A 71,413-nucleotide genomic window follows, 5' to 3' on the forward strand; every position below is an offset into this window, starting at 1 on the left:
TAAAATCCAGACATTTATTGTGGAAGTTTTCAAAATGTTTCTATAGTAGTTTTTGAAAATAAAGGTTTGAATCGAATGGTGTATCAGGTGAACCAATACACATGAAAGTTAGTATAAGTCAATACAGATTTATTTTATATCGATCATTTAGCCTGTCTATCCATTAGGTTCATATTTGTGAGAAATGTAGCCCTGACCCCCGTCCACCCAATCTTGATCTTAGTAATGTCCAGTCCCCAGCAAAAAGTGTACATGCAGGGTATGCTGTTATATTGTCCCTACCAATGTTGACACCAAACCTACGCCCTTGGTTAGCAACATCGTCAGCCTAATCTCTGACGTATCCGTAGGCTAATGTGACAACAAGTAAACACTGTCAGTTTGTAAGTAGTTTAGTAGCTGTTTATATTTAGCACAGCTGGCAGCTCGGTGCTCTGAGACATGTCTGTAATGTGTAACGTTAGTGAATCCTGGTTAGTTATGTTCTGTCAGTCATCTACCAATCAGAGCTAACGTAACCTCACTCTTCATTTTATTGATAGACTCTCAAGTTTGAACAGACCACTGCAGAATAACTGCTGACTGTGGGCTGGTATGAACATTATCACAAACAGTTTAGCTCCTGTGTTAGTCTTTAGCACAGGCTGTACCACTCCCCCGTTTATCTTTCTTCTGCTCTTCTGTCCTTTTTCTGTCTGACAGTTAGGCTCCTGTGTCCACCATCACTACAAAATTAATTACAGAAATTGTTTTCGGCAGAGAAAAACACAGATCTCTGTGTTTTATCTCTTCTCACTACTAAACTTTGTCAGCCGGCGTGCTGTTGCCATAGAGACTTAGACGTCACCTATGCATAGTTATCCCTATTTCAGACTGGGTGCGACATGAAGGTCATTTGAAACAGTGTCATCCTATTTAGCTGTTAAAATGTTGGCCAAGTAGATGAAAAACTCCCTTCATGGGGATGTTAAAAAAAATATCCATAAACATGGGTGTTATTCCACCAATGCGTATTTTGGCCAATCACAGCACATTTCATTAGTCACATGACTTGAAAATGATGACACCATGTGAAATGACCTACACAAGTCCATCTTGCATCTGGTCCAAATGGCTTCAGTCCCTGGATTTTAAGTATTTTCTCTTTGTATTGTTAATTGTTTTAGTAATTAGCCACATTTCAAAGGAAAGCGCTCTTCTAGCGATTTCTCTGCCTTCACTTGGCAGCTTTGGTGTCAATTTTTATTGTTGTAGTGCCGTTTTAGGTTAAAGATCCAAACGGCTCTCTCACTGCTGAAAAATGATTGTGGTTCAGCTTCAAGATCTCTCTATCTGCCCCCAGACTCAGTGTGAAGAAGCATTGAGAAGATGAGTACGTCCTACAAATATTTCCTCTCCTTCACGCTGCACCCTGTAGCCCTTTGTGAGAAACATCAATATCACTGACAGATGGTTCAAACACAGCCAGTGTGAGGGGGAAAAAAAACAGCTACATACAGTCGGAGTATTTGTGCTGTGTGTGCATCCTCATCAGGTTTAATTTGAAGCCAAAGAATTTCCATTTCTGCTTGTGTTGCTGCTAAACGAAGCTCTGATTCCTGAATATTCATCCAGCGACGCCACATGCACGACTGCTCAGTATAAACCACCGCAGCACATTAGACTTCAAGCCATCTTAACAAATTCACTCTCACCTGTCACATTACTGCTAACAAGTCACAATTAATGTTTGGGGAAGTGCATGATGCAGGCATGAAGTGCGCACACACTCGCTCAGAGCAGACGTGCAGCTGAGCTTTAATGAGCAGGTTGGATCTTGGGCACATCGTGATGCTCAGACATGTTTTGTATGGCTATTTGTCAGCGGAGGGAGCAGAAAAAAAAGTTACCTGTGTGACTTGTTGTTGTGAATATGCTGGAGTTTATATGGGCTGCATGATGAATAGCTGGTGTCAGATGTTACCATGGGGATGATTACTTGAAAGCAGCCAAGGCAGTATAAGCATTTGGGATTTCTAGCCAACCCATCAAATGCTTGGCAGGCCATTTATTTCAAATATACAGGTAGTTTCAGGGTGATAAGATCTGCCTGCGCTCGTGTGTGTGTGTGTTTGTGTTTCTTTGTGATATAGACAAAAAGAAATCATTTCAGTCAAACAGCCTCTTCCCATTTAATTACAAACCAGCTCTGACACATATCAGTGTCAACATCAGCGCAGTCCAACCCCATCGCAGGACGAGTCAGAGCAGCACACTGAGAGTGGGACTGTTTTTATTCCTTGTCTCTCCTCATCTTTGCGCTGAACTGTGCAGCCCTCCTCATGCAGACGAGAGTCCCTGAAGCCGGCCTTTCCTCGCTCACGGCCTTGTTGCTAACACGCTCCACAGGCCACAACAAAAGGGGGGGCGGCTTTGAAAACAGCCTCTCCAAACTTTGACTGGCAGCCCTGCGGTGAGATCCACCCCGATGCTCCACATGGATACTTTGCAGATTTAGAGAGATAGGAGTTAAGCTCAGGATCCACAATCCCCCCTCCCTTTTGGTCTTCGTTTCTTTTCTTTTCCAATTTGGGACATCTGCTCTGAGACCACATCGTCACACACACACACGCACACACCCTCCCCTTCCACATTTGCTCAAAAGCCTAAAGTCTGTCTCTTCCTGCTCTTTTCTATCCCTGGTCCTTCCCCTCCCCTGGTGGGGGATTTGTGATTCAAACTGGGCTAAGGGACCTAAACCCCTCTATCTCATCAGCAAACATACAAATGCATAATCTGCTCATTCTTTCCAGCCCATTCACATGCATGCTAATGATCCCTGCTAGCACCCTCTTTTCATGAGAGCTCCCTGCTCTGCTGCTCTGAAACACACCCTGGCAGACACATGTGCTCTTTCAGATGCTGCATCAGGATGGATTTTGTCTTAGCTCCACGGCACACAATGGACACTGTCGCAGTTGTTTCTTGAGTTTTTCACCACATGGCAACATGACAGCACTGTCAGGGCCTCAGCTCACACAAACACAACTCAGCTAAACCCTGACGTACCAAAACAGCAGTCTTACAGAGTCAGGGTGTGAACTTTTGGTTTTATTTAAGGAGCTTCTTTAGGCCCATTTCTCCACCCTTTACGTACAAAAATGTATCTGTCTACTTCAAACAATGTTATTGTCAATGCCCACATACTTCCGTATGTCCATTACGTTGGCATTGCAGTTAACCGATACATCCACCGGGGGGCAGCCCAGAGTCAAAAGTTTGTGGCAACGAAACTCAAAAACAATCATGGCGACAGTTGAGGAGGTGTTAATAATGTTCCTCTTGCATAAAAGACAAAAATTGAGGCAGCGTTGAAGCAGGCAGTACTCAGAGAGGCAGTTTAATACATCGCAAAAGTTCCGCCATTATTATTTCTTCTTCGTGTCTCGCTAAAGCTTTTTATTGTGTAGCAACCGCAACACTGCCCCCACAGTTTTCAGTGGTCGGTGTCCGTTAGCTTTGTGGAAACGTGCAGAAATACGGACAAAATGAACACAGACCACGGACAGAAGGCTCTGTCCGTATCCTTATCCGTATCCGTACGTAACGTTGAGAATAAATGGGCCTTTTTTCCAAAATCTTTGTAAGCATGGGGACTGGAAACGGAAACATTTTGCCTAACTCTGAAATTGTTGCTCAAATTGCTTTTTATTCTGTAACACCACCAGGCATATGGTCTGATCCAGGTTGCAATGACTCTTTGGCCCAAAGAGAGATCAGGCAGTGAGTCATTTGCATGAATTGAATTTTCTTCTGCTTATTTTGTTGCAGCCTGGCAGTATTTTTCTGCTTCAAAAGCAAACTTTAAAGGCATAGCCACAATGGCCATCGGAACCGTGCTGTACTCAAGCACAATTGTCCCCCAGCGTGGCCCCTGGTCACACTACCCCAATATGAACCAGACTTAGGGCACATGCATGGCTCACCTGTGTCACTGTGAAGCGACTGTTTACAAGATGCAGGGTCTCATCAGAGAAAACACATTGGGAACACGAGGGACATGGCTACATCTTTAGTTACTTTTTGGCTTATGTGAAGTCGACACAGCCGTACCGACTCCATATGTGGTCTGACTGATCCGGACTCAGGGACTGAAAACACTGTAGTTAGCTTGCCAGGCCTGTAGTTGGTGCTATAACTGTCTTGTCCACAAGCAGCTTCAGGAAGATGTCCACGAAGTAGAGTTGGGCCGATCATCTGGAGTATTGGCGAATACTAAGTGCAAAAGTGGAGCAACAGATGCACATTTTGTTAAAAGATGGTCAGTAGATTTAGCAGATTGAGCAGCACAAGCATAAAATTGTAGTCCATGATGACATAACAATGGTACTATTGTCCTGTCATATGTGCTTGCACGCAGCTGAGCATGACGTCATTTTCCATTGAAAACGTTACCAATGGTGTCAGCAGTGTTTCAGAAAAATTCCACTCTGGAGGCCGTTAATAAATGTTTGCGTTTGAGGTAATCTAAAACGCAGTTTCCAAGTAAATGCAAGTCCAAAATGCAACGAAACTTTTGCATTTCACCCTTTTCACCCTTGTTGTGTAAACAGCCCCTGAGAGCAATAAAACGGTTTGAAATTGTGTTTTGCACTTATTAGTGGTTGCCTATGAGGAGGGACTATTTTCTTCAGGTGCCTTACACTTTGCCCGATGAAAAAGTCTTCTACCTTTCTTCTCTTGCCCGACGTCCAGACCAGCGTCAGAGACATATTTAGGAGGCAGCGACGAAATGAGAAAGGTTTAAACCTTTGTGTGCTGCATGAGGTGTTTTTTTCCCTTCATCCTTTAAATTTTGGGGACATTTCAGCCATCGTTTGAGATTAGAGCGGACATGTCCATATGGTCCATACACAATTCTACGCCCTTGTCGACAGGCATCCAATATGCCATTATAGTTTTTCTTATAAGACACCTTTTTAAAAGCCAATGTTTCTGTTTTTCAGTTTCACGGCACGTTTTTCAATTCCAAATTTTATTTTTAATGCCAAACATTAAAGTCATTGTTTTGGCTCCATATGACTTCAGGGAATGTTTTGATGTCGACATGTATCAAGTAAAAGACTTCTGCGCTTACACGGGGCCACTCTGACAAAGTGAAGGAGCAGACCAGAAGAGCCCTTTGTTTCTGTTTTTCTCTGCTCAGTTCACCGGGAGCTGCGTGTTAGACTCTTACAATAAAAGCAGAATAAGGTTTTTCATGAGGGAATAGTCCACATGAAGACACTAAAGTTCCTCACAGTGGCTTTAAGTTCCTCTGCCTCCACTGGTTACACACAAATCGCCTTTTTACTGTGCGTTACATGTGTCTGTGCGCCTACAGAGAGCTGAATTCCCGATGTCAGCTGGCTCTCTGTTCCTCCAGCTTCTGTAACTCAATGCAATCTCTTTCATCAGTATTTCTGAGAACTGAAGGCTGTTCTTGAGGTTTTATTTCCATACTCGGAGGCAAGTCTTAATCCTCTGAAACTGTGTTTTAGACACTGAAACCAATGTAATTTTAATAGACTCAAACAATGATTACCATGTGATCTTACAAAAAACTACAGCTCCAATTAAATCTTACCAACGCTGCAGCGCTGCTGCTTGTGTCATCTTAACCCAGATTGTCCGTGTCCGTTACATTCACCAGCACAGTTTTTTAAATGAATGTGGAGCTGTTATCCTCGCTGTCTTAAACACTTTGTGCTGTCCTGCTGTTTTCACAGCCGTGACAGGTCTCAGTGGCTTGTCCCTTTTTCCCCACGAAATGTAACCCGAGGATGTGAGGAGCTTATGGTAAAGTGTGTTTGACAAAGGCCAGAGAAATGCAGAAATATTACTCACTGTACCGTCCGTGTTAGGGCGTGTGGAATTATCTCAGTGACGTGCTGTTACAAAAAGCTTTGTGAAAACATCAAGGTGTATGACAGTGGTTAATTTTTAGGTTTACATGCAGCTAAAGAAATCTAACTAGGAGCTCAGTCAGCACGAGATCAGACTATGAGGATGAATGGAAACAGTTTAGTCGAACAGAGAACGGAGTAAGCATAGCTCGACTGGCACACCTTGATAATGCGACGCAGTCGGATTCGGCAGGACTCCACGTCTCGGTCCTCGGCATTCAGCGTGAGCAGATTCACCCAGAAGAGGAAGGGGATAACCATGATAAATACGGTCTCCATTCTCCACCACAACAAACAAACAGCATGTAATGTAATTAACAGGTATAATATGTAAGAAAACATGGAGAGCTACAGCTGTGTTCATCTCGGCCATCGTCGTTAGTGTGTTTTATTCGGAGTGAGACTTTCTTGGCCAAAAGTCCGATTCTCTTCTTTACATGTTTATGCTGACAAGACTAGGCCCTGTTTACAAGTCCACGTTTCATCCCAAAACGCTAAAACGCAGTGAAAAAAAAATCAAGGGACTGAAAACACTGTAGTAAGCATGCCAGGCCAGTAGGCGGTGCAATAACTGTCTTGTCCAGAAGCCACTGAAGTAGAGTTGGGCCAATCATCTGGGCTGTTTCCCAAAGCCCAGGTACCTTGCCTTTGAAGGCAGTGCCTCCGAAGCCACTTCCTTCCAATCCAAGGTAAGTGTCCTGCCTCTGCTCAAAAGGAGATGCTAATGGAACAGCCTACAAAGGCATATTTTTTACCATCAGATTCCTTTCACAAATTTTTGTGTGATTGGAGTTACATTGTCTTACATAGCATGTGTTGCACTGTGGACAGTGCTTGGAAAGTTAAATACAAGCGTGGTTGTAGACCGTATGCTCAAGCGGCTACAAATATTGTCATGGCTTGCCACTTTTGTACGCTTTTTGCTTTTTTATTGTCACATCATTGACACTCTGCAGGTGCAGCTTCTCAGTAATTATAGTTACATGAGTGACACACAAAAGAGTCAAGTGTTGGACTTGGTATAAGTTGTTATTTTCAGAGGTGTATTTTGTTGCTTACATTTGAATTGGAATTTACCGCGCGCCTCCACTGGAGCGTCTCTCTCTGGTGCGTCTTTTCCTTCCATTTTTTTTCCTTTTTCGTAGATTCACGCGTTGCATGTTGGGTATTTATAGCCATGGCAAGGCTACGAAGGATACACCAGTGTATCCTTGGTCAATTAGCCACATGCTAACCAAACGGAGGACATATGCCTCCGGAGGACAGGAACATTGGAACAGCACTTAGGCAGCATCTGATGATGTAGAAGCCTGCCCACGCTCACCCCACGCCCACATCAGACCAAGGCAAGGCAAGGTACCTGGGCTTTGGGAAACAGCCCTGGTGTATTGGTGAATGCTAAGAGCTTAAGTGGAGCAACAGATGCACATTTTATTGAAAGACAGTCAGCAGATACAGCAGATTGAGCAGCACAAGCACAACGTGGAAGTTCGCAATGATCGTAACAACGGTGCTGTTGTCCTGTTGCATGCCCTCATGTGAAGCAGAGCATGATGTCAGCTTTTCTACTGAAAACGCTAGCTTACTGGTTACACAGCAACGGTGTCGCAGCGTTCCAGAAAAATATTCCCACTCAGGAGGCCGTTTTCAAAAGTTTGTTTTTTATGTCAGCTAAAACGCTGTTTCCCTGTAAAGTTGAGGCTGAAATGCAACAAAACTTTTGCGTTTCACCCTAAAACCTAGATTCCCCGCTGCGCCTTCACGATCGAGCTGTGACCTCAGTTAGGTTGCTTTGTGCTTGTATACCTGCCCCCAAACTCACTCAAATCTGCAGGTGCACTCTCGACTCTCAACAATTCAATTGACGTGTTCAGCCTACACTCATGAACGGTGGTGAGCATATTGGTAAAACCACGACTGACAAAAAAGTGTAGTGGCAAGGAGGTGTCAGATGATCTGCAAAAGCCACAATACAAATGCAAAAGCAGCAAAACAATGGAGTTTCATCCACAGCGGAAGTTAAAAGAGGTCATTTATTCCAACGGACACCGAGAAATAGTGAAAGTATGTAAATAATTATTTCCTCTTTTAACTTCAGCTATGATAAATATAGCTTCACGGGGTCTCTCCTTGTGATATCCTTCCTGGTGCTTGTATGTTTTACATTAAGCGGTAATGTGTCATCTTATATTTAGCTTCATGAATCAGTCATGTCATAACATCAGCATTGTAGTGTTAAAGCTGATAAAATTTTGACAAGAATTCCACAAATAAAGGGTTTAATTTCTAATTTTGGCTGGTTAACAAAGATTTACAGGGAGGGTATTTAAATGAAGAGCTCCTCAGAGGTTTCATCCTATCAACTTCAAATATGCTCTGTGTGCAGTGGCTATAATGTAGATTTAAAAATTATTCACAGATAGAGTTTTCATCAGAGAGCACTACATAGGGTCAAAGTCTTTTTTGAAAATTCCTAAATTTTAAGTCTTTATAGAGCTCGTGGTCATTGTTTGATTTATTCATTTAAGCCAAATGTGTGCCGATTTGTCTCATGGCAGCAGAGCTGATAGGTTTTAATTCTGTCAGTGTTTGTGCTTCGACTCATGGCTACAGTCTGTTCCTCAGTTTCATTTCTGGGAATCCAGAGCCCCTTACGGCACATACACAAGACTTGTGTTTTTGCCGGATGACGGAGCATGTCGCATCAATGAGCACATAGCAAAGCAAGCAGAGTAGGAAGTCAGACACCAAAACTAAATTAGAGCACATGGTTAATTTTGAGAATAAAATCCTCTGTGTTGACAGCAGATTGTATTTCACTTAACTACAACAACAAACCATCATAATGAGGGGAGCCAGGCCTGGTGTCAACAGGTTGGAGGTTTCCAGAGGCCAATAAAAACAACAGGGAGGCTCAACAATAGAGTGTAAGTCATACTGAAAGAAACCAAGAAAAATCTGACTTCAACTCTCCAAATTGTATGAAGGAGCACTGAGCCAAACTGCAGCGGAGCTGAGACGGACCAGACACAGATCTGGTGGAAGCCAGAGAAAGGATTTCTACAATTTGAATTTGTCAACTGCACTGCCCTCTTCCTTCCTGGAATAAGAGTTTATTCAGTCATGGACTTCTGCTGATCAAGGTCTGCCAATGAACACGGACATAAACTGATTTCCTAACCATACTCCACCATGCCTCCACCATGTTGGATTACATAGCATTTCACATACAAGTCAGGTCTGCTTCGTGTTTCACTGGTTTTAAAGTGAAAGCTCAACATTTGTCATAAATAAACTGTATCAATCCTGTATGAAGTTATGAAATACTTCACTGTCATGAACTACTCTACGGGTGATAACTTGGTGAAAGTTGTAGCTCCACCCATTGATTGAAAACAGCCCTGCATGCTGTCCAAGGGGTTGTTTACACAACGTTTTTAGGATGAAACCATAGACTTAATAAAACATGGAAGAAGCATCTGCAATGTCACCTGTCTGTTCCTGAAACCGTGAAATGAAGCCAATCAGCTGACACAGCCACATCCCCTGTGACGCTGGCTGTGAGTTTTTCTTCGAGCAGCTACAGGGCGCCCAGCAGTCACGCGACCTGAGCTGTGTCTCTGATTGGAATTTCAAATGATCCTAATAACTTCTAAACCACAGAGATAGAAAAAAATCACTCACAGTACAGTGTGGGCTGATAGTGAAATTGGTGTTTAAGACCCAAGCCGTTTTTTTTTTTAAAACCAGGCTGTTAATATGCTTTTTAATGATGTAAAAGTCATTTTTATGGCTGGGTGTGTACGTGACTTCCCGTCTTTCTGCAGCCAGCCTCAAGCAGATTCTTGATGAACAGTGACTTTTAGCACTTCCTCATAGGCTTCATTTTTACTAACCGGATGCAATGCAAAAGTATCATTGAGTTTCGGCCTCTTGTTGACATGGAAACGACCACCTAAAAAGTAACTTTTGAAACTGGCCTCCAGGAAGGAAGTTTTCTGAAATGCTGGAGTTTTCAGTGGAAACACTGACGTCACGCTCTGCTTGGTATTGTTGTGGACCACTGTGCTGTGCTCAATCTGCTGAATCAGCTGACTGTCTTTATACAAAATGTGCATCTGTTGCTCCACTTCTGCTCTCAGTATTCCCCAATACACCAGATGATCAGCTCAACACACAACTTCAGTGGAGATCTACCAACAGCTGCTTCTAGACAAGACAGTTTTAGCGCCAACTACAGGCCTGGCATACTTATGCTAATTTTACCACAGACGTCAATCGTAGTATCAACTGATTTCCTATATTGACACTTACTACAGTGTTTTCAGTCCCTCAGCGTTTCTGTGTAAATGCAGATTTTTTCCACTGTTTTTAGCGTAAAACGTTGTGTAAACCTTTAGAGCTCAACACTTCTACATTTTTACATTTGGCTCACAGCACCAGCACCACTATTTCAGCTGCTCAGCCAACAGTTTGTCAATGCATCTCAGTTGTGATGCTCCGTAATGTATGCAAAGGTGCCATGTCCCATTCATTGTACCCTGTGGCTTAAAACTGGCATTTTTTTTTTTTTTTTTTTTGGTATTGAGGAATTTTGGATGAAGTCTTGTTGAGGAACAAAACCCTGAAAGTTTTGGTTTCTCTTCAGCTCTATTTCTTGGCTGGAGCTCGCTGCCAGGCAATCAACTGAGACTCCAGGAAGTTTCTGGTCCCAGCCAAGAAATAATCTGGCACATAACCTCGTGTTAAGGGGCAAGTTGTTTCACTTCTCGTTTTGTACGAAAGTGCACAAAATTAGACTCAGGCTGTTTCCCCTTCTTCCAGTTTTTGTGCTTAGCTAGCAGCCAACAGCCCTCTTTCTGATCCATAGCATCCTGTCCTTCAAACTCGGCGGAGTACTGACACCCATTAATCAGTGGCTGGGGCTTTAGAGGCCATTAAATGGATCACACGCTGCAGAGATGGAGCCTCAGTCGGGCGGTGGTGGGGAGGTCTCTGAAAGCACAAAGTGCACTGTCATGCTAATCATCTGGCCCGCTGAAGGCCTCCGTCAGGAAGGATCCGGAGAGGCGAAGACAAAATTAAGAGTCAAGATTTACCAACACAGACGGGTTTGTGTACATGTTTGTCTGTGTGTGTGTCAGGGTGTTTGTGTGTTGAGCCTTTTTAATTAAATGTGAGCAAATCATTTGAGGGGAAAATTGAGTCTTTCTATAATGAGATGTTTTTTATTGTTTATTAGATGTGACGCTGCAGCAGAGATCACAGTAGCACTTGGTGCCAGCTGCTTCGCTGAAATGTTCAGATAAAATACTCCAAGAGCAGGGCTAGGGAGGAACGGATTATCTTTAACAAGATTATAATAATCAGGTTACAAAAAATGGAAATGTAATCCATTAATTTGGATTAAAAAAGAATAAGGTTTTATGAATTGTGGATTTAATCTGATTTATAGATTTAGTGTAAGGTCAGGGAACACCTGGGAAATCATACACCACCATAATTAAGGGTCAAAAACAGAAAATGTGTGAGCTATAGATTAGAGATTCGAAACTAAACCAGGTTTTCTGTCATGTGTATTTACAGGAATGAAGCTTTAAGGAGATGGACATTTTCCCCTGACCATCATGTATTCAACACACCAGAGAACATGTTATGTTTCTGCAGCTATCTCTGTATGCACCGCACCGTGACGCTCTGCTGTACAGTATCTCAGAAGATTCAATTAAAACACGGCCCATTTTACATGAAAAGTGCGGCTGAAAAGACTTTGATTTCCATTTGTGCTTGCGGTGCAGAGATGCAGAAATTCCTCCACAGTGAGGGCACGGCGTTGTTAAAAAGCTCTGATATTTTCTCGTGTGTGTTTCTCTCCTCACAGTTTGGGCTTAGTGCTGCGTGCGCTTCACCATAAAGAGGGTAGTTTTCCATTGATGAGCCGGCGCAGGCAGCTTCAGCAGCAGCAAATCACTACTCTGTTAAAAGGCCCTGATGCGTAGCAAACTCTCCTGCCAAGCCTCCTCGCTCCAAATCTGCCTGCTTGCAGACCCCCTGTAATTGGAGGCATTAAACTTGCTTTGGACAGGATGGCAAATGAGAGCTTTGAGCTTTGGAGGAGAACACACTGGTGCATTCAGGAGGGGTACACAAGGAGACGCAGCTAAATCTGACAAATCACAGCCAATCCTGCAGATCCGTGGATGAGAGGGAGGGTGCACCAGCGCGCACAGTTCATGCATCTGAGTGTGTGTTTGCATCGAGTCCCATCTCGGCTGGTGTTAATGTGTGATTATGTGGGTCCAGTTTAATGGCTGTGCTGCTGTTAATCTCAGTAATCTCAGGGATCACTCTCAGGGATTTGATGCTGAACTGCAGAATGTTCAGTCACTGAGAAGCAGCCAGCAGCCACGTCATAAAAACTGTCTGTCATCGTGCCATCACCTCCTCAGCTTTCACCTCCACCAGGCTCCCCTCGCTTTAACCTGAGAGGAACTGTCTCGGCTGATTTCTCATCACGTAATGGTCTATGATACGATAATGAGATATTTTCCTTTAGCTTTGCTGCCATTTTACATCATCTTCAAGTTGCAGCAGGGGAAAATGTGACAACATGCTCTGCTAAGACGAGCAGCGAGCCAGAGCTGGAGTGGCCTGCAAAAGCTGGAAATGCATCAAATGTTTGATGGTAAACAGGATGCAGAATCTCACTTTTGACATTGTGTCAGATCTCAGGAAAATACCACGCAAACACATTTTTTGAAAAGGCTCCTCCTGTGTTTTTCCGCTCATTAAAAAAAGCTGGAACCTCTTCAAGAAAGACACTAAAAAACACTGGAAGACTTCCCTCTCTGCAGGCTTGTACGCTAAATATTCTCCTGCAAGGTCAAGCGTGTCTTTCTATCTATGGAAAAAAGAGCTACCACGCCACAGAGCATCTCTCTGCAGATTAGCTAAAAGCTTTGACTCAGATGAGAAATGCCAGGCTCTCAGGGTTACAGAGGGGAACAACATCGTCACATCGTCTGTGTACAAGCACACTGTGGATCTGCTTCTGAAGGCCTCAGTGCTGACCTGGTGTGTGCGCACACGTCCCGTGAGAGCAGCAGAGATGATCACACAGAGCATGCTCCCTTCAGTGGCTGATCTTATGATCTTACACCCTCCTTCTCTCTCGAGGTCCCTTCAAGACAAGGATCCGCTGTGTCAATAAAAACAGAAGGTGACAGCTTCTCTCGTGTGCTCCGGCCTGGGACGGAGACCCAGTTTGTGTCCTGGCTGGCAGATTAAAGTCAAACAACACTGACTCTTGGTGTGAAGCCAGATTATCGTTGCCTCCTTGAAGCTCCTCCAGCAGAGTCTGAAATCCCCAGAAATAGTCCTGTGGTCTCGCTAATTGGTGAGCCGTGTGGACCGGCCTTTGATTAACCTTAAATCTTAATGAGTCCAATCCAGAGCTGCAGAAATACTCGAGCTGAGGAGGTGAAGCACACTCTCTATTCCCTCTTTTCATCCCTCTGCCGGATAAGAGAAACCTGGAACTCCAGCCTTGGTGAACCCAGCGAGAAATCAAAGAGAATACCAGAGATCTGTTTAATAATTTATTTGCATATGATTATCGTAAAAATACTGAAAGAGAAATGCTTATTTTTGTTCTAGTTTTCCGGCGTGTTTTTTTTCTTTTTACAACCTAATACACCTTTAATTGCACAGGAAGAAGTCTGCCCTAACAGACACACGTTTTCTTCTTTCATTGTGACATATAGTTTCAGATATGTAATGACCATTAAACTGGAACTCCTCCTTTTGTTTGCTCCTCCACATTAAACAAACAAGCATATAAACGAGGGTCATAGAGAGGTCACAGTCAGGTCAGATTGTTGAGAATGCTGAGCTGGCTGCTCTAATAGAAACATATTTACAGGCAGTTGTTTTAGATAGGAACTGCTCTGACAGCTGGCGTGCTGAAGGAAACACATGTCAGGAGAAATGAACCAATGAGTGAATTTGTTTGACACTAATGTTTGTAGGTCAGCTCAATATTAAGGTTGGGAACTTATTATCTGGATAGTGACCTTTTTAATTCCCCCTGATCTGCAACACGTTCACACCACGGCACGACCACAGGCGCTTTTCATTTTTAAAAACAGATCTCCACAAAGTCCCGTCTGTGTTTAGAGACATAATTATTCTGTCTGTGCAGAACGTTTCCCCTCCCATCGCTCGTTCATGTCCGTCTGCTTTGTCAATGTGTGAAAAACAAGCAGTGTAATAAAAAAGTTAAGCCCCGGTGCTTGTAAAAAAAACACACACAGAAAATAACACCTCTTTGCAATAACATGATAATAACTTAGCATTCAAAAACAATGCGTATATGAATCAAACAAGGTTAAGAAAACCTGGACGTTAAAGTCCGTACAGCAAAATTCCACCAAAGCAAACAGCAAACGTGGAACTCGTTTCTACTTTTCTCATGAAGAAGTTTCCACTTTGGCATGCACATGACGTGTCCCGCACAGTGTCAGTTCAATCCCCGCTCTGACGGCGGAGAGACAGCGTGAAGACTCGGATGCTTTGTACACATTTGTAACAAGTTTGTCCCCCGGTACTCGTGGAAGACAGTATTTAAGAGGAAGCAGATGACGTGTGTCTTTTCTTTTTTTTTTGTTCTTAAAAATCAAGAAAGGAAAAGAATAACGTTGGTTGGGTTTAAAAAAAACAAAGGAGAAGATTGACTAGATCGACTGTGTACAGGAAGGTTTGGAGTTGTCTTTAATGTTCGTTTCAAACAGAAGTTTGCTTTGTCTTGGCACTGAGTCCTCAATCTGAGGGCGGAGAGAAGAAAAGTCTGATTCCCAACCAGCAGAAAACACATGCAGACATGCAAACACAACCTGAGAAGGGGCAATAGGAAGTTTGGTTTATGTCATTAGTCACAAATCCACAAGTGTCAAGTCATGAACGCACACACTGCAATGAAAAGTCTCTTTGAACGCACATTAAATTTTCCAGCTGGAATGAAATCTCCATCACGGTCCCAGTCCTCCCGCCTCCCTCTTTCATCTTCTTCTTTTTATGTTACATAGGGCTCTTGGCGTCAGAGTCTTTCAGGTAGTTTTTATCCGCTCTGTGTCCTCGGCTCACACTCGGATGGGGAGGGTTTGGCTCATCTGTTGCCGAACAATTTCCTGACTGCTGTCCGGACTCTTCCTGTTGTGTCCCGGCAGCGTTCCCCCGAGCCGCAGCAGATCCCTGCCAACACAAAGCAGCCGCGCAGGTCAGTCGCGGGTTCACAGGCACTTTAAACAAAAGATTCAGCTCATTATTACTTTGCTAAGTGCTCTCATTGAAGGTGCATAAAGGTCTAATCCATCTTTGTGCTGCTGGAGCTAAATTCTGCAGAGTATTTGCACCTAAGACCTTGTGGATATAAACAATAAAACACAGGAGGGTGAAAATCTGCTGATCGAGGGCTTCATCTGCGATAAATATAAGTCCAACTCAAACGCAGAGCCAAATCTATTCATCATATCTCCAGTTTTAATAAAAGTTCAACATTTTTCTCGGCTATCTTTGGAAAGGCGCGGCAGCCTGCGAGTGTCCTTTGTTCCTCAGCCAGTGTCCTTGTTTTTAAGGCCCCAGTGGCTGAAGATACTCTACAGATAGCGCTGCATCTCATATCCTCTCCCTCCCTCCTTTTGTTATCTGCCCCAGCATCAGTCGGCAGCCAATGGCAGGTGAGCGGGAGACGCACACGCTAACACGGGAGACGCTCCCTGAATCATGCTCTGACAACATGATCCCTTCTCCGCGCTCCTCTTCCTCCTCTGTCTATCGCTCTCGGTGCTGCATACAGATGAGGCTGTAAATTAATCACTGGCGTGTCAACTGCACACGGCAACATGTAGCTCAACGCACGCACACACATAAAGAAGCATCAGAAACACACACGCTCACTTATACCCCTTTCCTATTGGCCCATCCCAGTATTGGGCGCACCCTCCCCTGATGCATTAAAAAGCTCATTAGCAACCTAATTAAACACATTCCTCTCTTTTAGCTTCTCCTCAATCTCCCTTATTACTCACACTTCATCACCTCCTGCTTTTCCACATCAGCAGCTCTGGCTGCTGTCTGTCCTATCACCTACATTCCAGCATCCAGCCAAGTATAGGGGGAATTAAACCGAGGTCAGCCATTACATTTCCACACACAATTAGCTTCAGTGAGCCCGGATCCTGGCATAGGAGCCGCCCTTGGGGCCCTGTGTTAGAGTGAAACTGTGAGCCAAGGAGCTGGCACCAGACCTGGATACTGTATGTATGAATCCAGCCTTTTGTGCCTGTCAGAAACAGGAAGCCATCACACAGGAATGAGGATGTGCGCTTGATTCATTATACATCACTATAGAGCTGAGGATCCAGCATCTAAAGCAGCACTAATCAGACTGTTGACTGGATGCCAGGTGAACAAAACTCACAACAAACACGTCTGTGAAACTCAGAGTCGCTGCGCTCACAACAAAGTAAAAAAACAATCCTCAGCTCGAGGACGGCTACCGATGAAATCGTCAACTTCTTCACTTTCAAGGCAGACGTCTGTCAGCCAAAAAAAACAACCTTTAGCTAAAAAATCAACGCAAAGCATAAAACTAACACAACCAAACAAGCACGAACATTTTTGTGCTTCTTTTTTTATGCTGACAACAGCTTTTTTCACTGACATCTTATTCTAACAAACCCAAAAGCACTGCTCCACCAAGCTCTTCACCGTGAGGGGTCTTCATCCTCCACTTCACAGCCGTCACATTCAACACAGAGGACCATCTCACACAAGGTGAAAGAGAGGGGATTGCATCATCCCCTTCTGTGTTGAAGCTATCCTGCTGTTATTATAGAAAACCTCAAAAGCACTTGGTACGACGAGCCCGGCAGCAGAATAATGCATATATATATTTTCAACAACGGTCAGCTCCAGTAGCAGCCCAAACTGCAACAAAAACACAGCCAACTCCTGATGAAAGTGTGGGTAAATTTGCAGTGAAATATTTAAGCCTTTCTGCCACGAGCCTCTGCTTTGACTCTAAGCTCTAGTTGTTGTGCACGCTGGGTTTCTTCACAATTGTCCCCTCTCCACACAGCCTCTAAACCCAGTGAGGGTTTTTGCTGCAGCTCTTTAAAAAGTAAAATCAGCAAGTTTGTGCGAAAAGTTGCTAAATCTCACAGCAAACTTGCCACGCTGGTAACAGAGAAGTGCTTTTCTCCTCTTTAAAAGAACTGAGATAACACATTTTCAAGCAGACACTCTCTCTTCCTGAAACCCCACTAGCTGTGAGAAAAAAAACCTTAACTATGACTCTTTGGGTATCTGTCATCAGTGAGTGTTGGAGGCTGCAGAAGGACTCACCCTGAGTAGGAGCTGGTCACCACCTTGAGGCTGGCGGCGTTGCGGAGCAGCTTGTCCAGGGTGCTAACAATGCGGGAGAATTTGGGCCTCAGGTTTCTCTCCTTCATCCAGCACTCGAGCATCAGCTGGTGCAGCACCATGGGACAGTCCATGGGTGGGGGCAGCCGGTAATCCTGCTCCACCGCCGTCATCACCTGAGAATAAAAACAGAGGTCTCTGTCATGCTGTTTTTAGACACAGAGGTGCTGTGTGCACGCGTGGGTCCTACAGCATGGTTGGCTCTGAACATTCAGCAAAGAAGACATTCACAAAAACAAATTCAGAGATCTCTGATTTATTTATTTTTATTAAAGACAGAGTAAGAAATTCTTAAATTGGTTTGATTGGAGGAAAACTGTAGTGTTTCTCCAGGTCAAAGACTATATTTCCCATGAGCCCGATCCCCAACCGTCTTAAAGATGACTCTTACCAAAGCATGTGACAGTTGTAGAAGCCTACAAACAAAATACAGATCTAACATTGGCAAGTGTTAAAGATAGGGATGGGTCCTTTCACAATTGAAATGCCTGGGACCTGGCAATTGGTACCGGTACTCAACGGTACCAATTTTCTGTACGTTTTTGTGTTTATGTTGTAAAAAAACATTTAAAAAAATAAAATATTTATATTTTTCAATTCAACATATTTTTTCTTCAATATATAACCTTGCAATGCTGTGTTCATGTCCAGCATGGAAAATCACCTACTCCCTCACAGGCACCTTTTCATTTTATGTGAATATCCAGTACTTTCAACAGAATTCGGTTGGTACCTACAAAAGTACCTAATTCGGAACCCAACCCTGGTTAAAGATGCTATGAGGAGGACATGTCTTGACTGAACTGCCTCGCTACCTTCTGGCCCGGAGTCTCCACACACGGTGGTAAATTACTTTTAGTGAGGCATGTGTTTATTCTGAAATTAAATGGAGATTGGATCGAAACAAAATCTCTTTGTTCAAGACAACTTTTACTGGATACAACGCGCTGAGGTAAGGTATTAATCAGTACAGTTACATAGCGCTATGGTTTGAAACGTGACATCAAGCAAACGTCGTAGCAGCCGGCTATATGTTAGCCTAACGTGACAACAAGTAAACACTGCCAGTTTGTAAGTAGTTTAGTAGCTGTTTATATTTAGCGCAGCTGGCAGCTCTAAGACATGTCTGTAATGTGTAACGTTAGTGAATCCTGGTTATGTCCTGCCAGTCATCTACCAATCAGAGCTAACGTAACCTCACTCTTCATTTTATTGATAGACTCTTAAGTTTGAACAGACCACTGCACAAAAACACAGACCTCTGTGTTTTATCTCTTCTCTCTACTAAACTTTGTCAGCCGGCGTGTCGTTGTCATAGAGACCTAGACATGTCGTTAATCAATCTGGTCCTGGTCGACCCGAACTGGAAGCAAAGAAGTAGAAATTTAAAATAACCTTTAACCTGCATATTGGTGCTGATAATCTCATTATAAAGTGTGGAGCTGCTGTAGTGGTGATCAGACCAGTGTTCATGGTGGGTAAAGAAACTGTTAGGTCACATATGGTGTAATTGACACCTCCCACCCACTCAATACAACTCTTGGAGTTGCTGGTTGAGAATAAACAAACTTGTAAACTGGTGGATATGGACTTTTAAGGAACAATGACATAGTTAAAGTCATTGTTTAAAATCACCATGTAAGACATTTGAGAAAGTATTAAATCACAAAGCAATAATGTGGCATTGATTTTATGCCCCCCCCCCCCCCCCCCCCCCCCCCCCGGAATTACTCTTTGAAATTTTACCGTTTGTTGCCCTCCCCCCAACAATGAAAAGGGATTTTCACACCTATAAGACAGCGGTCCTGGTAGGTAGCGTGTGTGATAGATGATACCAGAAGGTTCTCGTAATCTGTGTGAACACAGAGACCTGGTTCGTCTCCTCAGCTATTACCAGCATTAAATGAGCCAAGCAGCTTCCCCTTACTGTGCTTAGGGACCACTGAGCTGAAAGAGGTAGCAGCAATCACCCGCCACAAGCCACAAGCCAGGTGAAGATGAGCTGGAACGTTAGTCATTTATTTGTTTATTGGTTTATTTTGACAGGGACGGTGTTCAGACACTTTGCTGAACCAGAGTTAGCTATTAGCTCATAACATCTGCACTCCTGGGGAAGGACACAGAGACGATGCCTCTGCTCAAAACAAACAGTAAATCATACAGAGCGAGACATTAATCACTATAAAACTGCATTTTTACCTTACAGTCAAATTAACAGTGCAGTTTTATAACATTAAAAATCTAGGTGCACTACTTCACTCAAGATGTTGACAAAACTGAAAAAACAACTAAATCTAGATTTTACCTTCATCCAGCTCACCGAGGAGCCACATTTATTTATTAATTATCTATTATTGCATTAAGGGCTACATACATGGGGCGCTGCCCTGTTGGCTATGGCTGCCTTTTGCAGCAGCTCTGTCTTCTTTGAACATTTCTTGTAATTTTTTCGTCTCTTTTTTGTAATCTTTGTATTTAGAGTGGATCATTACTTTGTGTGGCTCATCTGTTGGTCATGGACACCAAACTTTTTGTGGCTTCAGTGATGTCTGGAGATCGTACATGTAACCATGGCTGCATTGTTTATATGTGAAATCAGCTGTTAGCAGCCTGTAGCATATCATTGCTAACTGGTGTAAGGCCTGATGTCTTCCCACAAGGTGAGGAGAAGGAGGTGAGGACGACGTGCTGGTTCTCAGGTGTTTGCTAAGAAGTGATGACATGGACCTGTCCTTCCATCCATCGTTATTGGGAACGTAAGATCTATCTCCAATAAGATGGACGCGCTAGCTGTACTAACCCAGCAACAGAGGGAATACCAGAGGGCAGAGTAGCATCATGCTATTCACAGACATGGCTAACGGAGCTAACATCAGACACCAACGCCACATTGGAAGAGCTTCACCTGCTGTGAGCAGACAGGATCCAGGAGACAGAGACTGAACAGACTGCTGAAGAAGCTCAGTCCTGGACCCTGTGGAGGTGGAGACTGGCTGAACTGGACAATGATGGACAAGCTGTCAGCATCTATTTTCTTATGGAGCTTTTTGCACTTTCTATACACTTTCTTACTTTTGTTTTCTTGATTGCTGCTGTGACTTCAATTTTTTTGTACTTGTTACAATAACAATAAAGTTCTTTTCTATAACTTCTAATAAAAAAGAATCCAAAATCTTTATAATTATTGTTGCTTCAAAGTTTTAGTTTAAAAGGTAACTCCCTTGCGTTCCAGTCTTAAAACTTAAAATGTTGTCTTTATACATACGTAACCAAAAGTAATCAGTTCTTATTAACAATATCCCAACTTCTTTTGGAAATGGGATCATAAATTGAGCTCAGTTTGTATTTTGAGTTTTAGCTAACATTTGGAAGAGTGGGTTAGTCTAGATGTAAAGTCTATAAACTACCAAACTTGAACATTAGTCAGCAGGAGCTTCCTCTCTCTGAGCAGAAGTGGTGAACTGTCACCGTGATCTGAATCAGCCTCAGCAGCAGGTGTGACGTGAGCTCCATATTTACCATGTGAGGTTTAAACCCAGAATATGACCCGAGCTTAAAACACGTTTCACGCAGTGCAATAACAAAGCATTAACATTTGCCTCTGACTCATTTGTATTATGCTCGCTGTGTTTGGCCTTTGTTAGTGTGGAGAAAGAATAATCCTCAGTCAGTGTGTTTGTTATGTCCTACTTTGTTAAGTGTCTTAGCCTCTGCTGTCACACACTCCAATCTTCTCTTCAGCATCTTTACAAAAACTGTAAAAACAATTTTCCCAAGGATTCTCAAAGTTGCTTCTTCAAAAGTGGCGTGATTGATGGGAGAAACAATAAGTGGAGGATGAAAACGTTGGCTCATTGATTTGATTTCGCCTAGCAACTGCTTTCCCCTCAGTAAGCTCTGTATGAGTTTGAAACTCCCCACAACAATAAAAAAATTGCCATTTGGGAACAATAAAACATTTCTTCTGCACTCCTCTCCTCCTGCTGCTTGTCCTTTGATTTTATGTCGCTCTCCTAGCCGGCGAGCACCTCTGTTTATATCTCACATTTGTTGACTCTGTTGCTTATTGAGCGATGACTGTTGCACAAAGGGCTATTGGGAACAATACAGGGCCTTGACTTTGAAGCTTTCATTACTGCATGTGGGTTTTGTTATGAAAGTTATACATACATTACTGGCATTTTTCATTCCAGTTCCCTTTTTTCTTTATTGCTATCAGCTTTTACAAGTCGCTTTTTTTAAGCACAATACAGAGCAGATATTCCTTTGGGAATAAAGTGGAGGTGTACACATCGCTTCCGCAGTTTTTGTTCAGGGCGGAGGAACCGGGAGGTTTCTTTCCTGTGCGCTCGTCGGTGTAGTTGTGATGTCTGTGCGGTGCAGATAGCCCACAGGTAACAACGTCTGAAAATAAGAACCAAAGCTTTCCTGACTATTCCTTTGTTAGTGTGAAGAGTTTAGCTTTGCAGTTTGGATTTGTAGAGGGAGAGAAGGCGGTAAATAAGGCGGCAGAAAGGTAGAAAAAGCTTCTGCAATGAGGAGATAAAGACTGCAGGGCCAACATGTCAGACCGGAAATCAAAGAACAGCAGCTCAGAGGAACTCTCAGCCGGTCCTGAACTGGAGTGCCTTTCACACATGAGTTGCACTCCTGAAGGCCTGAACACAAAAGTCCCAATCTGTTCAACCAAACAGACTTTGTTCTGACGTCCTGGTGGTAAAAAAAGTCTCTAGAAAGTGAGGGAAAGCTGATGCAGCAGGTAACAGTCTGGAACATTCACAGCAACATGAGTGGGCAGGTTGATGACGTCAATTACAATGAGTGGAGTTTCCCTGTGCTGACTTAAACAAAAGCCGCGTCATCACCAGGCAGTCCGGTTTGGTTCAGTACAGTTTGGCACGGTTTGGTTCAGTTAAGCCTGATCCCATTTGCGTTTCCACAACAAACTGTGCCCTCTCGTGGTAAGCTGGATGCCTAAAGCCGCAGCTGTTAAACAATAGTGTGATGCCGTAGCAGCGCGACACAGTGTACCCCGCTAATAAATCGCGACACAGTAAACAAAGAGCATAGATGGAAGATAAAGTGGCAACCGCTGATCTGAGAATATGAGACAATGCGAAAGTGCTAAATTCTGCTGTTTCTCCAGTGTCCACTTGAGGCTGGCTCCAGAAGTAGCGGGAGTCACATACACCCCCAGCCAAAAAAAGCTGTTTTTAAAAAATAAATTAACCTTTTTACAGCCTGGTTCAAAAAACGTCTCCTGTCTGAGTCGCTCATTTTAATATCAGCACCCACTGTACGGGGGGTGAATTTATTTCTAACTCTGCCGTTCAGAGGATATTAAGATTGTGAGCTCCCCCAATAGGAGGCACAGCTGAGGGTCACATGACCGACAGGCGCCCTATGGCTGTACGCGAAGCCCTTGCCACTACCAATATGGCCGCTATAGCCAATGTGCTTCATTTTCTGTTTCAGAAACAGACGGGTGACATTGTTGAGACTACGTTCATGTTTTATACAGTCTTGGTGGAAGACATGCAGCATTTTGTCCTCTCTGTGATTGGCATGTGGCTCTTTGATACAAAGTACAATCAAGCTTTGTTTCAGAAGAGTCTATGTGCCGCCAGGAGAAATGCAGCTGCTGTCGCACAGTGACGATTCTTTTGACCAATCAATGGTCTGCAGTGTTGTAGCTCCACCTTCCAAGAGCAGATCAGTTCAGTCTGGCACCCATACGAAAAGGTCCCAAAAAGTGGGACGGCTCATCACAGTTAATTGGGGATCCGTCCCGGGGTAGGTCAGTGGAAACGCCACAAAATTCGCCCTGTACTGAGACAATCCGAACTGGTCTGCTTAGTGGAAACGCGGCTTAAGAAACAGTGACAAATATGGAAGACTCTTCCTCACACTCCCAAATGCTCTATCCAGCTTCAACCAGACTCACATGAGGTCTAGAGCAAACTGAAAGCAGCTAAACCCTGCTGTGTTTGGGGTATCTGCGAGGCGTTTGTGACCTGAATGTCCTGGATTAGGAGAAGAGGAGCAGATGAAGGCCAGGCGCACACTAAATGACTTTTAGATCCTAACTGGTTTTTAAATTGTAGGAAAATTGCACACATAGAAACAGTTCTGGCAAAAATTTAACAAGACAATCCTTGGATCACACTCTTAATGATCCCTCAAGGCCACTCGTCCACACTTTGCATTTTGGGCAATGATCCCATTGACATAAGACCTGGCAGAAGCTCGAGTGATCAAATGTGACTTATGGGGATAAACAAACAGAGGGCAGTCAACGTCATCACCTGGCTGTTCAGGGATCTGGGATCTGTCACGCAGCAAAAATCAAGGAACAGATTTTTGGTAAACTGTTCTGATAGCTGGACTCCTTTTCCCCAAAATACAAGTGTTTCTGGGAACAGTTTTGTTTAGGTTTGCTGCTGAGCTTAAACATCCAGTTGAGGACACTTCCCAGTCATCCTAGTCACTAAACTGGAATTTATTGTGAGGAACTTAAAAAAAGTTAGGGTACATATATTGTCGGATAATTTTGGCTAAAACAACAACATTCAATGCAAGTTTGCTTGAATATCAATGCTATTCCTTGACCACATGTCAGCACTTTGCTGCCTTGTGGGCGACTGACGCCACACTTCCTTTAAGCACTGTGCACGATGCCCACAGCACAAGATCATTAAAGGCTCCACCTGAGGTTTGCATCGAATCCAATAAGTTTTGATAAAACAATTCAGAATATTTCAAAATGTCCTGCACCTAACTTCCCATAGAAAGTTTCTGGAAATTTAAGTTTCCAACCCTTTGCATCCCTAACTGACACCACACACTTCAAGATTACTTGGACCAACAATGGCGAGGCCACAACCCCCCTGATCACTGAGGGAGGCAAATCTGGCTTGAACTTTCAAGTGTGTGGCCAGTTGAAGGATGCAAAGCCCAGTGAGTTTTTGCGTGTTTTGCTGAAAACTAATGGGTGAAGACTACGACTAAACTTCTATGTTTGAATCAGATTTCAATTAAAAACACTCTGCTGTCTTAACTGTGTGAAAAAAAAATCAATGTATATAATTTTTTGGTCAAGAATCTTTTATTTTATTTTATTTTATTTTATCAAATTTAAGTCCTTCATTTAAGTATTAGTTTGATCCCCTGAATAAATCTTAAAAACTGACTCACATGTGATGTACATTTTTGGGGAAAATTTAGCTCCTGATATAGTGTGTAGACATGGTGTTAAAAAAAATGGGAACTAAAACTTGCATGAATTAGAAATATTGAAGAATTGCAATTTAAATCTAATTGGCACCCCCAAAAATGTAAAAGGTCAAATCGTGGGGACAGGAAATTGTCCTATGCCGTATTTTATCAAATCAATGTTTAAATCCTGCTTGGTGCTCACTGGAAACCCACTTGTGGAGCATAAAGAGATATTTAGAGGTGTGTGTTTGTGGGGTGAAAAGCAAACTCACATCCTGGTTGCTCATGTCCCAATATGGCCTCTCTCCGTAGGACACCACCTCCCACATGACGATGCCGTAGCTCCACACGTCACTGGCAGAGGTGAACTTCCTGAAGGCGATGGCCTCAGGGGCCGTCCACCGGATAGGAATCTTTCCTCCCTGCTCCCACACACATACACACACAGACACATACACACAGACACACACACACAGAAATAGAAAGGGTTGACTTCAGCTGGTCACACTGCAGTCTCATGACTGCAAACACACACTCATGCAAATTTCACAGGCAGCCTCGCACGCTAATGCAAATATTGGCACACATGAACAGACTCACATGCTTCCATATGTACATGTGAAACAAGTGAAGGGGAGAAAATTAGCACGCTTAATTATCCGTGTACATAAACATGCAGTGAGCACACAAACACACACAGGATACTGACCAGGGAACTGGTGTAAGTGGGGTCTGCAGACGTGTCGTCCAGAAAGCGTGAAAGGCCGAAGTCTGAGACCTTGCACACCAAGTTGCTGTTGACCAGAATGTTTCGAGCGGCGAGGTCTCGGTGGACGTAGTTCATATCTGACAGGTACTTCATCCCCGCAGCGATGCCGCGCAGCATCCCGACCAGCTGTGTCATGGTGAAGCGCCCATCGTTCAGCTACAAAAACACAGCGGCACAGATAGAGCAGGAGGAAGGAGGGGGAGAAAGACCAGGAGAGGAGGTTAATGAAGGAGGCGAGGGGAAGCGGGGGAATGAGAAATGAGAAAAAAAGAAGGGGTGGAAACACGGGGAAGGAGATGATAGGGAAGAGTAAAGAGAGAAGATAAGGAGAAAATACCAGAGAGTCCATCAGTCACTGGAGCCGCATAAACATGACATCTGTCATCATGCTTCTGACAGACACTGACAGCTGACCTTTTCACGCACGCTGTCCAATTAGCTGATTAATTAGAGTCTTTACTGTCAGACCAAACCCATTAACGCTCAGTGTTGGCTTCAACACAAAAACAGGGAGCTGCAACAATCACAACCAGGCAGCTGAAGGAAATCCTCTCAATTTCAAGGTTAGCCTCAGCTCCACACAGTTCTTGATTTTATTAATAAAAACCTTTCAGAGGGCTTTTTAAATACGCCAGATAGCACAGGTATGTTTATTCAACAGCTTTTTAAAGCAAACAGACATAAAATTTAAAAATCGACATTAAAAACATTTCATACTGCTTAAAGAGTTTTAAAACCAAAATGTCAGAGAAAATGTGCATGTTGACCTCACAACATTCTGCTGCCTTATTTATTGATCTGTCCAAGGCATTAGATTCAGTTAACCATGAACTGTTATTGATTAAACTTAGAGCTGCTGGTTAAAGTTCCAACACTGTTAGTTTGTTTGAAAATTATTTTACCAGTTGAACTCAGTGTGTCTATGCAGAGGACCATAAATATGAATGTCTTCCAGTCACTAATGGTGTCCCCCAGAGATCTATTCTGGCACCCATTCTGTTTTCTAATTTTATAAATGACCTGGGAAAGGAAATAAAGGCCAAAATACATCTATATATTGATGATACTGTCATCTACACCCACGCAAACTCTGTTACAAAAGCGGTGCAAGAGCTTCAAACAGCATTTCAGTCCTTAAAATGAAGCTACAAAATCTAAAGCTAGATTTGAATCCTCCAAAAAACAAAGTTCATGGTCTTCTCTAGAGGAAACTTGCAAAAGGTGAATTATTTTAATGTTTTTACTTCTGAAGGAAACTGTATTAAAATTGTGACTTCCAACAAGTACTTGGGTATTTGGATAGACAGCAAACGCTCATTTAATGTACATATAACAAACCTAGTAAAAAAAAGAAGCTTAAAATAAAGATTGGCTTTTATTTTAGAAGAAGAGAGATAAGTCCTGTTTTACTTTTAATGCCAATAACAAACTTGTGGAGGCTACATTTTTGTCTGTGATTGATTATGGTGATATCCTCTATCCATGTGTCTGCTTCCAACCTGCGTACCCTTGATTCAGTGTATCATGCATCTCTTCGCTTCATAACCAACGCAAAATCTCTCACCCATCACTGTTTTCTTCATGATTTAGGTTGGACTTTACGAGCAATTCACAGACAACACTGGCTGAATTTTCTTTATAAAGCAATTCTAGGAAAACTTCCATCCTACCTCTGTTCATTTCTGTATAGCAGCTCTACTGGGTACCAGCTACAATCCTCTAACCCAGGGGTGGCCAACCAGTCAAAGACCAAGAGCCACAAAAATTACAGTGGTACTACAAAGAGCCACATCACACATGTGGTCTTAGAGACCCACTTCCTCTCACACATAAACGAAACCACATAAAATGAAAATTAAGACATTTCCCTCTATCTATCTAGATAGCTTTGAGCACATGAGCGATTGAGAGGAGCACATGTAGGGAAGAGAAACCGAAACTTAAGTATCAATCTCATCACCCAAGTATTGATCAATACTGATCCCAAAGTAGGCATCAGTATATCAATATTTTAGATTGATCAGCACACAACTACTCATAACAATATATAGATCTATATATTTTTTTATGAATGGATCGAAGAGCCGCACACTGAAAGGCAAAGAGCCACATGCGGCTTGTGAGCTACAGATTGGCCACCCCTGCTCTAACCTGATGCTCTTCTCTGTACCCAGAGTTTTTACAGACCTGGGGAAAACTGCTTTTTCTCTCAATGCACCTTGGTCGTGGAATAATCTTCAAAATGAGCTCAAGTTGGATTCAATGATATCTCTTTGCGAATTTAAGAGCATCATTAAGAATGTAGTGACAGAAGCATGTGGTTGTTTTTCTTGAAAGACAAATGTGTATTTGATTATTTGATTTTAAAACGATTTTCTATGTACTGTGTCTCTGTACGGCTGCTAATTTTTGCCAGGTCTCTTTTGTAAAAGATATTTTTAAATCTCATGGGGTTAAATAAATAAAATAAATAAATGTTTCTCCAGTGAAGTAGGTTTTAGAAAATGTATTGTCCCAGCTGACCTGATCCAAACTCAACACAAAGCCCCGTTTGCAAATTTTCTCTGTGTGTTAACACTAAGCCACAAAATAACAGAGCCAGGATTAAAAATTCATGTTGCTTAAAGCTTCTTTTCGCTGTTTTAAATGTCCTTCATTTGCAGATTTTTTTCCCTCTCTTAATATTTGAGAAGCATAAAATAAAATCTGAGCCCAGGGTTTCAGGGTCTAACTCAAAATTCTCCCCGTTTACGAGGCGTGACGCAGTGGGATGAACTGAAGATGGATCTGAAGCAAGACTCCGACCTATGAAGCCTCTCGAAAACCTGAAGTGTGCGGGTTGAAACCAATCAATCGCAAGTCGATTCTCAATTACCTGATATCAAAAGAGAGGATTTCTGCAAACCTAGTTCAAGCTGCAACAACCCTGCGAGCCTTTTTTTCATGACCTGAATATTAAGTAGAGTTTCGATGGGGAAAAAAAAAACAATTTTCAGCATAATCAATCCCGTCTTTGACTCCAGAAAGAGATGGCAGAGAACACAAGACGTGACATGACAAAACCATAAACATCCTGCTTTGTAGTCTGCACACTCCACTGAAGTCTGACAGCAAAGCACGCTGGGATGGATGGATGTGTAAACAGCCATGATTCATAGCAGGCGCTCAAAGCCAGGGCAGGGTGTATGCATGGATATGTGTGTTATATCTGTAGATCTGCACCTACATGTGAATATATGTGTGTGTGTGTGTGCTAACTCTTGGTTAGAGCAGGACTCTGAGTTCCTCTGAGTCACAGGCAGGCTGGGTGACATGGGGGAGGGGGGCGGGGGTGAGGACAGCACAGGCCATGGTCACATTGGAGACGTGTGTGTTATTGTGGGACAGCTGAGTGAGAGGAGGAGGGTGAGAAGGAGGAAGAGGCTCAGGCTGGACTCTGTGATGAAGCTAATGATTGATTAATCAGTCCAAGCTTTAATTGTCAGTCTGTCAAATGTCAGGAAACAGTAAATATTGTCTGTTACACCATCCAACAGACAGAAGAAAGCAGCAATTACCTGATAATGGCTTGAGTAAACGGCATTTACGTTCTGTTCTCAGCTCCTCAGATGTGACAGTTTCCTGCCTCTCTTATACGTCAGTAAACTGAAGCCAGCTTTTTTAGAAGACGCCACCTGGGGTTTTTACTATTTTCTGACATCTCATAAACAAGATGATAAAGGGATTTTTGAGGAAATAATTGTCAGACTAATTGACAACGAGTGTACTAACAGCTATTTAGAGCTGCTCATTTTTCTGAACAACGACTCAGAAGCTGGAGACGCTCACTTTTAATGGTTAAGCAGCTGATGAACTTGTTCCTCAGCATAAACAGTCTCACATGATATATTTCAAAAACAAGAAAAGCACTCAGACAGCGCAGACCTACTTTACTTAGTCCTACTTTAATGTTATACTCCCTTTCAGCAGACTGTCTGCTACAATTTGGTGTTAGTTGCAGGTTTGTACAATAATTTGTTTCCTGACAGTGTTGAAAATTATGTTGACCCAGTACATATTTCATATTCTGGATCTTAGTATCCAGAATATCGCCAGGATCTGGATCGTACTTTTACATCTGTCATAAATTATGGTGACCTTGTCTTGTATTGTTTTGCAAAGCAATCTGACCATTTATGGTGGAGTTATATACACATATGGTGAAAACGGCCCTATCTCACAATAATAAAGAATCATTTAAAAAAATCCTGGATCCAGACGGTGATCCAGATCACCTCCAAAATTTAATCACTTCTTCCTTATCCCATTTTGAACATTTCCTGAAAATTTCATTAGGATCAGTTTGTTGATTTTTTAATTATGTTGTTCACAGACAAACAAACAGACAAACTCTTCCAGAAACATAACCTCCTTGGCAAAGGTAATGATTGATTGAATAATAAGATAGTGGCCAATTATTCTTGACAGACTAGAGGTATGATACATACAAGACCAGCAAGACTGAGGAATTAAAGCAAGTCTGTATTAGAGTCCTTCAAAGTTCATTAGATTTACCTGGTCTTATTTATTTAATCTCTAATACTTAATTTACACATAAAACTCTTGCATCTGTTAGTTCTTGTAAGGCTGCTTACAAAACTAACAAATAACCTCTATTTTTAAGGATTTATCACACACCCAAGTTATTCATTCCTCTGAATTTAAAGTGACTTCAAGCAACACACTGCAAAAAAATTAAAATAGACTAGAAAGTGTAAATCTGTTATTTTGTGGTGAAAATTGCCTTAGAAGACTCAAAATGAGCCAAGATGTGTATTAAGAGAAAATTATCCCTGAATTGTTTAAAAATAGTCAATGGGGTGAGAAAAACTGCTTGACAAGTTTCTTGAAAAGGAAGAATGTCTTAACCAAAGAAACACAGGTACATTATTTTTACCTTATCTGCAGATTTTTTTCACTTTGTACAAGAAATTCAGGCAAAGTTTTTGACTTTTATTGTCTTTGATATCATTATTATTATTATTATTATTATTGTGTAAATTAAAAAAAAAACAGTGGTAAAATATTAAGTTATGAGGAATCAGAATCAAATATGAAGTCCCTTTTTTCACACATGCCCTTCATTAATATCCAGAAAATTTTGGTTAAGTCCAGCCAAAACTTTTCCAGAGTTGTCATTTGCACATCCCTCCCAGCGTGGAGTTTTCCCTGTTAAGCTATAAACACACTGACAAGCAGAAAGAGCACAAGGCGCCTCCCTTAAGCTCACTGAGCTCACAAAAATCACAAGATAAAAGTTATCAGCCTGTAATTTTCTTTTTCCAACTGTGCTCATAAATCAGCTCATCTCTTCTCGAAACTTTACTAAAAGAGAAAACGCTAATATGTCAGCTACCTGCTGACTTTTATCTCCACAAGTGACAAATCTGTAAATCTGTGGGCGTCTTTTTTATTGCCATATGTCCTCGGTATTCAAGACGGCACATAGTTATACCTACCATGACTTTTCTGAGTTGGACAAAACACTTTCAAAATCTGTGTTTACTAGAAAAAGCTGAAAGCAAAGGCGTTTTACAACAGAAAGGGGCTGTAAAAATTACTAATTAGAAACCAGAGACTGCAAAGGTAAGTTATTTACCTTGACAGATCACTCAGGAAATCAATCCATGCCGCCAATTAAAATCTAACCCAAGACTTTGCCATTGACATCTCAATAGAAGAGGGGAAACATATGTTCACTTTTTATTTGGCATGAAAAAAGATTGAGTACCCTCTGCACTTTGCTTAACCTGCGCAAATGAGCAAAAGAAAACTCTGAAACTCTGTTTCTAAGCGTGCATAAGATTTATTTCACTAAACTATGCTGCAAAGCAAGCAGCATCTATGTTGTTGCATACTTTTCAATGTGCCATTGTGCATCCATTGGGGGCTAAATAAACTCCTGACCATGCAAACGAGGCACATTACATGCTCATGTTTTCATACTTTTCAATGATCATTCATATCCACAGTTCTTCCTCTCGATGGAATAAAAAACAAACAGGCAAGAAATTGTGTTTGGTAGTTAACTTCTTTGTTGAAACAAAGATTCTTTTCACTTAATGCTAAAAGACAAGAAAGCCTGTTTATTTCCTTTTTAAATGGAGCCACATTCTACTGAACACGAACTTATACACTGCCCGGCCAAAAAATAAGTTGCCACCAAAAAAAAAAAGGTCACACACTGTAATATTTCCTGGACCACATTCAGCACACGGAACACGGCAAGCATTCACTCTGGCATTGTTTCAATGAGCTTCTGCAATGTCACAAGATTTTTTCCATCCAGTGTTGCATTAATTTTTCACCAAGATCTTCAGTGATGATTGTAGGGTCTGACCGCTGAGCAAAGCCTTCTCCAGCACATCCCAAAGATTCTCAATGGGGTTAAGGTCTGGACTCTGTGGAGGCCAATCCATGCGTGAAAATGATGTCTCATGCTCCCTGAACCACTCTTTAACAATCTGAGCCCAATGAATCCTGGTATAGTCATCTTGGAATATGGCCGTGCCATCTGGGAAGAGAAAATCCATTGATGGACTAACCTGGTTATTCAGTATATTCAGGAAGTCAGCTGACCTCAGTCTTTGAGCACAGACTGTTGCTGAACCCAGACCTGACCGACTGCAGCAACCCCAGATCATAGCACTGCCCCCACAGGCTTGGACAGTAGGCGCTAGGCATGATGGGTGATCACTTTATCTGCCTCTCTTCTTACCCTGATGACCCATCACTCTGGAACAGGGTCAATCTGGACTCATCAGACCACATGACCTTCTTCCATTGCTCCAGAGTCCAATCTTTATGCTCCCTAGAAAACTGAAGCTTATTTTTTCTGGTTAGCCTCACTGATTGCTGACTAACAGCGGTCAGACTTAACCATCATCAATTAAAATCTTGGTGAAAAGTTAATGCAGCACTGGATGGAAATAAATCTTGTGACATTACAGAAGCTTATCCAAACAATGCCACTGTAAATACCTGCCGTAGTGAAAGCTTAAGGCGGTCCAACAAAATATAAGAGTGTGTGACCTGTTTTTTCGGTGCCCATGAGAAATTTGCCAAATTTTTCTACCAATGCCCAACAGTTCATTCTCTGTTGGTATTATCTTGTCTTCACATTTTGAGCGGGGTCCAATGTAGCACAATTATTAGCTGTATGAGCAGCCGCAATCAATCCATGTGAAATTCCTCTCTGGGGCCAAGTTTCTGTTGATTTTTAAACTCTTCTGTCACATTTTATTCACATCACATTATCACACCTGTTAGGAAGATGAACACCATTAGATTGGAGCAATACGCAGCAAAGGCCCACAGTCAACCATGCAACACAGAACCAGCCGCTCTGCATCAAACGGACTAAAATAAAGAGCAACTGTTTCTCTCAGTGGTAATCAGAAATTTCTCAATCTCCACACAATCAGCTGCTTATTGCACAGAGATTAAAAAACAGCAGCGAACCATTTATCCAGCAGAGGCATTAAGTAACCTCATCAGGCCAAACTGTTACAGTAAGTGGACTTCTTCACAGAGCAGCCATGCAAGAAAACACATTTACTGGATGTAAATGACATGTAATGGCCCCCACGCAGCTGGAAATGTACTGTGTGACACCTCATTTCTCATCCCGCCTTTGTTCAGCAGTTCTGTGTAGGTGGAGGTGGCCTGTAACAAACCCTGATCAGTAATGTATTCTGCCGTCGCACAAAGACTCTCTAATACAGAGCTGCAAACGTATCCAAAGGTCTGCTCTGTGACAGTTCTCCACCAGGAGTTTGAGCGTTGCAAAGCCTGTCAGCATCAGTCAGTCACGTCAGGCAGAGACACTATGCCTGTCTGCAGGCGTTATATTGCACATTTAATCTCTATCACTCAGCAAGCGAGCGCCTCGGGGTGTTTTACAGAGAGTAAAACATTCCGATAACCCAGAGGTGTCGTGAATGACTATGTGTGTGTGTGTGTGTGTGTGTGTGTGTGTGTGTGTGTGTGTGTGTGTGTGTGTGTGTGTGTGTGCTTCTCTTTGCTTTGATACAAACAGAAAGTAATCTTCTCTGTCAGAGGTGTCGCAGCACACGCCTCTTGTCGAGCTTACCCTGAGGAAAGAATCGAGCGCTCCATTCTCCATGAACTCAGTGATGATGAGGACGGGGCAGCTGCGTGTCAGGACCCCCTCCAGCCTGATCACGTTAGGGTGGTCAAACTGGCCCATGATGGAGGCTTCTGCCAGGAAGTCCCGCCTCTGCCGCTCAGTGTAGCCAGCTTTTAACGTCTTAATTGCAACGACCATCTCCCTCCGGCTGGCCTGTTTGAGGCGTCCACGGCATACCTCGCCAAATTCACCTAGATCAAGAGAACAAGGTGGGTGGGGAAGGGGTTAGGGGAGGAGAGGGGGTGAGGGTAATGGGGGAGAGGGGGATTGAGTGAGAGGAGGGTGGGGGGAAAGTGCAGGGAAAGGGAACGTTACTGGTTGGATTTGGGAGTGAAGGTGCTGATTGTAAAGAGTCGAGGGTCTGCTTCAGCTGTGGGAGAGGACTTGAGAAGAGAAGAGGGAAAGGAGGGGAGGTCAGAGGTCAAAGATGTTGGGGAGCGAGGGAGTGGCGGGTATCGATCGAGTGTGCAACCTGGGAGCGGTGTAAGGAGACAGAGGATGGGCGAGGAATTTGGGGGCTCTGTATGTGGTGCCTGAGTGTTTTTGAAAGAGAGAAAAAAGAGAAAGAGAAAGAAACAGGGAGTTTTGGACGAGCAGGACCACACTGTCATTTAGAGGTGAAGTTAGGACACAACATGCCGCTGGAGAGACAGAGAGAAAAAACAGACTGAAGCGGGGAGAGCTAGCGAGAAGATTTTCACTTCAATCCTTCCCAGCGGCAGCTCTCATGCACACTCTGAATCCAAGAGAGGGACTCTTTTACAGAACAGACCTGGGGCTTGATGGCACACTCCTGTTCCAATAAATGATTAATAAACCTGAATCTTTTCCTGTCCCTCGGGACAAAAACAACGGGGCTGTTTACCTGCACCGATGACTTCTTCTATTTTTACACAGGAGATGTCGATCTCTTTGGCGAACTCGTGAACGGCATCGTTGGGGTCCTCGTAGGTGAAAGGGTCGATGTACACTTTGACCCCTGGGGAAACTGAGAGGAAGGAAATGGAAAAAGGAAAAAGTTAGCATTGAGATTATGTAAGATAAGATACAATAGGTTACAAATATGAAATAAGATTAGATCAAGGGATGCACCAATACAGATCCTGGTATCAGCGGATCGGTGCCCCTCAAAGCTGGATCGGTATCGGTGGGAAGGGCCCGATCCATGGTGCCAATCCAGGCAGCCAGCTTTCTCCCTTTTCTTTTTTACTTGATTTGGACTGTTTCCTCTGATGCACTTTCTTTGTTTTATGTGAATTACCAGTCCACAGGATAAAAAATATTACAATTGATGAAGCATGTTTTTTACCAAACTGGTGGTAAACATTTAAATATTTTATAGTTTAAATAAATATTAACTTTAGTAACTCAATATACCCAATTTTTGTCTTTGAGCAGTCCAATCCCACAGTAGGGCATGCTGGTTATTGTTTAACACTGGTATCAGATCATTATCGGTCCATACCCAGGTATTGCTATTGGAACCATAAAGTTGGATCGGTGCATCCCTAATCAGATCTACTTTATTAATCCTGAAGGTAAAATGTTACCAGAGTACAAAATACAAAAGTTAGTAGAGGTTAAATAAATAAAAAAATACAAAAATGGACATAAGTAAGGAAAAAAAAAAAGGGCAGCAGTATCTATCAAAATAAAAAGTGTTGGAGTGGCTATTCAGGATAGAAGTGTCAAAGTGAAAACGCAAATGCAGAAAAAGTGCCTACAAATATCAAGATAGATGAATGAGAGTGAAACAGGCGAGTGAAATAGTTTTGTATTAATGAGGTTACACATGAATAAGGTATTGCACTGTAAAACTATTGCACATATTAAAACCAACAAAGAATTAAAGTGTTTTACATGAGAACACTCAACAAAATTAGCTTTAGCCTCCTGACATAAGGGTCTGGCTAAAATCATTGTAAAATGCTAAATTTCTGGCATGTAACCCAGAAAGTCTGATGGAGGAGAAATTGAAAACTTTAAGGCTGAAAACTTGAGTTTAATTTTAATTAAAACATTTACATAAATAGTTGCTGATGGGCCATTTTGCTTTTGTGAGTTCTTGATGGGGTCAGAAGAGAATTAGCTTAGCTTAGCATAAAGAGTGTAAGCAGGAGGAAGCACAAACAAAAAGCTGGTGAACCAGTTTGATGTTGTTTGCGCTGAAATTTAAGTATAAAATTGATGTGAATGGTTCCTGCTTTTCGCTGGACTAAGCACAGTTGCTTCCTGTATTTTTCTCTCATTTCCCAATAACTTTAATGTGTTAAGACGACTTTATTCAGTGAGGAAATATGGCACATTTATTTTGTAAAAATCTGAGGCTCTTTGGTGATGTTTTTATCAAAATCTCCACAAACCAACCTCGCCACTTCCAAGCATATAAGCTAAGCTACTCTCTCACAACCTCTGACTCTCGTGAGCTTTATATTCAACACCCTGATGTTTGATGCTTTTATTTTCTCTCGGCAAGTGAATCAATCAAGTGTTTTGCTGAAATGAAAAGTGATCTTACAAAATGTTGGAATGCTATTCATTGGCTCTTGTTACACAGTTCAAGGCTACATTTGTTTACTTTTTATCCAACAGCCCATGTGATCTGTTTGATCTTAATTAATTTATTTCTAATTTTATTACTTCAGTTATCAGGGGCATTGCTTCTTAATGAACAGAAAATGAACTGTAAGTGAGCCCAAGCTCTGGCTTGAGGCTGTTGTTTATCTGTTGGAAAAAAAAGTACACACAGTCAAATGTCTAGACTGTAAAGTTCACATAGGAAGGAAAGCATCATGCCAATCACGATGTACAGTGCGATCAGGATTTCCTCTGTGCTAATAAGGAAATAGCCTTGTTTCAATCAGGTGATTGGATAATTGATTAAATCAGGTGGATAACTCCGTAGACATGACCAAAGGAACACAGGGGCCACAGTTCCCAGAACGAACACACGGACTTACTGTACTGCTGCAGTTTCTCTGTGTACTCCAGCTCTGAGCCGCTGCGCTGCTTCCTGTAAACAAGCAGCACATAAACAGAGTCACATCCACATCATCAGCCTCAAATGTTTTCAGGTACAGCGACTGAAACTATCATCTGACTGAACAATTGGATGAAATCACTGAAAGAAAGTCTCTGTTTTTCTCTCCTGCAAAGCTTCTTTTTGAAGCTAAAGAGTTAGTATGCACCCATTGAACGCATGTTAAAATTTAATGAGCCTCTTTGTTCAGGCTCTAACTAACAAAATGAAACATGCACTTCAGGCTGTCAGCAATAAATATCAAACACTTACTTAAGGCAGACAACAGCAATAACCACCATGGCTACAATGACCACCAAACCCGCAGAAGCAGAGCCCACGATGAGAGGCAGCTGGTCCTGCACTGACTTCTGAGGGTCACCTGGAAAAAGCACACGGGTAAATAACGCCACCTGTGAGATTAAAGGCTGGCCTGTGCTGCACGTCTAATAACGAACCACCAAGGCAGCCATAAAACTGCTAAAGTGGAACACTCATTAAGAAAGCTGCAGCAGCAGATCACCAGGATCAGACTGGAAGCAGAAGAGTTTGTGCGTACTGTGGAGGCTGGTGCTGAAGTCCATGGGGTTGCTGTAGCGTCCATATCCTGCTACAGTGCGAGCTCTGACCTGCACCACGTAAGGCGTAGCAGCCCTCAGGCCCTCTACCTTAGCTGAGCTGTGCTGAGATGTTACTGTGTGAGACATCACCTGACCCTGGAAGGAGAAAGGCATCTCTTAGAGCAGCAGAAGGTGGAGGGTCTTCTGATGCTTTTCTCACAGTGTGTGTGTCAAACACCTAGCATTAGCATCACAGGCCAAATTAAATAGAGAGAATGAAACAAAGCTTTTTTTATCAGAAAACAGTAACAGTTATATGAAAACAGAAGTCACATTTATAAAAATGTTAATAGTTTTGCTGTTTCTTAATATGACCGGTAACCTAGCTTGTTGTGGCTAACATAAGCTAATACTCTCTAACTTTATAAATTAATAACTGGAAGAGTAAACTGAAGAAAAATATCTCTCCCTTTAATTTTTTCTTCTTGCACTTCTGTAACATTTCATACAGTTCAATTGTTATTATTTAACATCACTGTGAGCCTGCATTGTCAATTGGAGGAGCAGTTGTCGCTATTTAACAAAAGCTAGCTTGTTAGCATTTTAACTTTTGAGAAAAAAAATCAAAGACTTCTGTCAGTCAATGAATAAAATATTTTTCTAAGCCATAAAAACACGTTTGGTTACTGAATTAAAAATATTTGACTAGCTTTGCTGCTACAACCTCTTTATCTGGCTACTAGAGGCTAGCAAAATTTAACTCAGGCTGGCTAGCTTAAATCAATACTGTTGGTCAAAATTTTACTTTTATGTTTGTTGGCAGATTTTTTTTTCTTTTCTTTTCTTTTCTTTTTTTTCTGCTAGCAGTGAAAATAAATCTTCTCTTATCTTCTTCTTGTTGGTTTCACCAAAAAATGCTCTTGGCTAAGCTAACATCACAGCCTCTTTTCCCATCATGTGCTCAGCACTGTTTGAAAACTGAAGCATCCAAAGCCGAGTCAGTTTAAATCCCTGAAATAACTCAAACCTTATTGCTTAGAATAGTTTAAAAAGTTTTGTTTTTAAGGATAATTTGGACAAAAAAGCAAAAAAAAACTGTGATCACGATTGTTCAAGGCATTTGAAAACCTTCCCTGTTCAGTATTAAATGCAGGATTCATTCAGGGTTTGGTCTCTTTACCAGCAGCTGCTGAAGCCGATTCAATAAACTCGTATTCAGTCAAGCATCACTCAAGAAAATGGACTTGTTGCTTTCACCGGTTTCACTGAAAGAAACACAGACCCTTTCATTCTTTAATGCAGAGTTGTTTTTGGACTGAAGAGCCTGTAGGGATCTAAGAGCTTACGCTTTTTACCATCAGAGGTAATAAAAAATACATATAATATCTGCAGGGCTTTACAAGGGAATTGGATCAATACCAGCGATGCAGCATTTACATCACCAGTTTTTAAGTCTGACCGGCCAGTTCTCCCCAGTTCACTCGTCTCTGGACTGACCCGATCCCCCAAACACATCATCACATTTTTCCACACCCTGAAAAAGGCTTCTTTAGTCACAGGGTTAGAAGAGTTCAGAGTGAGTAAGGCATGCACTGTGACCTAGATAAATGCAACAGCTAAAAACTGGGAGCTTACCCTCTCATGGTATTTAATTTCATAATCGAGGATGACCCCGTTTGGTTTCTCAGGCGGCAGCCATGACAGGCTGAGAGTGTCTGAGGTGGAGCGCATCAGATGGACGGTGGGCACAGCTGAAGGTGCTGCAGTGAGACATCAGAGCACACACAGGTTACACTTTAAGTCTGGAAAAGTCACTTCACATTCTCCAAGAGTGCCAAGAGTTTCTTCTCCCAAATCTCAAACCATCCAAAAAAAAAGATAATGTTATTTAAAATACTCCAGCCTGAACGGTTTAAGAAAAATGGTAAAACATGTTTCACCTTCAGTGTTCTGCAGTTTGTTGATTAGTGAGGCCTGAAAGTGACTCAATTTGACAGTCATTGTGTTGGGTCCATAAACTCAGGAAGCTGGACTGAGTGCAGGTTAACTGGGAGAGTAATTACTGTCCATGGAAAGGTGCTGAGCAGTCTGGGTGATGATGACGCAGCAGATTTTAAGTAGAGGCTTTGAAAGGTGACATTGACAGCAGAGGCTGACGGAGAGCTGAATGCTGACGCTTGAGAAATAAAAATGTATTTATGATTTTATCTACTGTTCCTGAGAGTAACCCTTAAAACATCTCCAGATGGGTTTTTCTCATCCGTCACTCTGTCTCTAAAGTTGTCCTGCAATGTTTATTGTGTATGTTAACACCGCTCTGGATACTTAAACTCATTAATACACTCACTGACAATGACTGAGCAGAGGATCTGCTAACCAGCCTGCTCCACAGTGATGTTAAGTGGTATTGATCGGAGCTGCCCAAAGAATTAACTCAGTTTGTGGACACATTAAGTGTCGCTGACTGATCTTCTACTAACCGGCTTGGTTGGTGGTGATGTTGACAGTGGAGTAGCTTGGCGAGATGGGGTTTTTCCCAGAAACCCCATTGACGGCTTGGACCTCGAAGCTGTAGCGGGTGTGAGCCTGCAGGTTCCTCACCACCACCTTCCTCAGCCTCAGACCCAGGCGGCGAGGAGCGATGTCCACGTTGTCATCGCAGCGCGTGCAGGGGCTCCTGTCCCGCAGACATTTCTTACACACCACGTTGTAGACGAGGTCGCTCCTGCCACCTGTGTCCTCGGGCTCCTCCCACTCCAAGGACAGCGAGGTCTCGTTCACACTGGAGATGACGTTGCGAGGCGCAGAGGGGATGGCTGCACAAACACAAACACAGTCACACGTAGGTGTTAAATAGGTAGGCAGGAAGAAGAGACAAGCAAACAGCTGAGGCCTCACACTCTCTGTGCAGAGCTTCCCTCTTTGGTGCATCAATGTTTAAGCATCTCTATAAGAAGGCAATGCCAGGAAGTGCTTCTTATACACTCTAATCCCTTTCTTTTCACAAAAACCGGGTTGCACAAATGAAAGTTTTGAATTGCTTCAGATGCCCTAAACACATTGTTCAGATGGAGAAAAGGGCATGGAGGCATGTAAGAACATAACAATAGGGAAAAACTCCACCGTGCTGCTGATAAATAAATCAACACATTCAGTACGAGGAGCATAAATACAGTTGTTGTTATGCAGAAGCAGAACACCACTGTTCATCTAATGTTCCTGCATGAAAAGCACAATCCTACACAGCTCCACACTCATATGTATGTGAGACCCCTCGCGGTGCTGTTGGGACTAATCCACACTTGATAGAAAGTCATGTTCTTGTATCAGTAAAGCCCGAGTCCTCCGTGTTTCAATAGGCAGAGCTGCGTTTGACTGAAGAGTGTTTGAATCCTGGATAAAGTGTGATAACCGCAGAGGGGGGCAACAATGACTTTTTTCTCCATTTTTTATCCTATTTCAACGAGAGAAGAGAGCAGGCTCTACCTCTAAGCTCCCAGCTGCAGTCTGACCTGTCTCAGAGCAGAGAGGGGGGGAGGGGGAGACAGAGGGGGAGACAGATAGAGGGAGGAGGAGACTCTCAGGCCGTCAACTCATGTCGGCCAAAACTGTCTCTCCTCCAAGTTCAGCTCGCCCTGAGCCGCGTTTCACTCGTCCTGTCCTTTCTAATTAGGCCTGCACAGTTCAGAATGGAGGCTCTTCTAATTGGACACCCGTCTAAAACACACGCTGAGCCCAAGCTGCCGGCCATTGACTGGCTGAGCCGCTCTTGTGCAACACAGCGCTCCAAACACAAAGCACAGGCTGCCTGGCACAAATTCTGACAGACCGCAGGGACGGAGCTGTCATTGCCTGTGTGTTTGTGTTAGTGTGTGTGTTTGTTTGGAGGTGCTGCTTGTGTCCCTGCCCGCCTGTCTGTGTGCGCTGGTCAGTGTCCACAGTGTTCCTGTGACAAGGATCTGGGGAAGACAGTTGCGGTCCGTGTGTGTCATTTAACGCGGCGAAAGGCCCCTGGGGGGTGATTTTACACGGTCAAGGCAGCACATGTCGCTCTCCATCAGGACTCCTCTCTGAGGCCTGGACATGCAGAACAAACACGCATGCTGTGGTCAGTTTCAGACATGACTCAGTGGAAATGTCTGGATTTTGACTTACAGATGAAGTCCTTACAGCAGCTTGTGACGGCATATCATCTGATGTGAAGGTGCATAGCCGTACATTTTAATGGAGAGGATAAAACTGTTTGTTTTGAACAATGTTATAGCCTCTGCCTTTAAAGGCGAGCATCGTAAACAAAATGTGTTGATTTTATCAGCTTCCAAATATGGATACAAGAGGTGTTTTCCTGTTTTTCCACAAGCGCTTACAAAGCTGGAGATGTGACATTTGAGACATCTGTCCCTTCATAAGATTGAACATTTGGGAGGACTAATTATGTTGTGAAGTTTGTGTTTCACTTGAAAAGTGGGAGCTCAAATCACAGATGGGATTAAAGGCAAAGAGCACTGACTAACAGTGTTTGGGCCCCAGTTGGTTAACTGTGAAGTCGTTTAAGTATTTTAATTAGTATTCAAAGAATTGTTATTGCTCCAGTCCAACAGCTAGAGGACAATTTTAAATCGCAATTTTTCCAGGCCACTTAGGGGCTGTAACCAAGTTACGAACACAACAGAAACATGTCACCAGATTTTAGCTTTAGTTATTCATCAGATACTCAGAAACATTTTAGATTCCAACTTGGAAGCCCAGGAAGCACTTTTTTTTCTGTAAAAGGACATGATTTTAACACAAAAATGTAATGCAAATCTCAGGTTGAACTTAAATGTTTAAGCATCTTTCATGCATCAGACTCCATCCATATGTAGCACAATACTTGTGTCTATACTGACGTCTGTTTCAATATGTCTTTACAGAGACAGGATTTCAACTACTGGGTTAAAAAGGTTTAGTCACACAAACATTTCCATCCACCAAAGCCCAAAAACCTCAAATATTTTATCAAAATCATCAAACAGGGAATGTCAGAAATCAGTGTCCCACAGCAGGTTTAGCAGACCTGATTTTTTAACGTTGGAGCTCACTGAGAAGTCCTACACCCTCTTTTATCTCTGTTCTTAGTCTCTACCTGCTCCTATGAGAGGAATATGGCTCTTTAGCTGCTGAAAGCTCCAAAATGTTTACAAGCTGATAACTGTGTCAGTCTGCTGTTTGCTGTTAACGCTTTAAAACCCAACGGAGCACTGGTGCTTCTGTTTCACAAGTGCTCCTGAAATTACAGTAACTCCTCAAGTTTGAGTTTGTGAGAAATCAAACTGTACTTCAAAGTTAAGAAAAGACCAACTCTACAGTAGGGATGCACAGATATGAACATTTTGGCCAATATCGATATCTGATATTAATATTGCTGCTATGACCGATAACCGATATTTACCAATATCAATATTGGTTACATAAAGAAAAAAATCTGAGATGATCAAATTGTGAACACACTGAAAATCCTGCAAACTGAATTTTTCAACATCCCCCTTTATTTTCAAACTTGTTTTCCCTGTCCACTCTTCTTATTTAGTTTTTGTTGTTTACATAGTCAGAGAAAACAACATTATTTGAGTCCTGAAAGATCGTTTAAGATGCTCTGAAAATGGCTGGCAGCTAATGAGTAAATATCGGCCCACTTTTACACATCAGCTGATGCCGATATGTAAAAAAAAAAGACCAACATCAGCCAATAACAATACTGATACCGATATATTGTGTATCCCTGCTTTACTTTACAGTGATACCTGTTATATCAAGGTACTGTTTAGAAATCCACATGCAACAACCTTCCAGTCAGGTATTAATTAAAAGTAATGAGTATTGACAAGAACCTCGCATAAGCATCACTTTACTTGGGTCACGTTACGGTAGTATCACAATGTATAACGAAATCACAATATTGTAATATATTGCGATAATCTACACAGCTAACTAAGAAAAAAAAAAGATGTTTTTTTGTCAATTACACACTTATTTAAAAATAAAAGGAAAAATTAAGCCAAAGCTATTTGATTGAAAACAACTTTTCTGCTTTTTATTTTTGAAATCCTGAAAGTCAAATGCAGTGCTATATAAACTTTACTTGAAAACATAAAGCGCATCAAGTTTGTCACTTAAACTACTGTGACATTAAACTAAAAATGCAAAAAGAATATTGGTTGAAGGACATGGTCAGTTGATGTAACTGATAAATGTAAATTGATAACCAAAGTTTCTCATAAAAAAATCTGATATTGCCTAAACAAGTTACTATGACTATGTTTTAATCAGTATACTACACTGTAAAAATTAAACTTGAAATAATTTTACACCAACTGACCCAAAAAGACAGAGAAAACATTGATGTCTCTAGCATCAAAAACCATATCATCAAGTTTTGAACATACATTGAGATTATATTTATAATACAGTTTATAGGCAACATACAGCAGAGAAACTCTTCAGTGTCATCTACCACTGCAGAGGTGGAAAGTCGTATTATACTTCCAACTCTGCTAAAATGTATATTTTTATTCTAACAAAAATACTGTTATTAAGGTTTGAAATTAGGGATGCATGATATTATCGGCACAATATCGGTATCGGCTGATAAAAGCTTAAAAACACGTTTATCGATATCGGCAGATATGAAAATTTCTGCCAATAGGCACAGCCGATAAGGTGCTATACAGTAGGGATTATTATTATTTTCCATCTGAAAAATAAGCTCCTTAAATAAAATGTAGCACTTCATTTATTTGCACTGCAGAGCTCTGTGTCTGTCACCAGGTTGTTACAGTCGCTCTAAAATAATCAAGTGCAACTTGGTTATGTTTAAAAATGCATTGTACATTTAAAGCTCATGTGATCTAAATAAATTATTTTTCTGTATTTCAATACTGAATGTCTTGAGTTTGAAAAAATAATACATTTCTTATTTATGGTAAAATCAAATGTTTTTTGTCTTGTTTTATGTGTGTTTCTTAAACAAATAAGACCGTCACAATAAGAGTAACATATAAATTCCAGTACAGGACAGACTTAGCTTTCTTTACAGTGAAAAAAACAAACAAACTTGTGACTATCGGTATTGGTATCGGCCAAAAGGGGTTTCGATATATCGGCATATCGGATATCTGCAAAAATCCAATATCGTGCATCCCTATTTGAAATATCAATATGATTATCACAATATGTTGTCATATTGATTTTTTTTCACACCTCCAATAATTGATGCAAGCTGTTCTCATTACTGTAACTGTCAACTATTTGGGAAATAGGAGGGATTCAAATGGTTCACGAAAGAGAAGAAGATGAGTTTTCAGAGCAGAACCTCTAACTCTTTTAAAGACGGAATAACAAAAGAAAGTCCAGTTGGCTTGTATAAAACTTGGGTGATAGGAGGTTAAGCAAGTTTTTGCTGAAAACATCTGCTTGCTTCAGCCACGATTCATCTTATTTATGAGAGCAGCAAGAGTGAACCGAAAGTGAAGTGCTGCAAAACAATGAATTCAAATTCCAACAAAGAAACCTGCAAATTCAAGTTATTGTTCTCAGAAAGTGATCCCACATGGTTAGGTCTGTTTTTATATCTATCTGCTTTGAATTTAAATATTTGTTATTTAGCAAGCAACCCGCCCAGATGTGAACAAACAGCAAGGCTGTGCTCATTTCGCTATGACAAACATTTCAAGTGTTTTCAACATAATTGTAGATTCAAGCCAGCTCTGATATTTTACAGAGTTTCCTTCACTTTTTAGAAACAGGGACCAGAACTTTTTGTGATCCTGCCCAGTGGAGGATGACTTACTGGTGCAGTCAGAGTCAGGAGGGTCGCTGTCAGCCCGGTAGAAACCACTGTGGCAAGGACAAATATTGGCTCCTCGTGCACTGGTGCGGCTGTTGGACGGGCAGGGGGAGCAGGAGCCCTCCCCAAATTTGGATTTGAAGGTCCCAGGGATGCAGGCTGCATGAGCGAGAGAGGAGATAAAAAGGGACAATGAGAAGAGAAAAACAAAAACAAACTGTACGCTGTCACTTATCTCAAAGACAAGCGGCTGTCGAATCCAGCACTGAACAAAAACTGTACCTTTGAAGTACCTGCAATGCTCGATATTCATGCAGAAAACACAGATAAAACGTAAGGAGTGGCGAACGCTTCAGCATAAGGTCTTATCTATACATTTGCATCTGCTCCTTCATTCTCACTCCCTCTTCCAGGTGACATTAATCTCTCCTAAAAGAGAGTCGGGCTGACAGCTAAGTTTCATGTTGAAGAGGAGGAGAAGGAGGATAAAGATGAAGATAGACTGTTGACAGGAGATTGCTGTTGTCAGACAAACAGGGATGGAGAATGCTTTCTGAGACGAGGGATACACCCCAAACCCATCAATCAGCGTCTGTTGGGTCCAAAACCACAGCGCTGCATACAAACAAGGCGTCCACATGCATGCAGAACGGCTTCATAATAAGCCAATAAATCAAGTCAAATGAAGGGGCATCAGAGCAGACGCGAATTAGCTGAGGAGAGTAGTTAGGAAAATATATACAAAGTGTATGGTAATCTCGCACGATGTGTCCAAGCGATTAATTTGAATTCCAAAAGTGTCACGCTGAAGGTTGCCTGATATCGAGTCTTAAGGATAAACCAGCATAAGCCCAGACTAAAGACGGATTCAGATAAAGGGGATTAGCAGCAAAAAGGCCTGGGTATATCTGCCTCCAGAGCCCCATGTTTTACTGTTTGCCACATTCCTAACTGGTGCTGTAAAAACCAGGGTCTCTGGCAAACATCTGTCCTGTCAGCATGAGGGCTCCTCAAATCCAGCAGTGAGGGAAGGGGGGGCATAAAGGAGGGGGGGCGATTAACTAGTTAGCCTAAGTGGTCTTTCTGTTTGAACTCCCGACAATGACACTTTTAGAAAAATCTGCACAGCTAATGGCTCCACATTGTGGCTCTAAAACTGAGCAATAAAAAGACAAAGACGATCAGACGAGGATGCTTCATTTTTTTTCTTTTATAACTCGCAGAGACCTTTAGGCTGTGCCCTCTCTGATCTAATTTACTCCCCTTCTCGTACACAGTGCATCATCATCTTCTTCTTTTATTTGTTTGTTTCTCGCTGCTTTTTTAAAAGGCTGCACAATTCACACGTTATCTGGCACAGATCCTCTTTGCACCACGCTATTACTCCCCCATTTTTTGAGACACAAATGTCTTCCTCTCCTCCTTTTCTTCGCTTCCTTCCCCACCTCTCCTCTTCTTCCCTCCTTTTTCCTCACCCTCTCTTCATCTTGTGTATTGCTGGCTGCAAGCGCGGCGAGACTCGAGGTAAGAAATTCAACGTCTGAGTGATTAATGTTAGCGTGGCAGTGTTGGCTCACGTTGGTCTGAATGGTGTTAATGAGTGTGGCCGCCTGTAGATTAACTAACGGGAGGCCGCTGAGGAAATTACACTTCCTCATCGCAGTGGCTCGCTGAAGCCCTGGAGAGCTTTTTATCAGGCTTTGGCGGCAAGCTTTTAACCTTGAGCCGCCAAATGGCAACGAATGAGCTCTCCGGCGCGTGTTCGACAATATTTCTCACGCCCAGGTGAGAGGAGGCTTTACTTGTCTGTCTGCAGCAGCCCCTCCCCCTCCCTTTTCATTCTTCTCCTCTTGGCTGCTGTTCCCATCCCATCTTTAGCGTTTCACACCTTTTACCTCACACTATCTCCCTCCCTGTTAAAATCTTCTTCTCTGAATTCCCTTTTCCTGCTATTATCTGCATTTTCCTCTCTGGCTCTCCTCTTTGTGCCCTCCCACTATCTCCCTCCCTCCCTCTCCCCCTCCCTCCCATACTGCTCTCACAATATTTGTATGCTGCTCCTCTCTGCAACACCTCATTAATTCATACTCTCCTCCACCCTCCTTCACCCCCCTTTTCAGGAGCCACACAATAAATGCAGAGAAGAGGGCACACACTGAGGTGACTTGCACAGAGCATATAAAGGAGGTTTGGTTAAATAAAAGTCCAAATGTCTGTTAACCACACGTACCCTGGCACTGCATGTCGTCTGCAGAAGGTTCAAAGCCGGCGACGCAGGTGCACGAGCCCACAGGAACCATCCACTCGCCGTCCCCGTTGCAGTAGAGCTTCAGAGGCACGGAAACCTCCATGGCGTTGGTCACACAGGCACCAGGAGCGATCACTAAGGAGGTGGCTTCTGCCCCTGTAGCAGTCTCAGGGAAGACGGCGAAATTGGCAATAGTGGTAGAGCACTTTTTAAAGAAAACCCTGACAGAGATGAGCGACATGCAGGCGCCCAGATCCTGAAACGCCAGGTAAAATCCAGCCTTCGAGAGAGGGCCAAAGCTGCGTACTTTGGTGTTGATCCTTCCCGCCTCCAGCAGAGAGAAACTTTCATCTGGGGCTATGGTGTCTACCTTCACGTAAGGGTTCTCCCTCCACAGTGGGCTTGTGTCTGTCGCCACGTCTCCTTCGGACTCGTAATAAAACAGATTAAAGGTCTCTTTGCAGGACCCAGGGATGTTGGGGATGCTGGCACAGTCACGCACTGAAAACTTTAGCTCCACATAGACTCGCAGCACACCCTTGCGAGGGATAAAGTCCGTCCTGAGCCAGTTGTTCTGGTTGGGTTGTCGGACATTACACACCTGATAGGTCCTGATAGGGCTCATGGAGTCGTCATAGCCGCTCACTTCCTCCCACTGTAGAGACAACAAACAGACACTGTGACAAAGGCTCAGCGGACAGCAGGTACCGGAGATACCAACAGAGATCTTAATGATCATAACAGAGGGCCAATATCAGTACCAACATGTAGTAACAATTCTACCAGTATCAAAACCTGTACCAGTAACAATAGGGGTGCTAGACTCTTCAATGCAATACAATATTGGTACTGGTATCAGAAGCAGTTCTTGTATCAGCATCACTGGTGTTTGTATCAATTTAAGTACTGGTATTGGTATAAGTTGAAGACACTGGTACATATACTGGTACTGATACTGGTACCATTACCAGTGAAGATACTTGGTCCAGTATCAAAAGCCATACCAAGACAGATACTGATACAGATACCAGTACCAATAGTTATACCATTACTAGTAGGGATGGGTATGGAATTAGGTACTTTATAGGTACCGACCAAATTCTGTCATAAGTACCGGGTACCGTTTCACGTAAAACTAAAAGGTGCTATGTTTAGGAACCTAAATGCATCCTTTTGACTATGAGGGAGTGGAAGAGTGGGCGATTTTTTCATGGTGTACATGAACACAGCATTGCAGGTTTATATGTTGAAGAATAAATATGTTAAGTTGAATTTTTTTGTTTTATTATTGAACAAATTTATATTTTTTACCACATAAACACAAAAAAGTATTAGTACCGGTACTGATTTCCAGGTACTGTATTGTTTCACATGTGTAAGGTACCCATCCCTAACTACTAGTAAAGAAATCAATACAGGGGTCAATGATGTTTTCAATACCAGTAGGGTTACTGATAGAGATACTATTACTGATACTGGTACCAATATCAGTAGATATCTTCAGTAGGCTTGATTACTGTAACAGCGGCTTTACAGGTCTCCCTAAAAAATCAGTCAGACAGCTGCAGCTGGTTCAGAACGCTGCTGCTCGAGTCCTCACCAAGACCAAGAAAGTGGATCACATCAGTCCAGTTCTGAGGTCTTTACACTGGCTTCCTGTTTGTAAGAGGACAGAGTTTAAAACACTCCTGTTGGTTTACAAAGCTCTGAATGGACTAGGGCCAAAATACACCAATGATCTTTTGATCCCGTATGAACCATCAAGACCACTTGGGTCATCTGGATCAGGTCTGCTTTTAGTCCCCAGAGCCAGAACCAGGCAGCATTCAGCTTCTATGCTCCAAATATCTGAAACAAGCTGCCAGAAAATATCAGGTCTGCTGAAACTCTGAGCTCATTTAAATCCAGGATGAAGACTCACCTTTTCACAGTTGCCTTTTATTAGAGCATTTTAACAATCAATTTTAATATCTTCACTTGAATTCTGCACTGACAATTTTATCTTAAAATCTGTTTTAAAAATATGTTTTAACTTTTTTTTCAATCTTATTGTTTTATTGTATCTTTTTAATTTTAATCTGCTTTTCAATTGAATTTTAATTGTTTTCTATAATTTGTTCTGTCTGTAAAGCACTTTGAATTGCCATGCTGAAATGTGCTATTTAAATAAACTTACCTTGCCTTGCCTAGATACTGATACCAGAACCATTAGTTATGCCAAAACCAGTACAGATACAGATAGAGATAGCATGTCCATACTGATAACAGTTGGCAGATACCAATTCAGATAACTGTCTGAAATGAGTTTTCTTTTTCCAGCTAACAGAGTAATCTCCTTTCAGTTTTCCGTTAAAGCCCTTCAAAAAATAATTTAAGTAAAAATTTCAGTAAAAAAATCAGTTTGGTACCAGAGTTTTAATAATAATAATAATAATAATAATAATTTTATTATTTGTATAGCACTTTTTAAAACAAAGTTTACAAAGTGCTTTACAAGCATTCAGCACAAATAAAACACAAACAAAGAAACAATGAGCACAATAAAATAAAAACAAAAAGCACAGTTTAAAAAAGACTAACACGGTTAACTCGGTTAAATAAGTAAAACATCAGCAGTAACTGTTTTTTTTCTTTAACAGCCAGGACGTAAGCACTCAAATCTAGGTATCACAATCAGTATTTGGGAGGAAACAGAGTCCTATCGTATCTTCCAGCCTCTAAATTCAGGCTAATTTTAATGATTATCAAATGTGTTTCCTTTATTAAACAACAATGATACTTCCTATTCAGCAGCCTTTGAGCTACAGCAGAACCCCACTTATCCAATATGTTGTTAATTAATAATGGGTAATGTTAAACGTGGTGCATCCTAATACAAACCCGTTCAAGCATAGGGGGCATTCAAAACAGCAAACAAGTGAAGTGACACGAGCAGAATATCAAAATGCAGCACACAACCCACAGTGTTTATTGTGTACATGTGGCCTGTGAGGAATAATTTGCAGCTTAAATGCTTCTAATTGCATGAATCATTCAAAAATCCCGATCATTACCAACTATTAATAGAAAGCATTTTCCCATTAAGACGCATTTCACGCTTTACGCCTGTTTGACGAACAGTTCTGATGCTGATCACGAGCTGGAGGTTTGGAGATGGAGAGAAGTCTGCAGGTATGAGCTCATCCCAGATGTGTTGGTGCAAGTTCAGTGCTTGATACACTGTGGACACACACACACATATAGGATACATATACATCTCTGCAACTGCTGCAGTGCATTGGAAATTGCTTGGAGAGGAGATTTGGTTTCTATTACGAATGAATTTGTTCTCTGCACTGACGAGGATGAGGGCATAAAACTGGGCATTTTCTCTTATATCTATTATGCAAACAGTGATTTGTTTATTAAATGTCTATCTAAATGCAGTGCTGTCAGTGTGACTGTACTGTGGCAGCACTCATGAGCACTTTAGGTTACATGGGAAATATATTTTACATATATTCTCATGCCTACTCATAGCCTGAGAGCAGATATTTGCATCCCAGCTGATTTTTTTTTTCTGTTTAAAGACATGCATAGTACACTCATATCTTCTGCCTGTGTTCATTTAACTAAAGTTTGAAGAAAGCTTTGAATGTGGTTAACAGCACTCTTTGTATGTTGCTGCTAACCTAACAGGATATGATAAATGACTTCATTGGTCAATAAATTTAGTCCATTAGGAAATAACCTTGTGAGAAGTCAATCTTTTTTGATTTTTTCCCCTAATTCCCTCCTGGACTGAATGCTTCGTTTCCATAACAAATGAGCTTCCCAGAAATTGATTATTTCAACTGGAAGAAAATAATGCATAACTCATCTCACGTCTGCGATCTCCTGTGCAATTTATTCCCAAACGATGAGCCCAAGAGTCAGCATTAGGCGCCATAAATCACCAGCAACACGTTGATGCACTACCTGACAAATATGATAATTGCCGTCCTCCGAACGTATGGGCCTGTCAGAGCAGCGAGGAGAGGGGCTGCCTCACCCAGTCGTGACATATGACTTCATGGATGCTAGGACATTCAGAGCCGGCCCTCGTTGGAAGAAAAGGGAGGAGGAGGGCTGCCGGAGATCGTTTCCATGGAAACCCACCATTTCCATTGACTGACTTTGCGCTCACGTAGCGAAGACAAATTACACTGGCCGGGAGTGGGGGAGGTCTGTCAGGCTGTTAGCCCCGGGGTCAAATTCATGTTGTTTTATTTTTTCACCATTCCTACAGGAGGGATCAACTGAAAACCTTAATTTCTGCCCGTAATGCGCTCTTGGGGCCTTAATATAGACGACACGGACACATGCTTTCAATTATCAGGCTCTCTATCCTGTGGAGACATGCAGCGTACAGCCTACCTAAAAGTCCTCACACACTGTGGGGATCTGCTTTAAGTATCCGCATGCTTGCTCATTTGTTTAACTACTTTATGTGTTGTCAAGCTTTTACCATTTGCTAAATACTGAAGATCCTTGATTCCTTCTACCCAATGTGTGTTGCTCATCTGTTTTTTTAAGTATCCAGGAAAGCAAACACACACAGCAAAAACAAAGATATAAAACAGTGGGTGGTGTTCTGTTCGAGTCAGACTGGGCTCTATTAACAAGCAAATGGAACAAATGTTGTTAAAGGGAGAAAAAACGGGAACACACATAAAAAAGCAAACACACACGCACGCACGTACTCACCCCACTCTCTGGGAATGTGGTCCATGCCAGCTCTGTGGTTGCCCACCGACTGTCCATAAGGGTTTCTGCAAAGGAGAAAAAAAGAGTGGGAGGAAGGTTGACAAAGCTGAAACAAAAGGTGTGAAGAGGTGAGTTTGTTGCATTAAGGAGCACAGAAATCCCCTCTGCTTGACAAAAGGTGCAGGTAAAACTTTCTCTCCCTCCTTTTTTAAAACCTCAGCACCCACATGCACTCAAGTTTTTGAAAGCACAGACAATCACAGCATATCTGTGATTCCACCTAATTAATTCTTTTTCTCTCCGTGTGTTTGCAAATGCACTCCTTTCAATATTCATCTGTGAGGCTAAGAACAAAGCCTCCTCCGAGATGCCTTCAGTGTGAAGTTTTCCATTAAAAAGCAGCACTTCAGAGAGGTCAAACAAGCGCAGGGAAATTTATTTTATCCTGTTTGGAGGGGAGGTGTTCACCCTGAACACCCAAGTGTGACGCCTTTTAGCTCAGATTTGTCATATCCCAGTAAAAGGGTGATGTGAAGAGTTGCTTTCTTTCCCCAGCTGTTTACGACTTTGCGAGGAGGTGAGAGCTGAGCAGAAATCAGAGGAGGAAGAGGAATAAAACAGCAGCGGGATCAATGAGCGCTGTTGTCATGCTGTCAATCAGTCGTCACCTGAGAGGTGGTCTAGGGAGTTTTATTTTGCACCCTTCAGAGGAAGCCACCCATCTCTGGATTTCTCAACATGCAGCTGCGGCCGCGTCAACTCCCATTGTTCTGTTGTTGTTAGCACATAATTACTGCAACAATTACACTTTCTTCACGGAGACTCAATGACACGATGCCTGCTGTGCACCATTTGCTCGCGAGTCGTTGATAACGGCGCTCGAGGAGGGTGTGAGAGGGTAAACAAATAGCATGTTTCTGTGGAACAACAGCAGCACTCTTTCCAAGAATCACAGCTTTGTTCTGTTGTGTGATAAGAAGAATGCAGGTCCAGGATGTGCTTTAAGGATATTGCCGTTACAGCATGTCTTCAGCTCTTGTGTGTCAATAAAGAAGATGTCTGAGTGACACAATCACTTGACCATCTGTAGGTACTCAGCTAAGCTGCGTTTCGTGTCAGAGCTTTTTGTCCTTAAGAAAAACCAACATGAGAGTATTTTGTTGCAGCAATAAAACCTTGTGATCACTGAATCAAACCAGGGCTAAAATAACCAATTCACATTTATCCGAATGGTAACTAGGTGGAAGTTGTTGAAGGATCTTCACCTGTTAACTGAAAAATTCTTTCTCACTTCTTAAACGGAGAATAGAGCGACAGCAAACATTAACGTCATAGTGAGATTGTCATTTTGATTCTTTTTTAGATTATTCCAGATGATTAATTTTATCACTTAGTCTAAAAACAGCACCCAAAAGGCTCACTATAATGTCTGAAAGCAAAGTTTATAAACATACAAAATCATAAACTCAATATTAAATAAAAAAAATGTGAAATAAACAGAAACAATCTTGTTACTCCCTATATTAACCAATAGTAAAAAAGTAGCAGCTCTAACTCACACACATTATTAAATATATAATCTCTAGCTGCATTTTGAGGAGAGTTAAGAGGAATTAGAGCGTAATCTGTCCTTATTGCTTTAAATGGACATGTTTACTCTAAAGTCACTGGAGAAGCTGAAAGTTAGTAGTAAAACTTGCTGGCTCTTTGTTTCTATGCAAATGAGGCGCGCTGTGTGTGTAAATGAAAACAAGATGACAAGAGTTGACAACATGCTTTTGATGTAAAGTGATCAACTATTTATGAAACCTTTTGTTCTCTTTGTTTCCCTTCACAATAATGTCAAAACTGACAGGTCCATACAAAAATCAGCAACACTTAATAAAGAGGGAACAATAGCTTTGAAAACTAGTTTGACATTTTAGGGTAAATTCTTATGTGGCTTCTTGTTAAGAGCAAGATAAGGTAACTGATACCAATCTTGTGTCTATACAGTAAGAAATAAGTTAAACCTGTCCTCTTTTTATGCAGCCTATAGTTTCAACCAATTTGTTTTTATTACTCAAGTAGCTGTGTGTAATCAAATCTAGGTTAGCTCACTGTTAGCTAACACCTGAGGAGAAGGGAGATGCTAGCTTGGCTCGCTAACAGAAATACTAGCTAGCACTTCCATACCATACAGGTTAACATAGTGTCTTAATTAAATAAGTAGCAACAGTAACAGAAGTAGCTTAGAGCTTCTTTTTAACTCACGCAACACTTACATAAAGATTAAGGCAATTCCTCAATAATAATACACATCATGGCTAACACAATTGTTTAAAAAAGCATGAATGCAAGGGTTAATAACCCTTCCTGATCCACCATTAAGAAATAGCATGTGCTACATGCATCATAAGGAGGCTGTGAAGATACAGTAGGTGCTCAAAATTGAAAACTATACTAATATAAATATTTCTATGAGCTGTATATTGTGAATTTTTTTTACTGGTTTTAAAGAACTGCTCAGTTTTGAAGCTTCAAACCTGCTTACAGCTCACTCTGGGACAATAATTAGACAAGGATGCAAGCTCAGTGAAAGAAATAAAAAAAGACCTGATCAACAAAGCTTTAATTAATTGTATTAACTAATGTTTTGTTGTAATTCTTAACGGTGAATAGCAGTGACCATGCATTGTGAAAGCCTGTGTTTAAAGCAGAACTCTTTGATTGACAGATAACACCATGATGTGAAAGCTTTGAATAAACAGATTATAAGTGGTGCATAAAATAAACACTTTTGTCCCTTTTAAAAGAAATAAGTGGCTGCCTCAATTTTGTTTTGACAATGGAGATCAAATTAACCTCTGCATTATATTTAATGAGTAATATTTATGCAGAAAGCAAATGCAAATTGACTGAACGCTTTAAATACAGACAAACGTTAGGAAAACATTACTGGTCCTCAGTTCCTTTATGTGAGGACATGAGCAGCAGCAGGTAATAACTTCAGTTGTCGTGGCTAAATTTATGACTGTGAAAAAGGCTGTTTTACCGATGTGCACGACTTGAGCCAGAGAGGAGGAACTAATCAGGGAAATCAGCGGCTGTTGTCTTTGCTTGGCTACACTCGGCCCTCTGGGGCACACAGCTGACTGAACACTCCTGGACTACATGCTGCTGATCCAGTCGTCCCCTGGGTGTCTGATCCGCTGCGTCACCTCATTCCCTCTCCCGTCCTGGTGCCCAGAGGCAACAGTGAGACAGAACCGCTCATCCTCAGCTAACCACAGGTCTGAGCTGATGCTCCTTTAAAACAGGCTTCACCTCACACGGCGCATGCAGGGGCAGCAGGGTGGCCATACTGCATCTGTACAAGCCGGGTCCAAAGCCCTGTGTAAGCTGGATTTCACCCTGCTGAAGCTATACGCTGCAAGATGCTGAACTAGCAGCTTTAGAGCACTAAACTCTATCCCTACCTTACTTTTGACTTTCCTTTCCTAAGAGTTACAGTTTAGACACCTGTATTCTTATGACACTGCATGAAATTACAAATATCTAAAGTCAATCCACTCATCTAATACCAAAACAAGTTACCCTCAGAAAATCACCGGCTTTCAGGTGACAATAACATAAAGTAACTGTACAGTGGTACCAGAAAGTGTTAGAACAGTCGAAACGTCATGACAGGAATTCATTTGTTTCCCTAATTTACTCTATTAATAGATGGATGACACCCCCTTACTTCATTCTGGGTAGAAAAGTGAAGCCAAAATGTATCTAGGACAAGTGCTGACATTTTATGCATTTGGGGCTAAAAAAGTCTGTGCAATAAGGATTAACTGTAAGCCATACTGTGGTATTAATGCCACAGTCTCTTCCTCTTACCCCAACAAAGTCCCCCAAGATCAGTGCAGTCACACTAAACCAATCTTCTTCTACAGGTCTGTTTCTATAATTTCATGATCCTTTTTGGTTTTCCACCTCTATTCTGGACTGCCCACTGCCTGAGCTACATTTGTCAACAGGGCTGTCAATCCTGGCAGTCACCATATTTTGTAGACATTTGAAACATGCATTTAAATATAGTTTGACTTGTGTCTATATACTAACCATAGACAGTATATAGAGTGGACAGCGTGGCTCTGACTTTTACCATTGTACATTTTGAATCCAAAATTCCCTGTCACAGGCGCAGCCATTGGTAGCAGTCTGCGCAGTAAAGACTGTGAGGGATTCTGGGAGAATCTCAGTGGAGCCAGGTGACAAAGATAATTTTCTTTTTCTTTCATGAGTCTCATCACTTTCTGGCTCTACCTCCCCAACATATTTTACAATCCCCGCAAAAAAATACACAAGAATGCCAGCTGTCAATCATCGTTAAACATGACGTAAAGCCTTGTTTTTAACCTCTTATAACCAATGAAAACGAAACTTTTCAGAAAAAAAGAGGACTTGAATACAAGGTGGCCGAATGATATCTTCAAATCACCACAACAATTGGACGTGAGAAACATTTCTACGAGGTGTATTCATTTTTTAAAGTCTGACCACAGCCCATCTGGAATGACTAGAGAGGCAGATTTTTTTTTACCTATACTGCAGCCAGCCAACAGGCGGAGCAGTTTTTGTGGAGACCTCATTTTGAGCTGAGCAAGATGACGTCCATGTTTTTACAGTCTATGATACTAACACAGAGAAGACAGGACATACTGCAACCAGTCAGTAGAAGGAGGTCTGAACCTTTGGGCTTTATGTCCTCTGTCTTTTTGTGCAGTCTGCAGTTACCATCAGATTTATGTGTATTTTTATTTCTCTGGTAACAGAGGGGTACTTGTTACTAGCTAATATCCAAATCCAGCTATCAGAGTCAGCATTGGAGAGATATAAGAAAAAAGTCAGAACATCCTCTTGTTCACACAATAAAAGCCAGTCGACAGTCTTTGATCCTCAGGTAGAGCCTTTTTTCTTGTTTAAAATCTGAAGGCTTGAGCCTAAAGGTGACTGTGTTTTTGCCATCAGGGCCCCCGTACTTTGAAACGAACTGCCAGAGGAGATAAAGCTTGAAGAAACAGTGACATCTTGTAAATCACTTCTTAAAGCCTTTTTATAGACCTGCTTTGGTGATGTCCTCTTTTGGTGCTTCTTCTCTCTTTCTTTGTATTTGTTAATTCCGTTTTTACACAAATAATTATTTTTCTAATTTGCCTGTTTTTCTTCTGTCACTGCTTTGTCAAACACCTGCTGTGTTTTTCATCTTTTTTCCTGTTGCCTCACCTTGTTGTGATACTGTTTTTCTAGATGTGGCCTTGATTGGGTCTTTGAAGTTGTGCTGCCTTCTCAGTATCTTGATTTTCCGTATTTGACAAAGTATGTTATGAACACTAGCTTTTATGCCAATAAGTGGTTATAGACATTGAATTGTGTATCCCAACTTGACCTTTGACCTCACTTTACAGGAAGAGAAAATCGTTTTTTCAAGGAGGCGTCTTCAGAACTACAGAAGGGGCTGTGTATCCTGAAGCTGAACATCTGAGTCTTGGCTCATGTGTTGCTCTAAAACACTCAAACTTCAGTCTGAAAATGGGCTCCTCCAACAACAACTCTCCTCACCTGAAGTGTGTTATCACCATCTCAGTAAATCCTAAGATTGAAAAAGATCCCATTTGTTCCAGAGTTCTCCCCCTTCTCGTCAAATTTACAATGCCTCTGAGATCGCCTGGCTGCTATAACTCAGATCCAGAAATCTGCCCCCTCCTCTGCCATAAAACTTCAGCAGTGTTGGAGTCACTCTGCCCCCAGGGTAAGAAAACAATGCTGCAGTGGGAACTTTAGAGCATCACCACCCATGGCATTTAGTGTTGTTTTCTTTTTTTTCTGATCGCCTGCCGGAGCCAAAATGCCACACAACTGTGCATTCTCAGCGCGCTCTGGGAGCTCACACATGCTAATGTTTTATTCACTTTGTAAGAGCGGGTGCAGCATGAAAGGGAGGCCTCGCCTTGTACGATGCTGACACTCACTGCCAACAAGCAAACATATGAAATATTAACAGCTAAACATCATCATCATCAGCGATAGCAGGATGATCAAACACACAGTTATAAATAGGTGCAAAAGCTATCTGGAGTTCTTGCTCCTAAAGTGTGACTTCTGAGTTCATCCCTTGCAATGGTTCATTTGTATTTTGGAGCGTGCTTCTCTCTATAGAAGCACAGTGATAACAGCTGACAGTGATGCTCAGTTGGAAGCTTGATGAGCTCTTTTTGAACAAGTCAAGCTGACCTAATTCAATCTCTCTTCAGAGCTGCATGCATCTGCTTTCACAGGTCAACAAACAATTGTTATGTTGTTGATATCCTGATGTAAAGAAAGCAGGGAAATGTGAATGACGCTCTCTTTGCGTGTGAAAATCATCTGTTATCTGGAGGCAATTCCTTGCACTGACATGGATAAACATGCTGTAGATGATTGTATAAAACGCCTCCTGAGTGGTCGTCCATCTACTTTACGAGCTTTTTAAAATAAGAGTACAGTAAACGCTGACTGTAAATGAGAGTAATACAACATTAAATTGTCACAAGTGCTGAGGCTTTTACTGCAGTCTGCTGGTGTGAATTGGAGATAAGTCATCACTGTATCAGCTTTTGTAAACACACTCTAAGTTGCAGTCAAGCCAAACATCCATGCGCACACACTTGCCAATCTGAAAAAGCAAAATCCAGATTCAAGCCATGTGTAGAAATGCTCTGAGTAAGCAGCTAAATAAACGCTGGTGGGTTCAAAAAAAAAGCCATGCGATCATCTGCCCTCCATGTTGATCCTCAGAGGACAAACATTAGTTAACCCCTGAGCTTTGAGCAACACTTTGTGGTCTCGTTTGGGGGGGAAACTAGGGGCTGATCGTCACGGCGTCAGAGCCCACTGGGACTTTGGAGGGCTGCTGCCGCCGCATTGATTTACTCGCTGACACCAGAATTGATGAGGGATCAGGCTGGCCACGGTCCAGGGGAGGCAGATTGGACCGGGAGGGAGGAGGAGAAATGTAGCTACAGCTCAGGGAGAGGGGAGTCAAAGCCAGGCTGGGTGGGTAAGAGAAGTGGGTGGTGGGGGGCTTCTTCTCCCTTGAGCACCACTCCCTCGGTGATGGAGAGAGCTTCAGGGGCTGCAGCTTACTTGTTAAGCCATTGACCTTTAATTCACACTTGTCGTCTAATATGTTTCACATGTGTGTCCCTGTGGCGCTCCAGGGGCTGGGATTGATCCACCTCAGGGTCTCTGTTTAAGCGTCCACACTGCTGAACCCAACAGACCTTTGGCGTTCATCATGTGAGGAGTGTGTCTCTGTTGTGGGGTGACAGTGCAGGAACAAACCTCTGGACTGTCTCCAAGGTGTGAATCTAACCTCTAAAAAGGTGGAGCAGATGGGCATCCTCACTCCGCTTGTGGGTGTGACATCAACAGGGGACAATAGCAACAGGGCAGTCCTTCATCCGCAATGGAAACACTTGGATGTCATCACATAAGCACACACTCTTAACACACCGCACACAGAGGGAATGAAGAGTGCTGATGCATGTGTACATGGGTTGTAATCACAGAGAAAATGAATACACAGAGGGATTGCCTATTTAACAGAGCAGGCTGCTTTATATTAACAGCTTTAATTAAGCAAAACATGAATGGAGTCTGGTTTATTCCACGGATATAATTCAAGCTGTGAAGCAGCAGCAGAAATGACTGATCTGTGATTGAAACTGAAACCAATAAGACTCAAAAAGCAGAAGAAACACGCTAGCTTCGTTTCATTTCATGTAACTGTTGTGGTTAGGGTGATTTTTCATGGGGACAAAGGGTTTTTACTGCCAAATTCTGATGCATCCGAGGAGCCCCATTGTTCATCCACGGGACACAAAAGTAGACTCAAAAAATAAAAGACGACATACCTTCAACAGCCAGCACCACGGGCAAAATGAGGCTGCACACCCACAGCAGGTAATCCATTGTCATAAAACAGGCTTTTGCAACATGAAGAAAGGTGTGCAGACTGGACCCTCCGGATGGATGGATGGAGACTCAAACACGGAGCGCCGCAGCAGAGCTTTTCGTCCCCCCTTTAATACTCATGTCCTCGGCTGAGATGAAAGCTCTCACCGACCCATTCCCTCCACAATCCTCCACCAGAACCGAGCGCTTCCCGGGTCCCGCTATACCTCCACACTCAGGGCGAATGCGGTGCTGCTCAGTCTCATTCTCCCAGACTTTACCCACACCGAACCTCTGTCCAGGAGCGCATCCCTGTGCTGCTGCCCACCCCGAGCAGAGGAGGGAAACCCGGCCGTGAAGTGGTCTCTGCTCGCTCAGGATCCGTGTAGTCCACTCCGGTCGACTCCGTGGAGCTGTTGCTCGTCTGAGAGAGATGTGCGTCGGAATGGCAACAGTGGGACCCAGACACAGAGGGGGCTGGGGGCTCAGGCAGCGCCAAGAAAGACACAATAAATGTCAGACTTCCGGTCAAAAGTTTCAGAATAAAGGCTGCCTGCGAAACAATTTATAACTTCATAAATGCATCCAAGATAGATATTTGAAAGATACCTTTTTACAGTTATGTATATTCATTTTCTTTTTTGTATCCATAATAAATAAAGTAATGCAATTTGAATTTTCTACTAACAATAAAAACTATAAATTCTGTTAAAATATACAAAAAAAAAAAAAAACTTGGGTAAGATTTTTTTTTCCTTTCCTTCCTTTTTTTTATTTTATTTTATTTTTTATTTTTAAAATAGAATATCTACATCTTCTTGTATTCTAAAATAACAACAAATTTTTTATATTAGCTTTGTACCATGGTGTGTTTTCTCTGCGAAATATTTTCACTGTGTCTGAAAATGGTCTAAACAGCCCATAAGGAGTCTGAATCTAAGCTGATCTCTTACAAATGTCAAAGATTTTTTTTTGTGATTAATGTAGAAATAGCTTAGCTATAGCTTAATTTATCATTGTTGTGCTTATTCTTAAACATACAATGATCTCTGACTTCTGATTTGAAACTTCTGATTAGCACATTAGTAATATGCAAAAATACATTGAAAGTATCAACCCACAAACTGCTTGTTTTGCCCAACTCATGTGTTGTGAGATCATGAAACATTCCTAGCCGCCCTGTCACTTATCTAACTCTGCATTTTCAATGTTGTGTCCACTGTTCCCTGTGTGAACCTTTAATCTGTATTGATGGAGGTGCAAGAAAAAATGAGTCACACCTGTAAAAAACAAAGGAAAAAAAACATCAGCTGGCAGTAGATGACCTCATCCACACTGGTGATGTCATGCCACCTTTTTCCCATCACCTCTCAATCAACCTGCTCAGCTCTGACGTCACTCCTCGGAGTGATGAATTCAATCGATGACCCTGAAGTAATTTGTTTGAATTAACATTTATTTCTCTAGCACTTATTCTGAAGTCAAAAGTTCTACACTTCCGGTTTTGCTCTGTTCGTCTCTGTGTAAATTGATGCAGTAGAAGGGGGGCGCGCAGGATGAGGGTGAGGAGGAGGTGGATGAATGAGGAGGAGGAGGAGGTGGATGGTGGTTGGTTGGCCATCAGACAGAAGTGGCCACCAGCCCGCAGTGTTTGTCCGTGCTGGCAGCAGGTGACGCCGGCCTGGACGCTCCGCTCACCGCCGCTGAATGCGGATCAATCCTGGCATCAAACGGACTGTGGAGGGAAACGTCAATATGAGCTTTGATAACAATGGACAGACAGCGCCTTCCGCGGGTAACTGACCGGCCATTGAGACTGATCGGGCTAATGCACAATAACCACCTGTGATCTGACGCACGGAGGGAAGCTACATATACAACATGCCAGTTTAAATATCGTGAATCTTTCAGGAATTTAAAAAAAAACAAAGATTTGCCTTTACTGAAACAATAATGCTACTAAACCTCTCTGCTGAAAGACAAACTGAGGCTTAATGGGAACAATGCTTAAACATAAAGGGTTTGTTTATGGGACTGAGAGCATTAAGATATCCATGTCATTCTTATTGTTCTAAATCTAATAATTTAGCAAATACACAGGGTATGTTGCCTTTGGCCGAAAAATAAACAAAAGTTCATTTTTTAAACAATGCCATCAATTTACAGAATATTATGGGAACAAAAGGACAAAAATTAGCATTAAAACAATATGTCTGTATACTACCTTGTAATTTATTGCATGATATCTCTCTCTGTACGCATTAAAAATCCTTTTATTGAGGGAGTGCAATGTCAAGATTAGCAAAAAAGATGTCCCAAATTGAAAGATTATAGATAGAATTTAAAAACATCTATTGGCTATTTATAGATCTTATGTACCCAATATTCACATGATTACCAGCTTTATTACCTCACAACAACAAGCGAATAAGCAAAGACAACAAACAGCAATGTTTTTGTTTATCACAGTAAAATGGATTGAACTAAAATACAATTTATAGATTTATATCAGCGTAAGGCTTCTGTTTCATTTAACTGGATAATGTAATAATGAGTTGTCCTTCTTTGTTACAGTGCTGTTTGTATCATGCTGTGCATTTTATGTTGTGTGCCCTAAGATAAACAGAAAATAAAACTTCTGCTTGAGACAGAAGAGGATTCAGGATTAATGTGTCACATTCAGGTTTCTGTGCTGTGGTGGAGGTTATAAAAGAGGGAACAGTGCTCAACGTTGAAGTGTTGGTGCAGATCAGTGGTCTGACAGACTGTCTACCCTCATTAGCTCATGTCATACTTTGACCTTTTTCAGTCTCAGCCTGCTGCAGTCTCTACTTTTGGGTCCCTTTCCAGCAGACCCACCAGCTCTTTTGTCCCATGGTGGGTTCCACCAGAGAGAGGGAGTGTGTGTGTGTGTGTATGTGTGTGTGTGTGTGTGTGTGTGTGTGTGTGTGTGTGTGTGTGTGTGTGTGTGTGTGTGTGTGTGTGTGTGTGTGTGTGTGTGTATGTGACAGACAGACAGAGAGAGAGACCATGCCGGGAGCAGCTCAGAGCTCGGGGACAAGGCTCCCCTTCACACTGCTAATTCATCCCTCTGTGCCCCCACACCCACTGCTTCACCCCCCTTCCTGCTCCTCCCAGACAGGAACACACACATGCTAAGTTTCTCCCCAAAAGCTCCCTCGCTCCCCCCACTTCTTTTAAGCAACTCCCCAAATCACCTCCACCCCTAAGTTTCTTTTGTTCCCCCGGGCTTTGTGCACTAATTAACTACAGTTCAGTTCCCAGCAGGCTTGGGTCAGCCTCTAGCACTGAAACCAGTGATGGATGGCTGTCCTTTACCAGATACACTCAAACCAAGACCCCCCAAAAAAGCTCTTCATGGCAGGTATGCAAATAATATTAAGGGACAGAGCAAAACACCCAGCCTCTGCTTACATGTGGTTCTTATTTGTAGCAAATCCCTCATAACTTGCTTATTTGTGTGTTTAAGAGGCTCCTAGGAGACTGAGAGAGTGTTTTGGACAAAATTTGCAAATCTGCTAATGAATGCAGCTTTATAACAGTCCTTGAATTCCCCCAGTGTCTTAAGTACACAGTGCTGTACAGTTTCATTCCTGCTCTTATTTTAAATAACCTGACAAGCCCAATTCAAACTGAAGGGGATTGTGACGAGTGTGTAAAGCTTACTGCATTGAGGGAGGAAAAAAGCCTTTTAATTATATCTTATTGATAGCAGAGAGAGTCCATAGAGCCATGTGTTAAAGTTCATCTGCACTGTGTCTTCATTTTTGTTCCACTTCAACCTTTTACCCCCTCAGAAATGATAAACTGGCAGCTAAATCCCAAGATTTCTGCTGCTGACTGGACTGGGATTTGGTGTGTGTGTGTGTGTGTGTGTGTGTGTGTGTGTGTGTGTGTGTGTGTGTGTGTGTGTGTGTGTGTGTGTGTGTGTGTGTGTGTGTGTGTGTGTGTGTGCTTCAGTTGTTGCCGCGACAGGCAGAGTAAAGAATTGCTGCTCTAGAGAGTCTTCCCATCCCTGCCGCAGATGAGAAATCAGTTCTCAGGCTCAGGAGGAAAAATACATATTTTACAGAGCATGGAGAGGAGACATGACGAGCTGCGGCTGAGGTGGAGGGTATGAAAACTAGCTTTGTGGGACAGCAGTGCTAAGCTGACAAGAGGGGATGACAGAACATCTCCACGAGACCAGACTGTCTCCTGCAAACTACCTGTGAGTTATGAAGTCTGTCCACTTCCCCGTGCTGTGTGTACCATAAACATAAAGGTGCTGCATGCAGGAAGCTACTGCTGGGATTATATCTGACATCTTCAGCCCTCGCTCTATTAATTTTACATGAATGTTTAAGTTCCGAGCTGAGGCCTATGCTCAGTATAGTTTAGTTTCTTTGTTTTGCACCACCCACCATGTAATGTGGAGCAATAAAACTGAAAACCATAATGCATACGTATGGTTTATATTCTTCCCAGATGCATAATTTACGTTTATCCTGCATCAGGGCACAAATGACTCATGTAAGTTAGTAAGGAGAGTCTGTCAGAGACTAACTCTTCTGCAGTCTATGCATTAATAATGGTTTTACATTGTCTACAATGAAATCTATTCCACCTCATAAAAGAAATGCAAAAACTAATTCAAAGAAAATGAACAATCTACCTATCTGTAATGATCTCTGTTGCTCATTTTTGGGCAGTTAAAGATTATTTACAACACCTTGCTATGTTATTAATGAAATAAACACATCCTCCATTTATAATTCTGCCTGTATGAGTGATAAATATTTAACCCTGAAGTGGAATCAAAGTATCCAACAGGGCATTACAGAAAGTTGTGCTCAAAAAAGTGGTGACACAAAAAATTAAAAAAAGAAGCGAATGAGCATGTGCACAAAAAATGCTGTTCCTCAAGTGTCCACTTGAGGCCAACTCCAACAGTCCAAGAATCCTTGCTGATTCTTGTTTGAATCCTGGTTTTACAGCTAAATCTAACACATGAACATTTATTTTTAAAAAGGATTTTGGTCTAAATGACTGATTTTACAAAATGTTCGGGGGAAGGTGATGGAAATATTAACACTCATGTGTCTGAGGGGTCTGGGTACTTTCGTGCGGACGAGTGACGTCATTTTGCGCCTACGCCTTGCACGTACCTGCCAAACGGAGATGCGCGGACAAGATGGCGGGAGAACAGAATCTCCTAGTGGTTGAAGTGCAGAAATACAGGCACCCATATGACTCTCCACACATAGATCACCATGATAACTGAGTGGTAAATAATTCATGGCGTGAAATTGCGGCCACTCTCGGCAGAGAAGAGAAATCAGTTAAAAGAACCTGGAAAAATTTCTGGGGACAGATATGTCATGTTGTAAACAAAGGTGAACTTCTTCGACCCTTGCTTGGTACTCTGGTACACGTACGCTTGTGATACACTGCCCCCTGCAGTTTGGGAATGGACACCAAGGGACACAGCGTGAGGTGTTAAAAAGCATAAAAGCCTCACGCGTTCTATTGCGCGGATCTCGTGCGTCTCATTTCCACGTGTCACATTTGCGCGCATAGTATAACACAGTCTTTGGGGTGAGCCACAGCCAGCCTTGATGCAGTTAAGTGCCAACAGGCTAAAACTGAGTGATCTTCACCTTTTTGACTGTTTCTGGGTTGATGTAAAGTCACATTGAGTCATTCAGTGTGTTTACATGCACACAGCAGTCTGACTAAGGTCATAGCTCAATTGTAAAACCACAACGGAGGACTCTTGTCGGAAGTATACATGTGGAAAAGAGAGGCAGACTTCTGGCTCCTCACTCCACTACGATGGGTGGTGCTGGGTCCTTTTTTGATACACGGAGCTGCGTGCATATCAAACTCCCAGAAAAGAAGAAACATTCTGACGACAAAAGTCGAGATGGATGCAGCTGTAGTTCCCAACGTTTCTAACAAACTATACTGCTCACTGTTGGGGCACAGCGACCCTGTTTATCATGGTCATCTACTTCTTCTCCCGGCTGAACATCGAGGTGTACCAAGACCTACCAAGACCTGCTGAATCCAACCATAGACTGATAGCAATCGTATTGCCTAGGTGTGTCAGGCGAGCCATTTTTTGTTTGTTCTGTGTCCAACTAAGCTGCTTACATGCATTTCAATAGTCTGATCTCACGCTGACTCAGCTCATAGTCCAATTTCTGCAGATGCATGTAAACATACTGGGTATGTCCTAATGTTGTCTGTATCGATGGGCTTCCTAAAAACTCCTCTGAAACCAATGGGTGATGGTTTAGATTTCTGATATGCCTGCTCAGAAAAACAGCTTGGTGAGCCTGGCTGGAGATATTCCTTTCTCTTATCTTAACATGTGAGCTACTGTATGAGGGGTTATTTTTTCAACTCACCCATTTTGGTTAAATTAAAGCAAAGACATATGTTTAGTTGTGCATATTTGCAGGCATGGCTGATAGTTTGAAAGTAGCTATGATTTTCTGTGTATAATCCTCATATCATTATCTGGTGTTAAACTGCCAGTACATCTCATATTGTTGTGCACTGCATGGCTATGTCTCTTGTTGTTCCTCAATGATCACAACCAAAGAAAACCTTTACTAGTCTATTTGCACTCATATGTGATGAGAAAGAGGAGAGGCGATATCTAAAGTTTATCACTTCCATTACTTTCTTCAAGGCCCAAATAGAAACTTAGGACACAGTCATACTGGCAAACAGTACCGTGCTCAAGCACACTTCAACCCTGAAGCCCAGATCGTATGGCTAGTGTGACCACAGGTGTGCCGTGCTTAAGCATGATTTACTTCTCTGCTTTGGCACGCTTCAGAGAGGTGGGCTTCATCACAGTTCACTTAATGCACAAGCACGTGGACAGCGCTTCCTATCCATGATGTATGATCGCCATGACCGCTCCACTCCTCAATCATTTTAAACAGTAGCAGGGCTCTCAGAGGGCTGTGTCAGACCAAAACAACTTTACACGAGCCAAAAAGTCTTTTAAGTTGTAGCTGTGCTCTTTGTGTCTCAGGGGCTGTGTACACGACAACGGTTTTTAGGTGAAACAAAAAAGTATCGCATTTCAGCCCTGCATTTCCTTGTGCTTCAGCCGGCCTAAAATGCAAACTTCTGAATAGGCCTCCAAAGTGGAACTTTCCTAAAATGCTGCTGACACCTTTGCCGTATAAGCGCTGACATCATGCTCCACTTTGTGCAAGCGCACACAACAGTTCTATTGTTATGATCGTCACAGACTACCATATTCTTGTGTTGTGCTTGTGCTGCTCAATCTGCTGACTGTCTTTCAGTAAAATGTGCATCTGTTGCTTCACTTCTGCTCTTAGTATTCCCCAATACACCAGATGACCAGCTCAACTCTACTTCGGTGGAGATCTCCCAAAAGCTACTTCTGGACGAGACAGCTCCACCTGCAGGCCTGGCATGCTTACTACAGTGTTTTCAGTCTCTCTGTGTTTCTGTGTAAACACAGATTATTTTTACTTCGTTTAAGCGTTTTTGGATGAAACATTATTGTGTAAACGGGGCCTCATTGTACTGACTCTGATGAGATTACGCTTTGTGTAAACAGACACCAACGTCGGCAGGCCATGTGTGTGTGTGTGTGATACCTGCTAAAGCCTCGTTCATGCTGGAGTAGTTGGCCGTGCTCTAGCTGGAGAACAGTGCTGGAGGGGGCAATTGTGCTTGAGTACCGCACGGCTTGGATGGCCAGTGTGACTGCGCCCTTAAACAAAGTTCCCTGAAAATTAGCATACAGCACGAAAAAAGTAACTGATTTATCATACAGTGTAGATATTGGTAAAGAAAAACTTAGTGAAAGAGAAGATTTGCTTTGGCAACATGTGCACACGTTGTCAATGAATGATCAGTTTCAGCCTGTGAACAACGTGGCTGTACGGTATTTGCAAAGTAAGCGTCTTATGCTAGTTTGATCCTTAACAATGCTGAATGACAATCTGAGCTGACAAAAGTGGTGAATGTTGAATGATTTGGGCCACAGTCCAGGTATTGACAAAGATCATGTGATCTGATCAGCTTTGTTCAAGTAGAGGTAGACCTTTTGATAAAACTAGCTGTGTCTCAGTGAAAGGAGAAACATCTAACCTGAGCTCTGAGCTATGCACAGTCAGCAGATTTAACGAAAACAAAATTCTACATTTTGATTTATGATCTGATTCCCTATCTTGCTGTGTCTTACATTAAAAGCCCACCTCATGTTTTGATACAGAGCTCTAGCTTGAAACTGGTTAGATTAAGTTCTCACTGAACCTGCTTTGGCAAAAACATAGTCAGGCGTTTTTGAGCTGAAAAAGGGAAGTAGGTTTGGTCGATTTTTAAAGGGTATTTTACCTCTGTTGAGTGGTTTAACATCTCAGTGGAGATGTGAAACGTCCAGTAGCCTTTAGGGCTGGACAATTAATCGGATTTTAATCGTGATTTCAATTTTGCCATCTGACAATCATAAAAACAATATAATCGAAGAAAAACAATTAATATGCCACACAGTGTAGATGTATGCAAGTTCCTGTGCTTCATAGCTCTTTGTGTTCCATGTGCAGCCACAGCAAGTGTGTGTGACTTATGTGTATCAATAATACTGTATGTGCCACTTTCTGTTCTTTAAAGTTGTGTTTAAATCAATGCTGAAGTTTTTGAATAAAAGAATAATTGTGTTCATTAATCGTGATTTCAATATCACTTAAAATAATCGAGATTCTTATTTTTACCATAATCGCCCAGCCCTAGTAGCCTTTTTATCTTTTTTTCTCTCTTTTGGATCAGGCTTGGCAACCTGACCTGGGTGACTAAGAACCATCACAAACAGTGGGGCATGTAACCATCCTGTTTTTATTTTTCACACACAGGTTTTTGCAAACAAAGGAGATGAGATACAATCATTATTTTGCTTGAACACAGTGTTGTCTTTTGTTTGTCTTTGCTCTAAGCTAAGCTAAGCTAAGCTAACAAGCTACTGGCTTAACTTCAAATTTGCTGTTAAGAACCTTAAAGTGGTATCAGTCCTCTAATCCAGCACCCAGAAGTAACACAAACAAACATATTGCTCAAAATGTCAAATTACTCTTCCAAATACAACACATCTATTTAGAAACTAAAGCCTCAATATGTCACAGTGAAAATACAAGCATGACCAAAGCAAGGCTGACAACGAATCTGGCCATAAATCCAACAGATTCACTCCCTGAACAACAACAAAGTTGTAGCTAATCTATTTTCTTCAGGGCTGCTGAAAAGCAGAAAATGATCTGTCAACAAACACCAGGGGACAAAGTTAATGGGCGACAACATGGGCAGAAAATGAGGGAAAAACAGGAGAAGACTTTGCCCAAAGAGTTGTCACATAGCTCTGCATATATTTGAATATCTGTCTCTGTCAGTCTGAGCTCCTTTTGTTTACTAATGAGGCCAAAATGAAGAGCTCAGAGTCCTCACCAGCACATGACAGGACATAGTGCAGGAGCAGCGCTTTGCTTCATTGATTGGGAAAGTAATGATACATGATTACGATCAGACAGGGAGCTGGCTGTTAGCTGGTGCTCAGGGCCATGGACACTGCTGGGCTTTTCACAAACTGCTGTCGGCGTGCTGCTCGCTGCTCTGCTGATTGATTAAATATGAATCGGTGTTGGTTTTTCTGGAGCCTTATTATGCTCGTCTGAAACTCCTCCTGTACGTACACCTCTCATGGCACTATGCTTGTCAGACACAGCCCCAGGTATGGCTGCACTTCCTCTGACTCCCAAACTTCACAGCTAATCAGTGGAAAGCTGTCAGTTATTGTGCAGGAGCTTGCATAATGGTGGGGGGATTTCAGCAGGAGATTTCAGGATTGCAGCTAATCTCAGGCACAAATGAGCAGAGGCTTACTTCTGAAATAAAGAGTGCTCATCCAAAGAGTGAGGCAATACACAGCAAAAAACTAATTAAGAACAATTCCATTTTAGTGGGCACAGACAGTTTCAGCAGAAGTCTTTTTTCCTTCAGAATTATTCACAGGAGGCGTTATTGATGATTCGCCACATTCGGCAATTTTCCCACCATTCTCCTCCTCCATTATTCATCCACCTCTACTTTTTAATCTCCTGTGAGCTGACTCAGAACTCCACTTCCATTTGCAGACTGTTCCTCCTCTATGCTCATGTCTGTAGCATTGATTAAATGGACCCCAGTGGGCTGGGGATTACATCGAGGTCTATTTGAAATGGCATTGCTACAGTGTTTTTCCATTACTGAGCATACTATTGGAATTTAAATAAACTGGGTCTGGGTAAGCTGTGTTGATTTCTGAGTTTATTTGCCTGGCTCACATGGGGTCCATTTGCAGCAATTTAACAATTACAAGCTTTGGCGTGTTTGCTAATTTTTCTATGTTCACATCCCTCACCAGCCTAGAGCACAGCCAAGCGGGCTCCCACAGGAAGACCGAGGAGAGGACGAGGGAGTAGAGGAGGCAGAAAATGAATACAGACAATTGTTTTTCATCAGCTGAGATGGAGCAGGAGCATGATCAAACAGGACTGAGACAAATTAGATAACAGAGTCGAGAGAGTGAAAGACATGCGCCTGCTGTTTCCTCTGCTGTCTGTGTCATGTAAACATATTTGCGGGTGTAAGTATGAGCTTAGTGCTGATTGTTCAAGCATCAGCACAACAGAGAGCACCGTGATCAGCCATAGACAACCACAGCCAGGCTGGTATTCAGGCCCTGTTCACACAGCAACATTTTTTAGAAGAAATTTTTGTAAACTATTGTTGCATTTTAGCTGCTTGTTAACACATGAACAAGAAACTTTGAAAAACATTTTTTAAACACAGCCTTCTCCATCACCATGTAAACAAGTGACACGTGATTAGCACATCCCACAAGGTTCAGATGACACATCAAAGGTAAGTTATGGAAACTTTTTAGAAACAGATTTACAATTTCGCCAAGGTCCTTTGAGTTTGAGCTTAAAAAGGGCAAACCCTGTCACAATAACCAGGTATCATTGCGTGTCTGTGAGTAATCAAATCTACTTGCTCACCATGTTGACACTGACTGCACTTTCCTACTTCAAAATACAAAAATAAACTTTCACAGAACAAGCAGTGATGCAGTCATGTACCTCTTAGTCATAGTCCCAGGAGGAGCTTGTGAAGCAGTGTTAGATTTATTGATCAAACCTTTTAGAAGTCAAAATTTAAAAGTATATTTCATTGCATTTGTTACAGCTAGAATCACATGTGAATGCCGGTAAAATGTGTTTCTGTTCTCATCTTTATTTGTGCTAAGAACCAAAAAGCTCCTTCTTTCTGCTGCCATGTTCTTCAAACTGCTGACCAAATACAGATGTTTTCTTGTTAAAAAGTAATTCATTATATATAGAACAATGAAAACTCTTCTTCTTGCAAAACTCCTGTGAGTTAACCAGTTATTGACTCAGAGGCTCTCGTG

General features: G+C 42.1%; 1 protein-coding gene across 1 annotated transcript; it reads right to left on the reverse strand.

The window, feature by feature from the left end:
• Window positions 1–13,509: 13,509 nt before the first annotated feature.
• Window positions 13,510–60,401, reverse strand: ephb3a (eph receptor B3a). The gene is made up of 15 exons (XM_074688296.1): window positions 59,880–60,401; window positions 51,955–52,019; window positions 47,212–47,884; window positions 44,985–45,140; window positions 39,637–39,972; window positions 38,792–38,916; window positions 37,156–37,312; window positions 36,870–36,978; window positions 36,538–36,590; window positions 34,443–34,565; window positions 33,521–33,768; window positions 25,330–25,545; window positions 24,893–25,042; window positions 17,328–17,521; window positions 13,510–15,173 (listed from the first exon to the last, which is right to left on the reverse strand). Exons 1-15 carry the CDS (start codon window positions 59,941–59,943, stop codon window positions 15,062–15,064), a joined length of 2,781 nt encoding a protein of 926 aa, XP_074544397.1. The 5' UTR covers window positions 59,944–60,401; the 3' UTR covers window positions 13,510–15,061.
• Between the last annotated feature and the right edge of the window lie 11,012 nt (window positions 60,402–71,413).

The sequence above is a fragment of the Halichoeres trimaculatus genome, unplaced genomic scaffold (assembly GCF_033239565.1).
Source record: "Halichoeres trimaculatus isolate MK-OKI-2021-1 unplaced genomic scaffold, fHalTri1.1 fHalTri1_scaffold_15, whole genome shotgun sequence".
NCBI classification, from domain to species: Eukaryota; Metazoa; Chordata; class Actinopteri; order Labriformes; family Labridae; genus Halichoeres; species Halichoeres trimaculatus.

Excerpts from the sequence above, each read along its gene's own strand:
- ephb3a (XM_074688296.1), bottom strand. The coding sequence starts at position 59,943 with ATGACAATGGATTACCTGCTGTGGGTGTGCAGCCTCATTTTGCCCGTG. Across the intron at positions 25,546-33,520 it reads CGCTCGATTCTTTCCTCAGG|CTGAACGATGGGCGCTTCAC; the intron begins GTAAGCTCGACA and ends GTGTTTTTGTAG. Across the intron at positions 17,522-24,892 it reads GGGACATGAGCAACCAGGAT|GTGATGACGGCGGTGGAGCA; the intron begins GTGAGTTTGCTT and ends TTTTATTCTCAG.